This window comes from Myotis lucifugus, unplaced genomic scaffold (genome assembly GCF_000147115.1).
Source record: "Myotis lucifugus unplaced genomic scaffold, Myoluc2.0 scaffold_6, whole genome shotgun sequence".
Lineage (NCBI taxonomy): Eukaryota > Metazoa > Chordata > Mammalia > Chiroptera > Vespertilionidae > Myotis > Myotis lucifugus.
Genome location: NW_005871054.1, coordinates 1,657,091 through 1,712,251, shown reverse-complemented (window position 1 = coordinate 1,712,251; position 55,161 = coordinate 1,657,091). Strand labels below are relative to the sequence as shown.

The window sequence follows — 55,161 nt, the reverse complement described above, 5'->3', positions numbered from 1 at the left end:
ACATTCGAGACCCAGGTGCTGGGCCGCCCCACGGGCAGTTCACGAGGCCGGTTCCCGGCGGCCCACGAGTCCCCCTGGCGGCTCCGTGGAAGGGAACCGGGAGCCCCGGCTTTGCACCTGCTGGACACCTGTGCGGCCTCGGAGCAAGGTCCCCAACCCCTGGGCCTCGCTTTCGCCGCATTTGTTACCCGGCCCCCCGCGCCTGGGCCGTCCCGAACTTCACACTTGGAGGCTGGTGTGTGGGTCAGACGCGTCCCGTGGCCCGGCCACTCCGCGGGGACCGGGCGCCTGCGTCCTTGGGTGGACCGGGCGGTGGCAGGAACCCGGAGGCCTGGCCCAGGTCCCCGCCCGTCGGGGCTTCCAAGAAGGAGGCACGTGCTTCCCCAGGGCCTTCCCAGCCTGTGCCAGGCCCGCGGGGCTGCTAGCACCCCGGGCTGGTGCGCGGGGCCTCGGGGACCCGGGAGCTGGAGGGGGCGCCGAGGCGGAGGGGGCCAGGCGGGCCAGGTGGGCCCCGGGAGGCGAAGGTCCTTCCCAGCCCGGCCACCTGTGGACCGGCAGGTGGTGGGAGACGGTCCTCGCTCCCCCTTCTCCGGAGGAGGGATTTGTGGGGTTTGGGTTTGGGTATTCCTGACACACACGAAGCAATTGGAACGGAAGCAGTTCAAGGAGACTGAGCAACTTCAGGACATTTAGCAGCGTTCAGACTCAGCAGTTTTCTTGCTTTGGGTGCTCAACGAAATCTACATGTTTTCTACCCACAGCTCGTATGCTCCTTTCATACACCTGGGCGGGAAAGTACACCCTTAAGTGAGCATGTCTGAGTGCCTTAGGGGTGTAGGGTAGGTCATATCTGTGAATTTTTAAAAATTAAAACAAACATTAAAACCACCTGGAGAGAGCGCACCGCATTAATTTGCTGAAACTCTGAAAAGAGCGGGTGAAGTAACCCCGTTTTTTGCAGAGTTTTCCAGGACTCCTTGATGGTAGCTACAGGGGTACGTGGAGACCTTTCCCTAAATCCAGTGCGTCTTTTGTTTTTAAGAAAAAAGTCCTCACACCTGCGAGGAAAAACAGGTGAAAAGACTCTGAATGTCAGCAGATTCATGCCTGTTATATTACAGAAACAAAAAAACCTGAGTGGTTTCATGTATTGTATCGAAATTACTAGTTTTTCATGTATTTTGCTCAAAATAGCAGTTTCACAGGAAAGTTGAGATTTTTTTTTAAAGTTGTGAAAATAAATGGTAAATTCACTACTCTGGCAGAATTAGTTAATGCTACTGATGTCATTAAGCCCTGGTAGGGACTAAGAATTTAGAGATATAGAAATAAAATACTTCTGATATATTAAATATAGTTAATATATACACTATTGGTAAAGAAAATCTGTATCATTACTATTCAAGACCAAAAAAAAAATCACTTGGCTTCTGTTGCAGAATTCATTTAAGAACAGCAACAAGATATCTTTATAAAATTCCTTAACTGAAACTGAACTTCTCAAAAAGTTATTTTATATTTTCCACACTTTTCTCACCCTTCCCCCATACATCTTAATGTCTGAAATGAGAATGAAGAAAGTTCTTAAATTTATTACAAGGAATATTTGTACTCAACAATATCATACTTAAGGTAAAAACCACTAACTAGAAAATGAATACCAAGTAACAATGCTTTGCTTGTTTGACAACAAGAAAACTGATTCATTGTCTTTAAGAAAGAACAGTTTAATTAAATGTGTGGGTATCTGGAATATACTTACTGAAAGGGAGAAGGGTTTGGGTCACTCTATTTAGGAGATGGTTCCTGAAAAAGCAATTATGCCTCTTAATCATCCTGTTAACATTTACTGGGGGGAAAAAAAGGACTGATTTATTTTATTTTTTGGTGGGGAGAGAACATGCCATTTTGACATAATGATTGTTTCTTTAACCATGCTTTAAAAATGAGTTGGATTTTACACATTAGGTTCAGTCTTTTCAAAAGTTTTTAAAAATAAAAAATGTTTCCCAGGAAACTTCCAGTAATTTAGGTGAAATGGCAATTACATAAGATAGCCAAAGTTGAAACTGCTTTTAAATATATCCATTTTTTTTCCTTAGAAAAAGAATAAAGTGAGGAAGTGTATGGTGTGCTCATAACTACAGTGTATATCCCTCTAATTATGAAATTATACTTTCATGTTTCTAGGACTATTACTTCAAAGATTAGGATATACTTAAAAATATTTTAGAGTTTTTTTCTGATCAAATAGGATTTAGGCTTGATTTAATCAGTGTCAACCCATCAAAATTTAAATGTTGAAAATCTATTGTGTTTCTAAAAATTGTACTTCTCCTACCCCTTTGGATAATTTACTAGGTGACTAACATAATCAAAGACACAAAATTCCATTCCATTCCAGAGGTCATAAATACTCTGTTTTTCAAAGGTTATTCTTTATTGAATAGTTTATAAAACTATTTTTAGAAAAATTTAGAAATTCTTTAAAGTGGACTGCAAAATTAGTATTTAAGGAACTTGAGACTTTTTTTCAGGACTGGAGTATAAATAAACAACTATTTTTGACATTTGGCGTAAAATTAATTTAAATGTAGGATTAAATGGTCTCGGATTCAACGACTTGGTGTCTAAAGAGCTCATAAAACATTTTTAGAATACAAAAATGTTATGTATATTCAGAGCTCTAAATACTTATAAGATATACCATTATCTGTCATAGATATTTAAATATAGTCATTTTCTTTTTAACGTTTACTTAAAAATTTTTATTGTGAAATAAACATACAAAAGAAAGTATAAGACAAATATATACACTTTAAAGAGAAAGGAAAATTATTAGGAGCAACAAGTTCTTAAATACTTGAAAAGGTAGATTTGGAGTTGGTTACAATATCAGTGTTTAAATTTGATGTTACATAAATTATGTCTATGTTTTAGGGGTTTTAAGTTCTTCCGAGTAGTGGCTGTTAATATAAGGACACCTTTTTAAGGCAGAAAAATAATTAAAATCATAGGATATAAAAGTTTTGTTTTATATTTTTTGTAATTTTAATAAAAGGGCACCAAAAACTATCTTCTTGTTTCCCAAGCATGGATATTTGATTTCATCCAAAGCTATAGAGCTTCAGCTCTTGAATTTATTACTGATGACTCTTAAATCCATATTTCTAGGTCAGACCTCTCTGTTGGACTTCAGATACCTATACATACACTAAAAAGAGGCCTTTGGATTTTAGCTCTTAGGAAGTTAATGATATGATGTCAATATGTGCTTTAAAATGAAGGAAGAAGAGAAAGGATGGGTGAAGTATAGATGAAACAAGATTAGTCATGAGTTAATTGTTTGAAGCTGAGTGAGAATACATATAACTTCATTATAGTATAGTTTCGTGTATTTAATACTTTTGTGCCCTAGCTGGTTTTGCTCAGCGGTTAGAGCGTTGGCCTGGGGACTGAAGGGTCACAGGCTCAATTCCTGTCAAGGGCACATGTCTCGATGCCCAGCTCCAGGGGGCGCATGTGGGAGGCAACCAATCCATGCAACCAATGGCTGTGTCTCTCTCATGTCAATGTTTCTCTCTCTCTCTCTCTCTCTCTCTCTGTCTCCCCCTCCCTTAAAATCAATGGAAAGGATATCCTCAGGTGAGGATTAACAAAATAATAATAATTCTTCTGTAATAAAAAGTAAATAAAAACATTAGTTTGCAGAAAGTGGTTGTAGCAGTGTGTTGAGGAAATTGAGTTTCCCATGCTTTGAAGCTCATGGTATTATTCACATGTATTCTTTTCGTCTGCTCTCATAGCTGGTGGTCTTGTGTGGTTGGTTAGTGTGAGGCTCAGAGTGGTTTGGTTATTGACTCAAGGTTACTTGGTTGGCAGGTGGTAGAAAAGATTGATACTCAGTCTTTTCTTTATTTCTTTTATTAGCATTTATTTTATGCTGAACTTACTCTCAGGCCATAAGTTTTTGTTCTGTTTCTTCTGATATTTTTTTCTTTTGTGCAACCTCCTCTCAGGTTTAGGAAGAATCTGCACTTTTTCAGTAGGATCATCTCAGTGCGGCAGGGAGAGTTCACATACGGGTTAATCCGCCCATGAGCTCGGTGAAGTCTGCATCACATCTTGGGAATTTGTTCACCTGGGTGCGCTCAATGACCAGAGAATCTACGTCTAAACCCTTAAGTGCAGCATGACTCTCTGCATCTGTAAGCAGGTGCAGCAAAAATGAAGCACTGTTTTGGGGCCACCAACCCTGCATCCAGCCCCACTGTGTGGCCTGGGCACACTTAGCAACTCCACCACTGTGACAAAGGAATGCAAAGTGACACCCTTCAGATATGCAGACCCTGGTGGCCTGGGCCGTTTCATGAGTGTTCTTAATTTGATCCTCTTGATTTGCATGATTTCGTGGAGTTTTCTGAGTCGAGAGAATACCGTAGTGAACCATTTTCAGAAGTCACCTCAGGCTGCTTCTGGGAAAAGCTGCTACTTGTCTTCAAATCCAATGTTCTTTTGACTATAAGAGCTACCTAAAATATATTAAAACACATTATTTAAAAAAACATAAAATCACTTGAGAATCAGATTACCAGATAGACATTATCAAAACATGCTTTATCTAAGTCCAAGTTGTAAAATTTGTGGGTAACTATTATTTCCTGGGACAGTAATACCTTTATATAAGTTTCTGGACATCACCTCAATATCATTTTTATGAGTGTTCAGAAAAATATTAATAGAGCATTAAGTGAGGTTAGTCTGATATCAGGTATCTTTATTTCTTATTAATTTTAGTTCTTTCCTAATTTTAATTTCTAAGTAATTTTAAAATTCCTTACTGGTTGGTTCATTTTTATGCATGGTGCTTTTTGTTCTTGGTTGAGCCTTTTTGCTCCTTAGAATATTGCTTTGCTACATTCTAGGAGTTCTAATCCAGGGAAAGTTGTGACCAGATATGGAGTTGAGGTTAGATTAATATCTCTGTAGATGAGGCATAATTTGTTTGTAAGTAGATATTTAAAATCTCACCGATCCTAGCAAATCCCTGTCTTTTTAGGGTATATTTTCTCTTTCAGAGATCACATCACTGCATACATCTGGAATTTTTTTTATTGAAAAGCAAAAGTCTCATTTACATTGTATCTTTTTAAAAATATGTTTTTATTAATTTGGTTTTTTTTAGAGAAAGGAAGGGAGAAGGAAGGAGGAAGGGAGGGAGGAAGGGAGGGATTGAGGAAGAGAGAGAGAGAAACATCAATGAGAGAACATCAATGGGCTGCCTGCCTCCTACATACCACCTACTGGGGGTTGAGCCTGCAACCCAGACATGTGCCCTGAATTGAACCTGTGACCTCTTGATGCATGGGACGGTGCTCAATTCACTGAGCCACACCAGCTGGGCTAAATTATATTTTTATTTCTTCAGTTTTTAAGTACTCTTTTTTTTAAAAAAAAAAAGATATGGACTTTTGTTTATTGCTTTTTTTTTTCTTTTTTAATCCTCACCCGAGGACATTTTCCATTGATTTTTAGAGCAGAAGAGAGAGGGAAAGGCAGAGAGAAGCACATCGATTAGTTGACTCCTACACGAGCTCCGAACAGGGCCTGGGCCGGGGAGGAGCCTGCAAGCAAGGCACATGCCCTTGATGAGAATCGAACCCGGGACCCTTCAGTCTGCAGGCCGATGCTCTATCCACTGAGCCAAACTGGCTAGGGCAGTTTTTAAGAACACTTGACCTCATGCTTCTATTTCTGCTACTGACTTTTTCAGTCTTGATCTTACTTGACATAAAAAAAAGGTTGTTTGTGTTTAATGTTTGGAGAAGAATATAGCTAGCAATTAGCATATATTTTCTCCCTGTTTTTCCTCAGTAGAGGCTTACACTTTGTCATATGCTCAGATCAGCACCTGTTAATTCCTGCATACCTTTTTATTTGTACATTTTGGAACTGAGTTCACCCTCACCCCCCTAATATTGTATCCTAGGCTATAAAATAGCTAAATCTTTTATCCCAAGAGAGATTAGAAGTCTGCCAGGATCCTAATGCTAAGAGGGGCCTAAGAGATAAGCCAGCAGGTCCTCAAATATCTTTTTTATTCATAGTTGTTTTGTTATAACATTGATGAGATGATAAGACATTAACTCTTGTTTATATCAATTAGCCTGTACTAAAATTGGTTTACTTCATTTTATGCTGTTTCTTTTAAAGCTGCAGAGTCTATAACGAGGATAAAAAAGGACTTGCTGTACTCCCGGATCTGGGCACAGTGACAGATACAAGGTAGGTCTCAACAGTGTTTGTTGAATGAAATCCAGTCCTCAGCCTTGAAACAGATTTAAATGTAATTTATCTCAGATCCGTCTTCTTTGTGGTACTCGAAGTTTTAAATGGATTGAATAGCCTGTTTTATTCATCTCTTTTAATCACTCTTAGAATCAAAATCTCTTTAGTTACTTCTCACTATTACATCTCTTGTTAAATGTAGACATTTTCAAAATTTTGTTCATTAACATTTTGTTACAATATATAGTTATAAGTCCATACAATTTATATGCATGTTTTATCAAGTGGTTATCAACTTAACACCTGTTATCACTACTGCTAAGGTCAAGGAGTATAAAATTATTGGGATCGAAAAATTCCCATGAGTATCCCTTGCCTGTTACAATCACTGCTGTCTCCCCAGAGGTAACCACTATCCTGTCATTATAGTAATTGTTTCCTTTTCTCTTTTAACCACCTGTATATGCATTTCTAAAAAACTGATATATATATGAATTTTATATGAATGGGATTATATTGCATTAATTTTGTAACTTGTTTTTTTTCAGTTAACGTTATATTTATAAGGTTCATCCATGTTATTGCGTGTATCTTCTTCATTTTCTTCGCTGTATAGGATTCCATTATGTGAATAGACCACATTTATTGATTTGCTTTACTGTTGACAGACATTTAGGATGCTTCCAGTTCAGGACAATTATAATGGTGTTGCTCTGAACATTCTTTCATGTATATCCTAGTGCACATAAAGATGCAAATCTCTAGAGTATATGATTGGAGTGAAATTTTTGAGCCACAGGTGACACATATTTCAACTTGACTAGACACTCTCACAGTTTCCCAAATTGGTTGTTTTAATTTATATTCCAAATCATGTCTGAGAATTTTAGTCGCTCCAGGTCTTTGTCAAAGCTTAGTACTGTTAGACTTTTAAAATTTTGCCAATTCTGGTGTGTAGTAATACCTTGTGGTTTTAATTTTTATTTTCTTGATTACTGGTGAGATTGAGCCTCTGTTCTTACATTTGTTGTCTATTTGGATATCTCTTTTTTTGTGAAGTGCCTGTTCTTATAGTTTCTTCTTTTTCTAGTAAATGGTTTAACTTTTCTTTTTGATTTGTAAGAGTTCTTTACCTAGCCCTGACCGGTTTGGCTTAGTGGATAGAGTGTCAGTCTGCAGATTGAAGGGTCCCAGGTTCGATTCCGGTCAAGGGCATGTACCTTGGTTGCAGGCACATCCCCAGTAGGGAGTGTGCAGAAAGCAGCTGAATTGATGTTTCTCTCTCATCGATGTTTCTAACTCTCTATCCCTTTCCTTCTCCCTTCCTTTCTGTAAAAAAATCAATAAAATATATATATATTTTAAAAAGAGTTCTTTACCTATCCCCATTGTCAATTATATATGTTTCAGGTATTTTTCCCACTTTGCCTATTGTCCCTTCATTCTTTCTTATGGCATTTTTAGTAGCTGAATTTATTAATCTTTTCCCTTTTGATTGGTGCCTTTTGTGTGTCTTGTTGAGGAAATCCTTTTTAACCTCATGATCAAGAAAATATTTCTCCAAATTTTGTTACAAAAGATTCCTTGTAAAAGACTTACCTTAAATATTTATCATCTGACTTTTTGTTATGTGTAGTATTTGGCAATGGCTCCTCTCCTTCTTGAAACTTCTGCTCACATGACTGTAAATGTTATCTTTGTTTCTAATTCTAAAAATCTATATTTTTGGTATTGACTATACTTCTTAGCTGAGATTCTTATTTCCAACAGTCCCCTGGATCTCTCTACTTGAATGTCTTGCAGATGTCTGCAAATATTTCAGTTTAAGCTCATTAAAAAAATCTTTTTTTTTTTTGGTTAAGATTAAATCATCATATAAGCCAAAACACATGATGGAATCTTAAATTCTTATTTCCTTGCCTTCTCCAATCACATAGCCATCGCGTCCAAGTGATTCTACTTCTGAAATGCATGTCAAATCCTTTCATTCCCTTCTGTCCAGTTCCACAGTTACGGCTCAGAGTTCCACCTAGTCTGGTACAACAGCCTTCCAATTGGTTTTCCTGCCTTCTTTCTATTCCTCTGCTCTGGTCAGTCAATCACACTGCCACAGAGTCTTCCTTCGAAGACACAGATCACATCTCTTTCCTGCTTTTATGGCTCTTCATTGCCTGCATTATAACAACATTCAAATTCCTTCCCATGGTTTCTACCATTACTCTGCAGGAATCTCATGTTGTAGTCGCACTAGGCTACTTTTTATTTTCCAAAGAAGCTTTGCATTATGTTGTGCCCTTTTTCATGTTGTTCCCTCTGCTTGGAATAGTCTTCTTCTACCTCTTCCCACCGGGAAAATCCTATTTCTTCCACTACCATTCCCAGAAAGAATTCATCCTTCCTGCCTCTGGGCTTCCTATAGCACTTTGTTCATACCTTTATTGCAGTACTTATCATATTGCTTTATATTTATTACTTTATGTATCTGTCTCCTAAGCTAGGCCATGAGGTTTTTGAAGGCAGAGAATATGTTTTACTTATCTTTTTTATTAGAATCTAGCAGTGCCTGGTACAAAATAGTACTCAATAAATGTTTGAATTAAAAAATTGTGCTAACCTTAAAAAAGAAAATAGAAATGTGTGCATTGACTTAAAAGTTGAGAAATGGGAAAAGTATTGATGGAGTACACTGAGCTGTTTTTTAAAAATATATATATATATATTATTGATTTTTTACAGAGAGGAAGGGAGAGGGATAGAGAGTTAGAAACATCAGGTGAGAGAGAAACATCGATCAGCTGCATCCCTACTGGGGATGTGCCCGTAACCAAGGTACATGCCTTTGACCAGAATCGAACCTGGGACCCTTCAGTCCGCAGGCCAACTCTCTATCCACTGAGCCAAGCCGGTTAGGGCTACACTGAGCTGTTTTATGTGAGTGGGTTCAACTGAAAAAAATGAGAATGTTCTCAGCCAGTGTTGCTCAGTGGTTGAGCATCAACCTATGAACCTGGAGGTCACGGTTCGATTCCTGGTCAGAGCACATGCCTGGGTTACAGGCTTGATCCCCAGTGTGGGGTGTGCAGGAAGCAGCTGATCAATGATTCTCTCTCATCATTGATGTTTCTATCTCTCTCTCCCTTTCCTTTCTCTCTCAAATCAATAAAAAATATATTTTTAAAAAAATGAGAACATGCTGCTTTGACCAAATACTAACTGCAGGGGCAAAAATAATCTTAAAAAAAACCCCAACAAATCAAAATCAACTGAATTATCTTTATTTTAAAAATGGGACTTACATTTTAAACAGACTTAGAATACAAAGTTAAATAAAGTAAGTTTGTAAAAAGTAAGGAATTCACCATACTGCTGAAGAAATTTGTCTTTTTCAGAGAACATATTAATGAGCATAGTGTATCCCATTATAAAATGGGATGGTTTTTATAAAACCATGAACATATCTCTGTTTAGACAGTGCTTGCTAACTTTTACTCCGGAAGGTGCTGGTAAATCAGGTACTCCTTAGGTTTAATCAGGACACTGACAGGTTAACATTCCTGCATGTGTTAATTCTGCGGAGTCCCATAAAAAAATGAAAACTGATAACTAAAGTTCAAATATTTACTTAAGGCTCACACAACTCACACAATTAAGTTGTGATTAAACATTTTTTTTAAATAGTTCATCTGGAGGAAGCAGGGTTAGTGCTCAATAACATTACTTTTCTCTCTTTTCATGCTAATATAACTGATTCCCTGTATGCACAAGAGTATTCTAAATACACAATGCTCTTAGTAGAGGTATTTTAAGAGCAAATTGATTTTTCACGAAATTATATTGTTAATATCTAGAATTCTGGTTGCAGTAAGTCTTTAAAGGAGCTTGAAAAAGTTTGTGTGCCGATGAGTTATCTTCTGATGATGAATTTATAGATTTTGAAATGAATCAGCCCCTAATCCTAAAAGCAACTTCCAGATAAACATGGTCAGTTGAATATGTGTGTTTATTTTCACTCTCTCTTGAAAACATACTGAAATGAAAGTCAAGGGATAAAGAAAGGCATGAACTCCATAAGGACAAAGAAAACATGAGAAGTCAACAGAATTTTGGAAGCTGGGACATCGGTAGAGTGATAACTAATTTAGTAAAGAAAGTTGAACCTGCAGTTGCCTCCACCTGCCACACCTGGCTAGCAGAGAGCTGACATCAGCCAGTGGCTGTGTAGATACTGATGGTTTCCAGGCAAGTGGTCAGCATGACCTCCGTAGGGAACCAAAGCTCTGTCTGCATGCTATAAGAGAAAACCCCGCAGCCCAACCAACTGAAAATCCCATAGAGTTTTAATTACCAACTTGGCCTTGGGTTCCCAGCTTTCTATCAATACAGGGTGGGGCAAAAGTAGGTTTACACTTGTGAGTACACAAAACACAGTCTATTCCTATATTATTATTTATTAATCGTTGTATTACTTTTTCCACATGGACAACTGTAAACCTACTTTTGCCCCACCCTCTATTTCTGTGTTTTCCTAATCGTCTCTTTAACCTGGTCTTGATACTGGCCAAATAAAACCTTTCACTTTTCTCAAACCTCCTATCATTGTTCTCAGCAGGTGACCTTACTTTCTGCTTCACTGAGGAAATACTATAGAAGTGTCAGAGAAGAATGCTCTTGACTTTCAGCTACATATACCACATGCATATGCCGTATTCACAGTCTAACCTCCTCACAGCCGTTCTTACACTCCTGTCCAGTGCTGAGCCTGGTGGTCTTCTCCTGGCTGAGGATAATCTGTGCTGGGTTCTGCATCCTATCCCCTCTGCTTCCTCAAAGGGGAATCTTCAGTGTCTTTCCATTTTTCCGGTGGCTTCGTCCCAACAGTACTTAAATGTGCTCCAACCTCTACCATAATAATAATAAAAAAATCCTCTCTTCTTGTCCTCCTATACCTACCGCTAAGTCTTCCTCTGTTTAATAGTTGAACTTCTTTAAAATTGTCTATTCGTTGTTTCTACATTCTAACCTTCTATTCACTTTTTCACTACAATGAAGCTTCCACCCATGAGACTGCTTTTGCCAGTCACTAATAACTTCTATGTATGTTATTACAGGGGACAATTTTCAGCCTTAATCATAGTTAATCTCTCTATAACATTTGATACTAGTCATTTTCTCTCCTATGAAATACCCCCCCCTTTTTATGATACTCTACTCTTCCAGTTTTTATCCTAATGTCTTTTCTTCTTAGTCTTCTTTGTGATTCCCTCTTTTCTGCTGCATTAAATATTGATGTTCCTCAAGATTTCCAATCTGGGCTGTCTTCTTATATACTGACACCCTTCCTTAAACCTTCACTCTCACTTTTCAGTTCTAAATCTATATCAGCAGCCCTAATCTAAATATCTTGACCAATACAGCTCCTAGGGCAATGGAAATTAAGGAGAAAATAAACAAATGGGACCACATCAAAATAAAAAGCTTCTGCACAGCAAAAGAAACCATCAACAAAACAATAAGAAAGTCCACTGCATGGGAGAACATATTTGCCAATGTTATCTCTGATAAGGGTTTAATCTCCAACATTTGCAGGGCACTCATACAACTTAACAAAAGGAAGATAAACAATCCAATAAAAAAATGGGCAAAGGACCTAAATAGACACTTTTCGAAAGAAGACATTCAGAAAGCCGAGACATATGAAAACATGCTCAAAGTCACTAATCATCCGAGAGATGCAAATCAAAACAACAATGAGGTACCATCTCACACCTGTCAGAATGGCTATCATCAACAAATCAACAAACGACAAGTGCTGGAGAGGATGCGGAGAAAAGGGAACACTCGTGCACTGCTGGTGGGAATGCAGACTGGTGCAGCCACTGTGGAGAACAGTACGGCATTTCCTCAAAAAATTAAAAATGGAACTGCCATTTGACCCAGTAATACCACTTCTAGGAATAGATCCCAGAAACACCAATCAGCAAGGATATATGCACCCCTATGTTCATAGCAGCACAATTCACCATAGCTAAGATTTGGAAACAGCCTATGTGGGCCCGATTTCTGTCTGCTGGACATACCACAGTACCTCTACTACCAAATCTATTCGTGTTATTTTATTCTTAATCTCAGCGAATAACAATTTAAGTCAGTTCATAAGCAGAAGAAGGAAACCAGGGAATCATCCACATTCTAACCACTTTGGTCCTTCCTCAATTCTCATTGTTAGTTACTCACCAAGTTCAGTCCATTTTATGACTGAATAGCTCTTAATTCGGTTTACCTGTCTACATCACAAATAGAAATACAAAAATGCCATGATAATCGCTCCCCTAGGCTATTCCAGCAGCCTTCTAACTGGCTGCTCTTTCTCCACTCTTGCACCTATGCATAAAACCTGTGGTCGCTAGTTTCCAAAGGTTGCTACATCTCCCGGAATGTATGCCCTTGTTCAGTCCCCTCTCATACCAACTCTGAGCTGATCTTGTTACTCACTTTACGTAATGGAGTATAGCAGAAGTGACACTGTGCCAGTCCCAAGCTTTACAAATGTTTAACAGCTTCAACTTTTGCACCCAAAAATGCCTCGTAATAAGTTGTGCTGGAGGACTATATGGAGAGAGAGTACCTGAAACTACATGGAGAGAAAGAAAGGCCTGGGCATCCCAGGTGAATTCAGACTTCTACATGTCCCTGCCATGATGCCAAGCCAATGAGAGAGCCACCCAAAACACTTCCAGGTGATTTCAGCCCAGGTGACATCACAGGAAGCTTTAGAACTGCCTAACTGAGCCCAGTCAACCCACAGAATAATCAGAGAAGACAAAATGGTTGCTATTTTAAACCACTAAACTTGTGGTGGTTTATTTCACAATAGATAAAACCAAAGCAAAACCTCTTTCTGTTCTGTTTACTCTCGTCTAAACATGTCAAAGTCACGGCCGGCCGCGAGTTTGACATGCTTGCGTCTCATCTCTGGCAATTCACCATTGACAGTTTTAAGCTCCACCTTCAGTAAGCAGCTTGAAGTTTTCTGCATGAACTTTGCTTTTTCTTCTAGATTTTTAACTCCTCCTGTTAGAAAAACTTCCTTTTTAAAAATATATATTTATTGATTTCAGAGAGGAAGGGAGAAGGAGAGAGAGAGAGAGAGAAACATCAGTGATAAGAGAGAATCATGGATCAGTCGCCTCTTGCATGTCCCCCACTGGGGATTGAGCCTGCAACCTGGGCGTGTGCCCTGACTGGGAATCGAACTGTGACCTCCTGGTTTATAGGTCAATGCTCAACCACTGAGCCATACTGGCTGAGTGAAACACTTTCTTTTTTGACTTATACCCTTTCCCTATCAAATTCCTAAACTTTCAAGTCTCTACTTAGATACAGGGAAACCCTGGGTGAATAAAATCGCCTGTTTCCTCTCATAGTAGCTAATACTCTTACTGGAAGAATAATGATTGAGAATATAGAGTTTGTGCAGTATGTTATTTTGCATGTTACCCATTCTTTATAAGCTTCAGTTTATTTATTGTAAAATGAGGGTAGTAATAGCAATTACCTACTTTGTTAGGGACATGTAAGAGTACTAAAAATGTTAGCTATTAATGTTATTAACATATTATCATAAGTGCCTGTTTATCACTCTGTCTCTAGAATGTAGCCGAGTGCCTGGCACATAGTATGTGTTATGTGAAATGTGAGTGAATGACTGAATGATGTCAGCTCATTTGTATTTTTTATATTAATCCAATTGACGTCTAATTTCAAACATGCTTTATTGTGGTAAAATATATATAACAAATTTGCCAATTTAACTATTTTAAGTGTAGAATTCAGTGACATTAATAACATTCATAAGATGCATAAGATGTAAGCATCATCACTGTCTAAAATTTTTTCATTAATAGGATATTGTCCCATTAAACAATATCTTCCTATTTCCTCCCCTCCGCCCCCCTCGCCAGAGTCTGGTAACTCTACTTTCTGTCTCTGTGAATTTGCCTATTTTAGAAATGTAAACATAACATACCTGTCCTTTTGAGTCTGACTTCTATCACTTAGCATCAGGTCTTCAAGGTTCATCCACACTGTAGCATGTGCCAGAATTTTCTTCCTTTTTAAGGATAAATATTTCATTGTGTGTATAAACCATTTTATTTATTCCTTTATTTGTTGTTGGTTGTTGGATACTAGGTGTTTTTTTTACCTTTTGGCTATGATGAATTGTGCTACCATGAACATAGGTGTACAAATATCTGTTCAAAATCCTGCTTTTAATTATTTTGGGTATATACACTGAAATGAAATTCTGGATCAGATAGTAATTCTATTTTTTTAAAAATATATTTTATTGATTTTTTACAGAGAGGAAGGGAGAGAGATAGTTAGAAACATCAATCAGCTGCCTCCTGCACATCTCCTACTGGGGATGTGCCCGCAACGCAGGTACATGCCCTTGACCAGAATCGAACCTGGGACCCTTCAGTCCGCAGGCGGAAGCTCTATCCACTGAGCCAACCCGGTTTTGGCAGGCAGTAATTCTATTTTTAATTTTTTGAGGAACCACCATACTGTTTTCCTTAGTGGCTGTGCTATTTTACACTCCCACCAGCAATGCACAGGTGTTTCAATTTCTCCACATCCTTGCTGACACTTGTTATTTTCTGGGTTTATTATTATTTTTTGCAATGGCCATTTTAATATGAAATAGTATCTCATTTGTGGTTTTGGTTTGTAGTTCCCTAATGCTTAGTGATGTTGAGTGTCTTTCATGTGCTTATTGGCCATTTGTATATCTTCTTTGTAGAAATGTCTGTTCAAGTCCTTTGTCCACTTTTAGATCAGGTTATTTGCTTTTTGTTGTAGAGTTATGTGAGTTCTTTGTATATTCTGGATAGTAAGCCTTTATCAGACACATAATTTGAAATATTTTCTTCCTTTCCATGAGTTACCTTTTCACTCTGTTGAGAGTATCCTTTGGTAAACAAAGTTTTAAATTTTGATGTCTAATTTATCTATATTTACTATTGTTGCCTGTCTTTTTCGTGTCCCTTTGAAGAAGTCTTTATCAAATCTAATGTCATAAAGCATTCTGTTTTTACCTAAGAATTTTGTCGTTTAGGTCTTACATGTAGGTCTCTGATCCATTTCAAATTAATTTTTGTATATGGGGCATCTTTTGCATATGGATATTCAGTTTCCCCAACACTATTTGTTGAAAAGACTGTCTTTTCCCCATTTTATGTTCTTGATACCCTTGTTGAAAAGAATTTGGCCATATATGCAAGGGTGTTTTTTTCTGGGCTTGCTATTCTATTCCATTGGTCCATTTGTCTGTCTATCACAGTCTCACACTCTTTTGATAACTGTGGCATTTAGTAAGTTTTGAAATCCTGTGAATCCTCCAATTTTGGTCTTTTTCAAGACTGTTTTGGCTCTTCTGGGTCTCTTGAAGTTTCCTATGAGCTTATAGTAAGGGTTTTATCATTTCTGCCAAAAATGTTGTTGGGATTTTGCATTGAATCTGCATATTACTTTGGGTAGTATTGTCATCTTAACAATATTAAGTCTTCTAATCCATGAACATGGGATATCTTTTATTTATGTCTTCTTTAAGTTCTTCAGCAATGTTTTATAGTTTTCAGTGACCAAGTCTTATACCTCCTTGGTTAAGTTTATTTCTAATTATTCTTTAAAAAATGTAATTATGGTAAAAATATATAAAAGAAAATTAACCAGCATAACCATTTTAACTGTCCAGGTCAGTAGTGTTAAGTTCACTAATATTGTTCTGCAACCAATATTCATAACTCTTTTCATCTGGCAAAACTAAAGCTTTACAACTTTACACCAATTAAACAACTCCCTATTCGCCCTTTCCCCAGCCCATGGCAAACACCCTTCTACTTTTTGTCTTTATGAATTTGACTACTCTAGGTATCTTATAAAAGTGGAACCATGCAGTATTTGTCTTATGTTACTGGCTTTTTCATTTAGCATAATGTCCTCAAGATTCATCTGTGTTGTAGTATGTTGGGGGGAGAGAGTAACCAAAGAACTTACATGCATATACAGGCCTGGGGGAGGGCTGGTGTGGGGTGGAGGGGGTCATTGGGGGAAAAAGGGAGATATCTGTAATACTTTCAACAATAAAGATACATTTTTTAAAAGCTGACTAATATTCCATTGTATGTATCACATTTTGTTTTTCTAATCATTTGCTGATAGACATGTGGGTTGCTTCTACCTTTTGGCTATTGAGGATAGTATTAGTTTACTGTTGCTGCCATAACAAAATACCACACATTGGGTGGCTTAAACACAGTAATTTATTTTCTTACAGTTCTAGAGGCGGTAAGTCTGAGATCAAGGTATCATCAGGGTTGATTTCTCCTGAGGCCTCTCTTCTTGGTTTGCAGTTGGCTACCTTCTCACTGTGTCCTCACATGGTCTTTTCTCTGTGCATTCATATCCCTAGAATCTCTTCCTGTTCTTAAAAGGACACCAGTCATACTGGATTAGGGCCCACCACATCATCTCATTTAACCCTAATTACCTCATTATATGTCTTAACTCTAAATATAGTCACATTCTGAGGTGTATTGTAAGTTAGGACTTCAGTATGACTTTTGGCGGGGATACAATTCAGTTCATAACAACATTGAGATCCAGCTTCCAGTTATTTCAGATACATTGCCCAGAATTGGAATTACTGGATCATATGCTAATTCTTTTAATTATTTGAGGAACTGTCATACTGTTTTGCATAGTGGCTGCACCATTTTACATTCCCATCAACAGTTCACAAAGGTTTAAATTTCTCTACATTTGTTATTTTCTGTGTTTGTTTTTTTTTTAAATAGTAGCCATCTTAATGGGTATAAGGAATATTTTACTCTTTTCAATACTCTTACGAATGAAATTGTTTTTTTAATGGTTTGAGATTGTTCAATGCTAGTATATAGAAATACAACTGATTTTTACCTGTTGACTTTTGTATCTTGTAACTTGGCTGAATTTATTTCTTGGATTCTTTAGAGTATTCTAAAGACTCATCTGTGAATAGGGAGAGTTTTATTTCTTCCTTTTCAATATAAATGTCTATTATTATTATTATTATTTTGTCTAATTGCTCTGGCAAGAGCTTCTGGTACTATGTAGAATAGAAGTGGCAAATGGAGGAATCCTTGTCTTGTTTCTGATTTTAGGGGAAACCAAAGCCTACTTTTTTCTATAAAGTATAATCTTTTGCATACGGAGAATGGTCTTTCATATTTGGGATACATTTTTCATTAGCTTGGTTTGAATGGAAAAAACAGAAGAGCTTATTATGAACAAGAGGAAAAAAGTATGGGATGGAAGGAGTTGGGATGAAGCTGATAGGTAGGTATAGAACATGACCAGGCTTGACAAGATGTTGAAACAAGGTGGGGCCACGGACATCCAAGAATCACCCCACCACTAGGAGGCAGTCCCTAGCTTTCTCAGGGCTAGATTATTTTAATAACTTGTTCATAGATTATGACATGTATTTTTATAAACTAGGAATAAACATAAGGTGAAAAATAAATGTAATTCATAAAAGTTTCTATGTGGTTGGCTTCATTGATAAAGGGTTCATGTAATATATTATCTAGATTTTAAGAGTGTAAGAGGGTACTACTAATGTTCCTGAAAAGCAGGTGTGAACTGACTGCCCCAAGCAAACTGGGACATAGATTATCCTGTTTATAGAGCTCTTCACATTCCTAGATTACAACTGTAGTTAGCATTTAATCTTGGGACTGTTTCATCATGATGGCATATTGATCAATTTCTGTAAAGAATTGGCTGCTAAAACAATCTAAAGTTGTGGGTTTATAACTTTTAGAAATGTAAAATGAACATAGATAATAAAGGATAATTTATGAAACATATAGAGATCCCTGCAGCTCTTACCTCTATTATTGCATATAACTAAATCTATTCTCTAAGCTAGTGTGCCCTTTAGGCAACCTTTTTGCCTGTTACATTGAGCCAGAGTAATCCTTACAGTGATGCAACTTTTTGTGATGATTGATGATGAGTTTATAGCTCATTTCTGCTTACTACTATTTTCTGAGACTTTATAATAGCATCTCTGAGTCAATTTACTCACCTGTATATGACAGAATTCGTTTTCTGTAAGTAGTCTTTCTTTCAGAAAACCCTCTTTTATAGGAAGATGTATGTGTGACTTATATATAGGGCTGTAATCTTTGATATCAACCTAAAACTTTAGGGATTTGTTTCATAATATACTAGTAAGCAGTCACGACTCTGTGGTCTATAACATTTCTCAAGTCTTAAAAAATAATTAGCTTATATTTTCAGGTTCTATTATCTACCTGGCAAGAGTAAAGCTTTCCATCATTTGTATGTAGTAAAGTAATATTCATCTTTTTTGGCTACTGGTTGTTCCTCTAGTCCTCTAACCTGTGGGTGTCTTCCAACTCTAGCTTCTCAATATTTATTGCTTCTGTGAGTGAGCTCATTCATTTGGTGGTGGGAGATTCAGCTGTCACCTGTGTTGGCTTTTACTAGTAAAGATATTCAAACTGATTATCTCAATTTCATCAAATCTAAAACTTAACTCATCTTTGTAAGGCACACCCCCAACCCTTCTTCGCAACTTTGTGAGGTCATTTCTGTCTGTCTTTCTCTCTATAAGTCTGTCTGTCCTATATGTTATTGTCAGTCTTAATCTTTACTATTCTCTCTAGGAGTCTATAGAGCAGCGGTTCTCAACTGTGGGTCGCGACCCCTTTGGGGGTCGAACGACCCTTTCACAGGGGTCGCCTAAGACCATCGGAAAACACATATATAATTACATATTGTTTTTGTGATTCATCACTATGCTTTAATTATGTTAAATTTGTAACAATGAAAATATATCCTGCATATCAGATATTTACATTACGATTCATAACAGTAGCAAAATTACAGTTATGAAGTAGCAACGAAAATAATTTTATGGTTGGGGTCACCACAACATGAGGAACTGTATTAAAGGGTTGCAGCATTAGGAAGGTTGAGAACCACTGCTATAGAGGCTTCATTTTGTCTGTTACTTTAAATTCAGGCTCCTCTGCCTTTGAAGACTTTTCATCATCTAGTTCCACCATTCTCCCTGATCCTCCCAGGACCTAACTTTACTCCTTTCCTTCCTCCTTTGGCTGATAGGTTGGTCTCCTCTTTCATGGTAATGCTGTCCAGTTAATTCTGGAATGTATGACAGAAGGCCTACTATATCCTGAGCCTTTCCCAACCATCCTAGCCTCCTAAGACTATTGCCTAATCATGAACAAGTGTTTCACAATGTTTAGAAGGTAGTTGGCATTCAGTTATTTAATTGTTTGATGTTTCCTTCAGGAGCCTGTTGTATCCCTCTTTGTGCTTTAGGGTAATCAAGTGCTAGGTACTTTCATAGGTTGTTCTAATTAAAATCCTTATCTTTAGGGAACCAAAGCTTGTAAATCAGTGGTTCTCAATCTCACCAGACTGAACACTCTCTTTTTTAAAAAAGTGCTTTGTAACATCCACTTTATTGTCCTCAAACAAAATTTATAGACAGTACAACCTGTCTAAAAATTTAATTTCAAAACACAGTATAGTGTTGGAAATCATAATAAGCAATAAAGGAAACTGATTTATAAGATATTAGATACTTATATCTAATATATATTCAATATATCTACTCAGGCATAACTACACTGGAAGTCCCAAGGAAGTAGTCAGATGCTTGCACTTGTAACAAAATCACTCTTGAAATAGACAGCTATGTATGCAAACTAGAGGTGTGTTGTATATATGTTTAAAATACCATGAGTGGTGTTTCATGTAGTAGAGTGATTTTCTGAGATGATGAAATAGTCTTTGAAAAGTTCCAAACTTTGCATTCCTGAGAAATTCAGCACATGTCAATACCATGCAAGAGTAAATTGCGCTTATATATAATATGGAGTTAGAGTCTAGGCTCATGTAATTATAAATAAGTTTTTTCCTATGTGGCTTTCAGGAGTTTGGAAGTCATGGAAACGGCTCTTTTTCTATGGAACTGTCCTACTTCCTGCCCACTTGCTTCTTGCCCACTAAATATCAGTAGCACCTCACCCATTCCCATAATTATAATAACCTAATTGTCCCCACAAGTTTCCAAAAATATATAAAATTTTTAAAATTTCCAAACATTAAAAAGTCCCTTTTCCTAGGGAATGCTGTCCCATTGAAAAAGAATGTTGGAAATTATTTTCAAATCAAATTAACATTTCTCAAACTGTGTTTTGTAATAAACTAGTTTTGATATGTTAATGAAATACCCATGTGAGAGAAATATTCTATGGTCGAAAGAAAATTTTTTTTTAAATCTGAACTGCATGACTTTTCATAGCCTTTAATGTGTTAATAGATATTGTCAGTCTACCCCAGGAAGATGCCGTGTTTCCCCAAATTGTTCCACTGTGGCGTCCCTGCAAATTGCTGAATTAGATTGTTTAAAAATACAGCCCCTTTAGGCATATTAGACTCTGTGGGTTGCTCTTTGAAGATGGAAATGCGATCTGCTGTATTTACAGGGGGACATAGGCAGGCCTGGGTTACCTAGAGCATTTTCAGTCTTGCCGCATGTGAGTGCTTCTGTTCCACCAGAATATTATGGGAAAATTTAGTCCTGAACTGTGAAATTTAATAAACCGAGAACAAGTTTATGAAAATAACTGTTACTGGACAATTGAATTTGATATCAGCATAAGAGTGGCAGGAAGATGGAGTGGCCAAAATTGGTGAAATAGGCCAATACCAGGTCTCCTGTGTTGACCAAACGGGTTTCAAATCTGGTGTGGATTATTAAAAATTTCCTTTTGTTAATAGTTCAAGCAGCTTATAAAGAGGTTTCTTTCAAATTGGGGAAGACAGAACTAAATGTAAAATATGTGACTGTATCTGTAAAAAGATACCAACCTAAACATAGAAATAAATGAGATTCTTTGGAGAAATATGAGGTAGCATTGAAGGAGATCAGATGGAAAAGTCAAAGAGAATGATGTGCACTAAAGAACAGAAAGAACACAAATAGTGTATGTAGAAACGGTTACTTCTTGCCAGAGTGAAGTCCAGAAACTTATTGCAGGTATTTGCATAGGAGATCTACTTGGAGAAAAGAGATGATTCTGGGTTGTTTTTGGTTGACAAATATTGTAGTTTTGTAAATCATATACATGATTATCATACATAGTATTCAGAATTCTAAGTTCAAACTGCTTAGCTGGCAGAAAAATCCATGGTAATGATACCAAAGGGTTGAGGCATCTGTGCTTTCTTACGGTAAATCAGCAGAGTCCAGAAGGAAACAATATGGTTAACGGGAAGATGTCCAGGTAGTTGAAGGAATCTTCCAGAACCCTGACTCTGGTCAGGACCAGACTTGGAGATGAAGACCTGGAGTGATCTACCAGATAACCCTGACCCTGGTCTCCCATACCACGGCAGTAGTTTGCTTACACTCTTTTAGACAAAAAGGGAAAAGTGGTCAGTCAGAGTGAATAGTTTAAGATTACTGAGAGGCACCTGGGAATTTATAGTGAAACATTGCCTTAAAAATCATTTGCCCCTCCCTCAGCAAAAAATTCCTCCACTTGAGAGCCAGGAGAATTCTGTTTCACTTGCCAGTTTATGAAGTGAATGACAAACTACTGATATTTAGTTGCTACATATAAAACTGGAAGAATATATTTATAAGAGAATGAGGGGAAGAACATCAAAGGTGTCACTTATCCTATCTAATAAAAGAGTAATATGCAAATTGACCACCACTCCAACACACAAGATGGCCACCTCCATGTGGTCAAAGATGGTCACCCCCTGTGGATACAAGATGGCCGACAAGGGAGGGCAGTTAGGGGTGACCGGGCCAGCAGGGGAGGGCAGTTGGGGGTGACCAGGCCAGCAGGAGAGGACAGTTAGGGACAACCAGGCTGACAGGGGAGGGCAGTTAGGGGTGACCAGGCCAGCAAGGGAGGGCAGTTAGGGGCAATCAGGCTGGTAGGAGAGCAGTTAGGCATCGATCAGGCTGGCAGGGGAACAGTTAGGGGGTGATCAGGTTGGCAGGCAGGCAGGCGAGTGGTTGGGAGCCAGCAGTCTGGATTGTGAGAGGGATGTTCGGGCCTACATGGACAGTTGGACATCCCTCAAGGGGTCCCAGATTGGAGAGGGTGCAGGCTGGGCTGAGGGGACGCCCCCTCCCCCCGCCCCTGTGCACAAATTTTGTGCACTGGGCCTCTAGTCTATATTATAAAAAGCCAGTGGCTGTAACGCCATAACACTGGAACGACCAAACGACTGGTCACCAGGAGGTGCATTGATGGGTCCCGCGGCAGCAGTGGGAGGGACTCTGGGTCCCACGGTGCAGCAGGACTCTGGGTCTCACGCAATTTCGCGCACTGGGCCTCTAGTCATTTATAAAAGCAAGTACAGGAACATTCAGTTATCATGCATTCTGCTTGATAGTTTCTCTCAGATTAACTAAGGTACAAAGTAAGGAGGAACAAGAAGCAATTACTATAAAAATTCCTGCACATGTATAAAATCCAACGGCTGGCAACTAAAACATAGTCAAATGATTTTAGGATATTTCTTTCAATCTGATACACAGGGTGGGGCAAAAGTAGTTTTACAGATGTTCGTATGGGAAATAATACAATAACTAACAAATAATAACACAAGAGTAACTGCATTTTGCGGACTCACAACTGTAAACCTACTTTTGCCCTGTCCAGTATAAGTATTCAATTTCAAATAAGAAGGAAAAATTTTTAGACTTTTTTCCTTTATAGAAAAATTCCAATAAAGTGACAAACTTGAGATTTGGGGGATCTTTTAAATTTTTGTTGTTGATTTTCTTATATCTTTTATTGATTTCAGAGAGGAAAGGAGAGCTATAGAGAGATAGAAACATCAATGATGAGACAGAATTATTGATTGACTGCCTCCTGCACACCCACACTGGGATGGAGCCCACAACCCGGGCTCCACCCATGCTGGTTTTTATTATTTTTTTTAATGCATCATGCATACCTCTACTGCAGGCCCATTGCATTGGCTGTTCAGTAATCCAGAGGATTGTCTAGATAGCCTCAGGCCTCTTTCTTTTCTACTCTAAGTCTTTACTCAAATGTCATCCTTTCAATGAAGCTGACTCTGATCACCCTACTTAAAATTGCTTATATTGATACTCTTTGTTGCTATATTTTTTCCATAGCAATTATCACCTTCAAAATACTATATAATTTATTTATTATATTCATTGTCTGCCTACCCCCTCCCCATTAGGATATAAAATTCATAGGGATTTTTATTTGTTTAATTTACTGATACAACCCCATGCCTAGAACATGGCTGGCATAGAATAAGTGCTTAACATGTTAAGCGCCCAGCCTGTTTTGTCTTCCGGACGGAAAGTATAGTGTCAGTCACCAGTGACTGACTGGGCGCTTAACGTGTTAATAAATATTTGTTGACTGAATGATTAAATGAATAAATGAGCTCTTCTTCATTTCTTCATAGGTGTTATATGCAGCAAGTAGTTTGAAGAATCCCTTGCTGAGGTCGGCAAATTGCAGCTCGCAAGCCACATGAGGCTCTTTGGCCCCTTGAGTGTGGCTCTTCCAGAAAATACCATGTGTGGGCGCGCACGTACAGTGCGATTGAAACTTTGTGGCCCATGCGCAGAAGTTGGTATTTTGTGGAAGAGCCACACTCAAGGGGCCAAAGAGCCGCATGTGGCTCGCGAGCCGCAGTTTGCCGACCACTGCCTTAGTGTATTATCATCAGACAGTGGGCCTGGTATATAGTGGATAGATATCTGAGTGACAGTATAGTTAGTCCATTTTTTTATAATGAGTTTACAATGGTGAATTTTGAATTAACATATGAAAGATAAGCCGTGTGCTTTTTAAAACATTTTATTCAGCGTGTATATTCTTAGATGTTTTGGTACATTTTTTCTTGTTATTTAAAATACTTTGGATATAAACTAAAATGTAAAAATTAGTGAACCCTTATGTACCTATGATCCAGCTTCTATTGGTAACACGTGGCTAGCCTTATTTTGGTGATATTTCTTTTTGTTTCACTGCTCCTTTCCCAAGATTATTTGGAAACAAAATGCAATGATGCAAAGACAACACATCATTTCATTAGTTAATTATCTGAAAGGTTTTTGATGAAGTTGAATATTAAAACTCTTAACATTGCAGCTCATGATTATTTTCAAAAAATAAAGTCTCTTCAATAAATGGTGCTGGGAAAAGTGGACAGATACATGCAAAAAAACCGAGACTAGACCATCTGGTTATACCATATACAAAAATAAACTCAAAATGGATAAATACTTAAATGTAAGATGCAAAACCATAAAACTACTAGAAGAAAACATAGGCAGTAACCTCTTTGACATTATTCTTAGTAATATTTTGGAAATATCTCCTTGGGAAACAAAAGGAAAAGTAAACAAATGGGTCTGTATCAAACTAAAAAGTTTTTGTGCAACAAAAGAGACCATTAACAAAGTGAAAAGACTACCTACTGAATGGGAGAAGGGGAGAAGATATTTGCCAATGATAGTTTGATTAGAGATTGATATCCAAAATTTATAAAGAACTCACACAACTTTATACCACCCCCCAAAACAATCTAATAAAAAAATGGACAGAGGACTTTAATAGACATTTCTCCAAAGAAGACATACAGATGACCAATACACATATGAAGAGATGCTCATATGCACTAATCATCAGAAATGTAAATTTAAACCACAATGAGATATCACCTCATACCTGTCAGAATGGCTATCATCAATAAGTCAACAAACAAGTGTTGGTGAGGATGTGGAGAAAAGGAAACCCTTGTGCACTGTTGGTGGGAATGCAGATTGGTGCAGCCTCTATGAAAAACAGTATGGAGGTTCCTCAAAAAATAAAAAATAGGGATCAAGCCAGCATGTACCCTGATGGGAAATCGAACCTCGATCTTTTGGTTTATACGTCAATCCTCAACCACTGAGCTGTGCTGGCCGGGTGAAACATTTGAAAGTTTTAAATGTTGACTAGGACATTTAAAAATGTTGTATTATTTAAAAAAGATTTCTTGACAGACGAATCAGTATCTCTGCCAGTTTTTGCATCATTATTTTGGCAGGATAATAAGTTTTAATGCCAGGATTCAGATATATGGTAGTTGGAATTATAGATGATCCAAAAATTCATTCGGAAACTGTGATATATCTCCCACCCATAGGAAGTAGGGTGTGGATTACAAATAACTAGGTGTATACATGGTTTTAAAGATTCCCAAAATAAAGATAAGTGGTTTCTCATAAGGGGATGGGAACTTTTGAACTACTGTAACTTTATGTATTTTAAGTTAACAATATTCAAAGCCTTAGCACTCTGTCAGGCTTTGGCACTATATAGTGGTAAATACACAATAATGCTCAGCACTTTTTGAGGGGAAAGGCATAACTTTAAACAGTTTCTGACATATATGTTCTTTGCTTATGAGGGAGTTGAAATTACAGAAGAGAGGGGTTTATTGATGGAGTATGACATCTGAGGAGGTGTCTGCAGGGCCACCCTCAGTAGTTATGCATGAGGATGCTGGGCCAAGTGGGTGAGGAGGGGCTGGAATTCTGTGCTTTGCCTGCTAAATTTATACCCTGTGCAGAGATTGTGTACCTAGAGGAGGCACTTTTCTCTGGTGCAGTGTACACATGAGCTGTCAGAGGCTGGTGGGTAGAGATGAGCCCCAGAGCTCAGGAGAAGTGATTCCTATTCCATAATTACAGTAGGAAAGTAGAAAGCAAAAACCAAAACAGATACACCAGCAAATATTTGTTCAGTATTTATTTTATTGATGATAGGAAGATACTCTTTAGTAAACTAGTTACGTCTCATTATGTTCATAATAAAAGATTTACCAGATGCACAGAGCATACTGAACATTTTAACTTACATATTGTAAAAAAAATTAGTTTTCCTACTACTTGCAACTAGATAGTATATTTACTCATACTCATTAAGGATTGAGTGTTCCATATAGTCCTACTTGATCTGACTTCTCCCTACCTTTCTGCCACCATCTCCTATGATTAATTTCCTTGCTCATTATATTCCAGCCACAGACAAGTCCTTTTTTCTGTTCTTCAAAGGCCAAGCTTGCTTTTGTTTTGGGACTTGCTGTTCTTTCTGCTTAGGATTTTCTGTCCTCCCCTATCTTTGCATGGTTGGTGTCTTTTACCCTTTAGGTCTTTTGTACCTCAGTGTGGCCTTTCTTACTTTGAGTCTATATTAGCAGCTTCTCCAGCTCAGTCTTCTCTACCATAGCATCTGGTTTTTACAGTGTTTATTACTATATATTATCTTTTAAAAATAGTACTTTTGCTATTGATTATCTGCATTTGTTTATTATCTGCTTCTCTTAGAATTTAAGTCCCCAAGAGCAAGGACCTTGAAGTTCCCCTTGTTTCCCACATAATTGATACTCAGTAATATTGTTGAATAGATGATTAACGTGGGAAAATGTTGTTCAAAATGTATTTTAAAATTATTTTCCTGGTTTTTATGTTGGCAGCATGCTCCTCATTCTTCCATATTTCGGTTCTATAGTCAGTTTTCTTACGCTGCTTCTGAACTAGATAGCTTCCTGTGAGGCATATTAAAGGTTTCAAATTTAGGTTAAAAAATTACTTGTTCCTGGTAAATAGTACCATGGTTTAATTTCAAATTTTCTGCAGATTGTGACTGAGTTTCAAGTGCCCATTGACTGTTTAGGTCAGGATTGGTAACTTGCAGTAGTACTGTACAATCTGATAGATTTTCCAGAAATTTTTGATGGCGATAGGTTTGGGCTGGTAAAAAGTACTTAAAAATTTTCTAACACATGCTGTCAGCTTTGGTGGTTTAGAAACCAGTGCACATTTGCCTGGTTATGAAGCGGTTACTTTAAATGGCCCCTTAGCAATTTATTCAATTTATTCCAGTGATGTTATAGATTGATGTTATAGTGCTTCTTGTAAACTGGCTTTCAATCTCAGCTATTTGGTCAGTCAACCCTTTAATCCAGCCCTGGGAAATGGATAGGTATGGGTACTGTACTAGAAAGAGTTTGAGGAGTTCTTGGCTAATGTTCCTTTTCAGTGAATTAGGAGGGAAAGACAGTTGCTCAGACCAAGGGGAGAATTGGCAGGGTGTGAGGTTTGAGGAAAGTAGTGAAGGATGGGAGGGGATTGACTAGAAAAGTGAAGGGTTACTGACTAGGTGGAGCTGAGGGTCAAGCTGAGGTAGGTAATAATACATTTCAGTGGGACCAATCTATCTATATGTGTGAACAACTGGAATGGTAATACTCACTTTTTTTGAATTCTCTACTATATGTTTGACAGTTGAAATTTTGAAAAACACTATCAAATGGGGTTTTCAGTTCATGTTGATATATGAGGTAAAACTACAACACAACAGGCAAGGGTAAAGGGACTATATATGATGGTACTATTTCTACATTTCACTTGAGTTGTTAAAATAGTGATTCTAAGAAGACTGAAAAGTTAAGTTAGTTCACTGTAATCCCTAGAGCAACCACAAAAAATATACAGAGATATAATAAACATACAGAGATATAATAAAACACAATAAATAAAATTAAATACTAAAAATATTCACTCCAGAAGAAGGCAAGAAAGAGGAAACAGAGGGGCAAACGGAAAACAGTAACAAGGTAGTCTTAAATCCAAACATATGAAATGGGCAAACCCACCTTTAGGTGAGAATTTCAACATTCCTTTCAGTAAATGATAAAATAAATAAGTAGTCACCAGTTATTTGCAGGGAATATGTCCCAAGACCCCTCCCCCCACCCAGTGAATGTCTGAAACCACAGATAGTATGTAACTGTATATATACTATGTTTTTTTTCCTATACATACATACCTGTGATAAAGTTAAAATTATAAATTAGGCATAGAAAAAGATTGACGACAATAACCGATAATAAAAGAGCAATTATAACAATATACTGTAATAAAAGTTATGTGAATGTGGTCTCTCAAAATATCCCTTTTACTTAAAGGGAGCACTTTATGGCTTCTCTTTGGCACTCTATGGCAAATCTGAATCGCCAGCATCACTACTCTTGTGCTCTGGGACCATTAAGTAAAATAAGGGTTATTTGAACACAAGCACTATGATACCACAACAGTCAATCTGATAACCCAGTTGGCTAGTGACTAATGGGTGGGGAGCATGGATAGCATGGAAACACTGGACAGAGATGATTCACTTCCCAGGTGGAATGGAGGATGGGGTTAGATTTCACCATACTCCTCAGAATGGTGTGCTGTTTAAAACTTACGAATTGTTTATTTCTGGAATTTCTCATTTAATATTTTTGGACCAAAGTTGAATGTATGTAACTGAAACTGTGGAAAGCGAAACTGCAGATAGTTGGGGACTATTGTATGTTCGAATGATAGAAAGAATAAAATAACCTAAGATTAAGAGATTTAAAAAATAAAATTGCACTACTGTGGAAGAGATAGGTAGATACTCAAATGGAATATTGACATTAACATCTTGTACGAGTAAGAATAAAAGGTGTCTTACGGGCTGTGCCTTGCTGCGAATTGCTGAGGCATAGAAGACAATAGCTATTTGCTGGTGCCATTGCCCTCCTGCCTTCTCACTTTTGAAAAATCAGTAGTTCTCAATGTTTTAAAGGAAATTTGAAAGAATTTTTTTCATTTCTTCCTTCTATCATGTTTTTGGAAGTCCTTATATCCTAAAATGCCGCATATGACATATTTTGTGAATTCATTTCCATAACCAAGGAATGTTTGGTTGTAAAATAGCTTTCTAGCTATTCATAAGTTTCAAATAAAAGGGTGGGGAGAGTTGATATCATAAAAGGGCATTTCATTTTATTTAATTGCTGGCAACCTTGAGGAAACGGCCCTCTGGAACCAGCTGGCTTGTTGACATTTCTCTGCATGTTTGCTTCTCTCTTCCCATCCATTATAAACTGCCTTTCCTGCCCACACACTCACTTGTACATGGCCTTATCATGACCATCTCAGAATGATAGCCTAAGACCTAGAGGCTACATGACTCTGGCTCTTCTTCCCACGATTAGTTTCCTTGTTCTAATTCCAAATTCCCAGGAGAGAGTAATAAATTGCTTCAGTCGTGTTCGGGAGGTAGGGTTGGGAGAGGAGGGTTAGCATTAAATGGCACAAGGTATCCATTCCTTCCAGGGTGATGAGCAGGGCAGGCTTTCAGAGAGGAAGTTATTGGCATCTCTTGTATACATCATGAGTAATTTCATTTTTTCTTTTTTTTGTAAAGCCTCACCCAAGGATATTTTCCCATTGATTTTTTTTTTTAGAGAGGGTAGAAGGGAGAAACATCCATGTGAGAGAGACATATCCATTGGTTGCCTCCCAGTGATGCCCCAACAAACACACAACCCAGGTACATGCCCTTGACTGGGAATCGAACCTGAGACCCTTCAGTCCGAGGTCTGACACTCTAACCACTGAGAACACCTTCCAGGGCAGTACTTTCATTTTTTTATATAATGTGAATATTTACAGAGTAAAGCAAGGGATCTTTTTAGTTTGACAACGTTTCACTTATTTGTGAATTATGTGAGCACATCTCTCCTCTCTTGATCATGGCAACTTCATTAAGTGATCACAAAATGAGAACATGCTGATTTCTAGATAGAACCCCCCTAAAGTGAATCTCTATACTTAAGATTTTATTTTTTAAATTTTACAAAAAATGTTATCAAGTGAAGACTTTAATTCCACTTCATAAAAATTACATGTGACATTTATTTGACATTTATAAATAAAGAAGTTTATTCACGTTACATAGACATTAATGATATTTTAGGAAAATCATTCTTGTTCTATGTACATTTATAGTATTGCTCCTTGTATAATTGTAAAATTTGAAATCCTCTTAGCATGCAGAATAGATTATGATATACTGAAGGATTAAGCTTCACTGTCTTGTGTCAGATTAATCCCTCATATATAGATCAACACTTGAACTGACAGAAGTATGGCTGCAATTCAGCAAAAAAGGCTCAATGGATAAATAATTTTATGCAGGATGAATGACATGCTTCTTGACTGGTTGATGTATACTCCTCCAAATTAAATTTAAATAAACATCACAAACATCTTTTTCTCAGACTTTCATAGAGATTTATGGAAAAGATGTCTGACGATTTATGTGGTGAAATAGTGCCATTAAATATTGTTTGGATTCTTTCCACTTTATTGGGGTAACTCACTTGATAAGAATATCTTTTAGTTTTATGTAAAAGTTTTTAATATTGTTTTAAACTTTAATTTACTTGTCAGACAAGTACAGATTATAAGAACAATGTCTACTTGCTTATGAATATGTTTTGAGTGAAATAGGTAAACATTATATACGTATAGGTGAGTGTCGAACTAGGGCAGGGGAAATGAAGGCAGCTGTGATTGCGTGGGTGTTACCGTGCGCTGAAAATGTGGTGGCAGCTTCTTTAATGGCAGATGCAGCCTCTCCAATAATTTTTATATTTTCAGTCCATACCTGTTCCTGAGTCTGTGTAACCATCGCTTACTTGCTTGATGTCATTTGTTGAAGGGGATTCCTTGCTGAAGTTTTCCTATAATAGGTTCAGTGTTTTCTAGTATAACACTACCATGAATCGGAACATGTTTTCTGTTCATGTCTTCCATTCACAAATGTAATGCCTTTCCATCTTAACTAAGCACTTATCACTCACTGTGGCCCTAATATTTACAGCTTGAGGTGCAAAACTAGCATAGATTTATTTTTTTTTCTTCAGTTTCATGGATAGATTTATTCTTACCATCAATCTTAGCATCCTCAGCATATGATTTTTTCCCCCTTTCTTTTCTAAGTCAAGAACTTTCACCTTTTCACTTAAAGCACTTTTCAGCTTCTCTGCCTTTCTTTGGCATATCAGAAATGCCAGCATCACTATTCTTGGGCTTTGGGGCTATTATTAATTAAAATAAGGGTTATTTGAACAAAAGCACTCTGATAACTGAGATGGCTACTAAGGGATTAATGGGCAGGAAGTGTACAAGGTGGGCAAAAGGAGGTTTACAGTTTGCACAGAAGGTAATACAATCCTATATAATAAAAGGCTAATATGCAAATTGTCCCTTTGGGAGTTCGAGCAACCAGTAGTTCGACCACTTGCTATGACGTGTGCTGACCACCAGGGGGCAGCGCAGAATGAAGGAAGGCCCCAGCTGGCAGCCAGGGGAAGGAAGGCCCTGATTGCTGGCCAGGCCTAGGGACCCTACCTGGGCACAAATTTCATGCACTGGGCCTCCAGTAATAATTAATAATACAAGAATAAACTCTGTTTTATGCACTCACAACTGTAAACCCACTTTGCCTTACCCTGCATATAGCAGGTTGTTGAATAACGAACATTGTTCAGTATCGTTTCATTATAATATTGATAAGATGTGTAGGAACTTAACTCTTTTTTATATCAATAAGCCTATGGTAAAAGTGGTTTTGTTATACATTGTTTCGCTTAAAATTGCAGAAGCTATTGACATTGTTAGGTGAAGACTTGCTATACAGCATGGATACCCTAGACCAGTGGTTGGCAAACTGCGGCTTGGCAAACTGCGGCTTGGCAAACCGCGGCTCGCGAGTCACATGCGGCTCTTTGGCCCCTTGAGTGTGGCTCTTCCACAAAATACTGACTTCTGCACATGGGCCACGAAGTTTCAGTTGCACTGTACCTGTGCACCCCACGTGGTATTTTGTGGAAGAGCCACACTCAAAGGGCCAAAGAGCCGCATGTGGCTCGTGAGCCTCGGTTTGCCGACCACGGCCCTAGACAAAGGGATGATTCCAGGCGGACAGAGTAGGAGAGTGGGGGGACAATCTTAGTTTTGGTTATTTGTCTTATTAATGAACCAAAACCATTTCAGGTATTCCAAACTTAGTTTACTCTAGCAATCAGGCACAGTGTCATAGCTAATATGAATTACTGTGGAATTATTTGGGGCCTGGGAATTTTGGCGAATAGTTGAAAAAGCTTACGGATCTATTCCTTAAGGAGAAACTGTGACCTGTCAGTGCTAGTGCAGGTCACCTTGGTATTCTTGTCTTTGCCACTATTCTCACTTTAAAGCTGTGATAGCTCATTCGTAGTCCTTCCAGTTCCTAGCAGAACAGGAATATCATTTTAGGGGAATGTTTAATTAATAAACACTCCCAGGTTCCCAGCATTTGGAAAACACATTTATAAACCATGTACATTATCAAAGACACTTGGTTTTCTATATTTTTGAGTTAATTTTTCCAGAGGCATGGGAAGTGGAAAAATGGGCAATTCAGTTAAGCATTAAGTTTTATTTAGTTTTACCTAGACAACTGGTAAACTTATCATCATTATATAGAAAAGTTTTATTTATATTATATTAATATCTCATTTAAGTGTTTACTTTTTACTGTAGACTATGATCTACTCACATAGGACCTAGAAATAGTACTGAACTAATTTTTACTAGACTCTCACCTAGTTGAAGAAAACAGTGGCTAGAAAAACAAAAGGATATGGTAGATCAAGAAATGTGGTTTGTATTTTTGGTTAATGATTATTTACTAGAAAATCTGTAGAATGTGTTGCCATCTTGACAAAAACCGTATCTTTCTCAATACAATTTTTCTTTAAAAATTGATTAACTCTTGATTACTGTGATAAAGAAGGATAGGAATAGTAAAATGAAAATTTGCTGGTAGCTCTACATCTCTTTTTAGTATGGCTCACATACTAAGTATTACTAAAACTTTTCCAGAGCAGTAGAAAACTAAAAAATGTAACTTGAGTTTCATACCCTGAGGTAGAGATACAGATGAATAGGAAGTAGGGAGAAAAACCTAAAGTCTAAAAGCCTTCAGTCTAATTAGCTTTTAACAGTAGATTTCAATTAGAATTTACCTCATATATAATATTTGAAAAAGATGTTCATTATTATAGACTTATACTTGTAAAATATATGCTTTCTACTAATGAATGGATATCAAGCACTTTGAAAGGTCTGAGATTTTTACTCTACTTGCAAGATAACGAGTTATCAAACAACAGTGTCATGCTGGTATATCACATGAGACTCCTGGATCAGAGATAAAGGACACTTTATTGCTCACAATAATAGTACCTAAGGCAGTGATGGCGAACCTTTTGAGCTCGGCGTGTCAGCATTTTGAAAAACCCTAACTTAACTCTGGTGCCGTGTCACATATAGAAATTTTTTGATATTTGCAACCATAGTAAAACAAAGACTTATATTTTTGATATTTATTTTATATATTTAAATGCCATTTAACAAAGAAAAATCAACCAAAAAAATGAGTTCGCGTGTCACCTCTGACACGCGTGTCATAGGTTTGCCATCACTGACCTAAGGTATCAGTTTTCTGTGGGGAGAGGGGACGCCCTGATTTCCCGGGCACCATTCCTACTGGGTGAGGTAGAGAGGGGTAGATGCAGAGAGGGGTAGATGCCGTCTTCACACTCAATGGGCTGTGTAAAGGATAGGAATTCTGAACCTGGGAGTTCCTATCTTTTATCACCGGTGGTGAGCTTGCTTGCCCTTTGCTCAACAGGGGGCAGAATTTGTTCCAACGGGAGTCAGTGCTTCAGCAATAACTAAAGAAACCCATGGAAAACTGTCTCTCAACAATGGGTCTGAGCTGAAATTTTTGCTTAAAACTTTATTTGTGATGCAAAGTAATGATGTAAACAAGATCACAAGAGCAAATGTTTAAAATACTTAGAAGAACTAAGTTTAAATATTCTACTTTTGCAGCACCAAATAATGCATAATTTAAGAACTTTCCAACATTTTACATTATTGAAAATAAATTAAGCACTTTAACACTTTAATTAGGATAATTTGCTATTATGCTACATGTTGTTGAAGTGAATAAAACTTTACTTTGAAAACACTTAATTTAAACTCAACCAATTTATACTGTCTTTCCTCTTTTTACTCCATACAGGGAGGTTTTTAGTCAGTAAAACACAAATTTCATATTATTTACACCAAACCAAAGTGAACCATTCTTAGAGAACCACCATCTCCAATTTCCTGAAAGCAAACAAATAAAAATAATTAAAAACATGTTTAAGCAGAGAGTAAAATTAAGCAACTTAATACTTATATTTTTAATATCTTTACTTTGAATATTTAAAAACAGTGAAACAAAAGTTTAAAATGCATTACACATGCAAACAAGAGAACTGTATGTTTATCTTATTCTTAAATTTTGACAAAGCATTCGTAAAAATCAGTGAAGAGAAGTAATATGTGAGGCATGAAATGACAAAGGAAGGAAAGGATGTTAGTTTAAACTTGGGAAGCATCTGAAGGCTCCTACAATGAGAAGTTGCCAACTGTGGGTCATCATTTCTGATGCCACCTATTTGACTTTACAATACTGTCTGTTCTACAGGTCCTATACAGCATATATTTCTTAATTTTGATGTTTTACTAAGTGTTTAACAGTGGCTCTTGAGGTAATGGTTCATAGAACAGATAATGGTTTTATAAGCTCTACATAAAATGTTACGAAGCTGCAAAGAGCTACTAACAAGAACCTCATCCTTTTCTCATTTCTTTTTCTTTCTCCCCCAAAAGGATTTTTTATTTTTTAAATTAAATTTATTGATGTGACATCAGTTAATAAAATTATATAGGTTTCAAGTGTACAATTCTGTGATACATCACCTGTATATTATATTGTGTGTTTATCACCCAAAGTCAAATCTTCTTCCCTCATCATATATTTGACCCCAGTTACCCTTTACTACTCTCCCAGCCCCTTCCTTCTGGTAACCACCAAACTGTTGTCTGTATCTGTGAGTTTTTGTTTGTTTTTCTTGTTTGTTCCAGTTTTATATCCCACACATGGTTGCTTGATGTTTTTCTGTCTGACTTATTTTGCTTAGCATGACATTCTCAAAATCCATTCATGTTGTCACAAATGGCAGTATTTCATCTTTTCTTATGGCTGAATAGTATTCCAGTTTATATATGTACCACATATTCTTTATCCAATCCTCTATCGAAGGACACTTCAGTTGTTTCCATGTCTTGACCACCATGAATAATGCTGCAATGACATAGGGGTGCATATAGCTTTGCAAATAAATGTTTTCAAAATTTACAAGTAGATACCCAGAAGAGGGGTTGCTGGGTCAAAAGGTAAGTGTATTCTTAACTTTTAAAGGAACTTCCATGTTTTCCATAGTGGTTGTACCAGTTTACATTCCCACCAGCAGTGATTGATATGATCGTATGATAGCCACAACCTCTCCAACACTTATTATTAGTCTTGTTGATAATAGCCAGTCAAACAGGTATGAGGTGGTATCTCATTGTATTACCATAGACACCACAGACACCACAGAAAAACAAAGGATCATACTAGAGTACTATGAAAGACTGTATGCCACCAAACTCAATAACCTAGAAGAAATGGATAACTTCTTAGAAATATATAAACCTCCCTAAACTGAATTGAGAATAACTGGAAAATATATATAGATGGATCAACAGTGAGGAAATTGAAACAACCATCAAAAACCTCCGAAAAAGTAAAAGTCCAGGACCAGATGGCTTTACTAGTGAATTCTACCAAACGGTCAAAGAGATTTAGTATTGATAGTCTCAAACTCTTCCAAAAAATTGAAAAGGCAATATTTTGCCTTCCTAACACATTTTATAAGGCCAATATAATCCTGATACAAAAACTTGGCAAGAATACCATGAAAAAGGAAAATATCTGATGAATACAGATGAAGAAATCACAAACAAAATACTAGCAGATCAAATATAAAATACATTAAAAAATACATCACAATCTAGTGGGGTTCATTACAGGGTCACAAGGATGGTTTAATCTACGCAAATCTATCAATGTAATACACTACACCACATTAACAAATAAAGCATAAAAATATATCAATAGATGCAGAAAAAGCATTTGACAACATTCATTTATGATTAAAACACTCAATAAAAAAGACCATATATGACAGACCTTCAGCTAATATCATACTCAATGATGAAAAACTGAAAGCTTTTCCTCTAAGATCAGGAACAAGACAAGGATGTCCACTCTTATCATTGTTAATCAGCATAATACTGGGAAGTCCGGGCCAGAGCCATCAGTCAAGAGGAATACATAAAAGGCATTCAAATTGGGAATGAAGAAATAAAATTGTCACTTTTTGCAGATGACATTATTCTTTATATAGAAAACCTAAAGACTCCATCCCCAACAAGGATTTTACGATAGGACTAGAGGCCTGATGCATGAAATTCATGCGAGAGTAGGCCTTCCTTCCCCCGGCTGCCAGCACCGGTTTCTCTCTGGCACCCAGGACCCAGGCTTCCTTCTGGCCACTGGCAGGCACCGGGACCCAGGCTTCCCTCACAGCCCCAGCTTTGTCCGGAAGGTCGTCTAGTCTAATTAGCATATTATGCTTTTATAATAATAGCACAGTGGAGACATTTAAAAAATATATATTTTTATTGATTTAATAGAGAAAGGGAGAGGGAGAGAGATAGAAACATCAATGGTGAGACAGAAGCACTGATCAGCTGTCTCCTGCACATCCCCCACCGCGGTGATCGACCCCACAACCTGGGCATGTGCCTTGACCAGGAATTGAACCGTAATCTCCTGGTTTCCAGGTTAATGTTCAACCACTGAGCCATGCTGGCTGGGCATAGTGCAGACATTTTTGAAAGTTTGGAGATAGCCTACTTAGAGTAGAAATGGTAAAGGAGAAAGGTAAAGAGAGTAGGGCTGAGGGTTGTACTTAAACTAACATTTCATAATTGGAAACATTTCTCTTAAAAGTTATTCCTCAAGTTATATCTTGAAAGTTCTTTTTGCTGAGAAGCCTTTCAGAAAGACATTAAATTATAGTATTTCAAATAGTTGTACCTCAAAAAACCCCACAAAAAACAAGTGTGGCTGGCAAGTAAGGGAAAAACATATGTATGCAAGTGCTTGTGGATCCTGATGTACAGAGAAAAAAAAAACCACACACCTGGAGAATCAGGTAACAATAAGAATGAGTAATTTAATATTGCCTGGGGCTTGTGTGTGCGTGCTAGCTTTAGCTTTCAATTTTATTTTTTTAGCTTTCAATTTTAAAACAAAAAATCATTTATATAAGCACTGGTATTTAAAAAAAACACCCATAAGATCCAACTCATAGTTATAAGCTACTATACAAAATCTATTTTTTTACACCACTATAAAAGTCATTGAGAAATCTAGACTTAGCATTTGGTCTTGTTCAGTAACTGGCAGAGATCCTAGGTAAATTATTTTCCTAATAACTGGATATAATTGTCGCTTGAAGGCCAGACTTTGCATACCCGGGAAGTATCTGTTTCAGCCATATTCTTGATGTTCTGTAGTGCCTTCCTTCTATCCAGGCCTTAATACCTCTCTTACGTTAGGAATGACATTTAAAAACAGTTGGTTAGAGCGTCATCCCGATATGCTAAGGTTACAGGTTTGATCCTCAGGGCACATACAAGAATCAACCAATGAATGCATAAATAAGTGGAACAACAAATTGATGTCTATCTCTGTCTCTTTCTAAAATCAATGAAAAAAATAAGATTAAGAAAATTAAATAAAATCCATCCTATTTTTAAAGAAGACTTCAGAGTATTTCCAAGAAAGTGTTTCATGCTATAACATTGACCGATACTCTATGTACTTTATAGGAATTTTTGATGATCAATGAAATAATGTATTTTGTATACTCAGTTAATTAATAATTACTAACAACAAAGTATATTCATTAAATAAAATTTGGAAAACATAAAGATACAAAATTTACCCTAGTCCCACCAGTCATATGAAAACTATGGTTTCAAATACACATGAACCAGTTTCTTTTTTTCCACGTATATGTTTTATTTGTTTTTAAAACAGCAGAAATCATATTGTATTTACAGTTCTCTGTATTTTTGGCTTGGGTTTTTTGGCTTCACTTTATTCTTCAATGCTCTCACACAGTCTCTGTTTTTAATGGCTGTTATTTCATTAAATACTATAGTGCTCCTTAATCATTCCTTTTATTTTTGTTAAACTTACAGTTTCCATTTTCTTCTTTTTTATAAATAATACTATGAAAGACACTTAGGGATGAAGTGTTTTCTTTGTTTAGGAGTATTTCCTTGCTATAGAGCTTTAGCAGTGGAATTAAAGGACCAAAATTCATGAAATGTTAGGCCCCTGGGTAAACAGTATAGAAGTGGTGGTTTTGGTTTGTTTCTTCCCTCATTTGGGAGGAGGTGATTTTGTTTGTTAATAGGAAGTTGTAGTTTCAACAGAGACTGATCTTCATTTGATTAAGTTCTGAAGCTGCACTCACCCTTGACTGAACGGCATGTTAATTCATGCAATAATTTAATACAACAAAAGGGTTTTCCCCAGTCCCTCATTTGAGCTCTACGTATAGTTAAGTGTATATTCGGAGCCACACCCTGTTGCTGTTACCTAATGTTGGGCAATACCAGGTCACCTTTCTTTTTAAATGTATACAAACTTTCGTAAGCAAACTGCAGACAAGTTAAGGTTTGCTTTGCTACAAACTGGATTTTGACCTGTTGCTCATTTAATACAGTCATCTTTTATTAAAAAAATGTAGACATTGGCAAAAGACCTGAATAGATACTTCTCCAAAGAGGACATACATATGGCCAAAAGACATATGAAAAGGTGATCAACGACATTAATCATTAGAGAGATGCAAATTGAAAGCACAATGAGATATCACCTCACACCTGTCAGAATGGGTATTATCAAGATATCAATAAACAACAAGTGTTGGCGAGGATGTGGAGAAAAGAGAACCCTGATGATGTGGAGAAAAGGGAACCCTCATGCACTGTTGGTGGGAATGCAGATTGGAGCAGCCACTATGGAAAGCAGTATATAGAGTTACCTCAAAAAATTAAAAAATGGAACTGCCTTATAACCCAGTGCTTCCACTTCTGGAATCTATCCAAAAACCCAAAACACTAATTTGAAAGAATATATGCACCCCTGTGTTCATTGCAGCATTATTTACAATAGCCAAGATGTGGAGCAGCCAAAATGCCCATCAGCAGATGAGTGGATGAAAACGGTGGTACATATACACAATGGAATACTACTCGGCCATAAAGAAAGAAGGAAATCTTACCCTTTGAAATAGCATGGATAGACCTGAAGAACATTATGCTTAGTGAAATAAGCCCATCCGAGAACGACAAGTACCATATTATTTCACTTGTATGTGGAATGAACAAGATAAACTAACAAAACAGAAACAGACTCATAGAGAGAACAGACTGACAGCTGTCAGAGGGGAGGGTGGTTGAGGGCTGGTAAAATAAAGTGAAGGGATTAAGCAAAAAAGAGCAATATGAATAGGATTTCTGTCTTTTTTTCAAAACCCTATTTAAGGACATGTTTAGTTTTTTCAGTGTTCTAACACAGCATTCTTGAGTGTGAATCAAGTGCAAGAAATGTTTCTATTTAGATGAATTTACTATTTGCATGTTTTAAAAAATTCCCCGCCCTTGACAATCCCCTGGCCTCCCCTACCCCCCAGTGTCTTATGTCCATTGGTTATGCTTATATGCATGCATACAAGTCCTTCGGTTGATCTCTTAGCCCCCTCCCTCCTGCCCCCAAACCCTCCCCGGCCTTCCCGCTGCAGTTTGACAATCAGTTTGAGGCAGCTCTGCCTCTGTATCTATTATTGTTCAAAAGTTTATAATGGTCTCTATTATCCATGAATGTGTGAGATCATGTGGTATTTTTCCTTCATTGACTGGCTTATTTCACTTAGCATAATGCTCTCCAGTTCCATCCATGCCGTTGCAAATGGTAAGAGTTCCTTCTTTTTTACAGCAGCATAGTATTCCATTGTAACACAGCATTCTTGAGTGTGAATCAAGTGCAAGAAATGTTTCTATTTAGATGAATTTACTATTTGCATGTTTTAAAAAATTAAGTCAGAACAATAATAATGTTTTAGAATTTACAAAATGCTTTCACATTACCTAATTTGACATAATCCTATGATATTATTAAATACAGTTACTCCCATTTTACAGATAAGGAAGCAGGTATACAAAATGTGTGGCAATGAGGAAGAAGGGGCAAGAAACTGGAACTGAGACAGTTTGCCTACAAATCCTGCATTCTTTCTATGTTATACCAGTATGCCTCTCAAAGCACTACCATTTCCCTTTTTTTGTCTTAGCCTCCCCAAATTCAGAGCTAAAACTCAGTTTTAATATTGAATATCAATATAGATATATCCATAAAGAAGACTGGAACAATGATATCGATGATTATTAGTAGTATTAGTAGATATAAGTGAATTTAAGTTTACATACACCATTCTCTATACTTTGGTATAAGTTTGAAATTATACAGAATTAAGTTTAATAATGTATTAGTTCCATACAATTAGCAAAGTCCTACCACATACATGGTCACAATGGAGTTTCACGAAAATCCTGTGGTATATGTGAAATTATCTCTATTTTGCAGATGAGGAAGTTGAGGCTAACAGAGATGCAATCATTTTTCCAAACTATAATGCTAGTAGTTGTGGAACTTCCTTTCAAACTCAAGTTTCATAGTGAATCAGTTACTGTAATCCACTATGAGTTTTTAATAAAATGGTGAGGCTTTCTCTGACTTACACCTAAGCTTTCTGAAATTGGTCTAACAGGTCATTGATACCGTCTCTCAAAATGAACTTCAATGTAATGTCAGCGGCATAATATGGAGAGGGACCTCACATGTATTGCTTATTAATATTACACATGGATGTGATAAAAATGACAAGGATAACTTGTCATTATCACAAATCTTTCATTTAAAAAAAATATATATTTTATTGATTTTTTTTACAGAGAGGAAGGGAGAGAGACAGAGAGCCAGAAACATCAATGAGAGAGAAACATCGATCAGCCGCCTCCTGGACATCTCCCACTGGGGATGTGCCCGCAACCCAGGTACATGCCCTTGACCGGAATCGAACCTGGACCTTTCAGTCCACAGGCCGATGCTTTATCCACTGAGCCAAACCGGTTTCGGCAATCTTTCATTTTTAAACTTAATTCTGGATAAGTTCAAACTTATACCAAAGTATAGAGAATGGTGTATGTAAACTGCTATATTATTCATCACCCACTTTCATCAATTATCAACTCATGTGACTTAAATTCACTTATACCCCCACCCCCAACTGGTTTGGCTCAGTGGATAGAGGGTCGGCCTGTGGACTGGAGGGTCCTGGGTTCGATTCCAGTCAAGGGCACATGCCTGAGTTACGGGCTTGATCCCCAGTAGATGGCATGCAGGAGGCAGCCTATCAATGATTCTCTCTCATCATTGATGTTTCTATCTCTTTCTCCCTTTCCCTTCCTCTCTGAAATCAATAAAAATATATTTTTAAAAAAGCAGCAACAACATCATACAGTATGCTTTTCTCTTGGAATTTAAGATCTTAGAAGAAACTAATAGAAAGTGTTTTACCTGTCCTATGCAGTCTTCTCTTATTTCTCCTTCTAAAGTAAAAGATCACAAGATTAATTATCTTAAAATCTAATAAAGGACCTTAACAAAAATTTTTAACAGAATCTTTTAACATCCTCACTAAACAGAGAAATACTTAAAACAATCATAATATAAACACATTAAAATACTAAAAACTCAGAGAAAGCAATAACCAAACTTCAAAATAGTAATAAAGTAACAATTATTCTACATACATGTTATGGCCAATATCTACACTGAAATCAAATGAACAGACTACGGCTACGTTGTGCCTTTTCTCATTAAAATGGTGCCTTAAAACCTGCATAGCAAGTAAGTTTCATCTACGTGCCAATTCTGGTTGATGAGTGGTGGTTATCCAGGGAACTGTGGAACTGTGTTGAGAAGTTTTATGAGGATTTATTATTTATTTCCACTTTGCTTAATGGAAAAGAATACTGTATTTGATTAATGGCGATCTGCTCTCAAAGCAGTGATATACCTGCTGGCCCTGGCTTAGGACATCAAAATGATGCTTTTAAAAGAGGCATCCTTCCTTAACGTTATGTCATTAGGCTAAGAGAAAAGAACTGTCATTACGGCCACGATCTAATGTCTCACTATTGATGGGTATCAGGCAGACATCAATGTACACATTCTCATTCTTGAAACCAGTAACTGCTGGCATTTATAAGTCCCAATACAGTACTCAGTGCATGCATGCATGTACCACCCATCTGGCACTATGCTGATGTTAACTTGCAAGTTTTCTGAAGCTTATCAGCTGCATTTTATTCCTCCTTGTAATCCTGTCACCAAGAAGTGCCTTGATGATGATGACAATTCTGTAATAGTGTGTGTGTTTTCTGTCTGTCTGTGTTCTCTTTTAACTGACTAGCTTCTTTACATGATTTTTTTTTTTAATTCTTTGTCAAGCAGTTCATGGATCTCTTTCTTTGGGGTCGCTTACTAGAACTTTATTTAATTTCCTTTGATACTGTTGTATTTGCCTGCATTTTTGTGATCCTTATAGTCTTGCATTGGTGTCTGTGAATTTGAAGGAGCAGGAACCTCTTCTGTTCTTTACAGATTATTTTTGGCAGGTGAAGACCTACTCCTGCCAGGTAACCAGATAGACAGGCTTGCCTCCAGGATGACAGCTGAGCAGGGCCAGGGCCAGGCCATGCGGCTGCTTCCAGTTTCACAGTCACATCCTTGGCGGGCTGGCCTGTTACCTGTGCCGGTGTATCTCGCGCCAGGTCCCCAGGTGATTGGGACTACTTCTGGGTCCATGTTGGCAGGCTTATTACTTGGGGTGCAGATCAGCATGTCTCTCCCCAGGTCCCCCGAGAAGACTACCTCTGAGATTGAGCAATTGGAGCTGGTCATGGGGTTGCTTCCAGGTCCACAGTTGGGTCTGCAGACAGTGGACCTGTTATTGGGGTCATACATGATGTGGTTCCTGCCTACTCCATGGGGCTGGTAGTATGACCATGAGTGGTGGGGCTGGAGCTATGATCCCAGGGGGATAGAGCTGTTCCTGGGCCTGCAGTCAGGTCTGTATTCTTCAGGCTGCTTCCAGGGTGTGGGTGCACCTTGTCAAAGTGTTTTTCCTTCCTTGGCTCCACTAGGGTTTGCGACTTCCTATTTGGATTTTGAAGCTCTTGGAGTGGCCCTTTTGTTCATGGATGGTTGCCAATTTAGTGTTTCTGTGGGGGATTGAGGGGTCTCATATTCTGTTATGTTGCTAGTAACCATGAACTTTCCATTTCAATTTTAGTGCTGGCCTTGTTGAATACAATTAACTCTACACTTTTCTTAAAATTCAAGGGAAAACAAACTTAGAGGGAAAACACCATTTTTTTTCTACTGAGAATCCCGTATCTTTAAATCATTAATACAAAAAAAATCACTTTAAATTGCTTATTCAAGGGCCCATCCTTTATGAGAATCATTCCATTGAAATTGTGACTTCATAGGTGAAAACAGTGTTGGAGTGACAGTATTTTGAGTCAGAGATGGGACCATATATTAAACAGGCTTTGTGACATACAGTTAGTAGACCTGTTTGTGGGGGGGGAGGGACGGGGGGCGGGCGGAGAGAAATGTTAGTACTGCTGCATGCTTGTCACTATGCAGCACTGCTTTAAAAATTCTTTTCTCTCTCCTATCCACTTCCCTCAGATGCTGAAGCTGCTCTCATGGATTGCCTCCCCTGGCCTATCCAGAAGGAAAGGATAGGCATGTGAAGAAAGGAATCCACAGAGAAGGACGAGAGAGGCCTGTGGTGTTTGTATTGCCATCACATGCCTCTCTTGTCCTTCTCTGTGAGTTCCTTTCTTCCAGATTTTGCATTCCAACGTCTCAAAGGTTTAGTTCAGCAGAATTGGCCCATTATCAGAGGGAAAGGTAAGGAAATGAGTAGGCCAAGCTTAGAGTCATCTTTAGGGGACAGTGAAAACTTTCAAATAGTAACTACCTTTGTCCCTGCACAGCCAGTCGTCTGTGTGTTATTTGTGCCTCCATTTTCATAATATCTCATGCGATGGCTTTTGCATGTTGCAATTGTACTTTGCAGGCCACCAACTCAGCTGGACTGGAGGTGATTACTGTGTTACTTAGTTTTTTTTTTTTGGTACCAGTTTTAGGGAGTATATTACATGAATGCCTTATGTTATCATACTATGTACATTTCTTTCTTATTGAATTGGGCAAAAATCACGCCACTTTTCTCAGTGGCCTTCAGAGCCTGGTTTCTCAAAGTGTAATCTCCAGGCCAGCAGCATATACATCACTCGAGAGCTTGTAGAAATTCAGAATTATAGGTTCCCCCAACCTACAGAATGAGAATTAATATCGTAATAAGATCCTCACATTTATTTGTATATTCACTAAAATTAAGTTTTTGTTATCAGCAGGTATTTTGCATTATACCAACCAAGTCCCTGTCTTATAGCCCAACTACAAATGCCCAGGCCTTTCTTATTTTCACTCATTCACTGAATGCGCTCACCAGGTATCATCCCGTTTTTCTGTTACACTTTGAATGCTTTGGGTACCGTGGGTACCATTACCTTTCTTAAAACAGGCCTTACCCATCAAAGATTCAGCACAGGCGTCTTTTTCAAGTTCATTCCTTCTGTCAAATACTTGTCTGTTGTGTAAGTTTTTTTTTTTAATTGGGTAAAGAATAAAAAAGAAAATTAAATAGTTAAAATGTTATAGATTTTTAAATATTGAATATTTTCAAACTTCAGAAGTTTTAAAAAATGTAATTGAAAATTTCCTTGGAACCTTTCAATAATGTAATAATTTAAATACCATAATGTTAAAAACACTGAAAACTGATTTTAATTTTCCCACCACTAAGTATTTCATAGGACATTTTGAAGAGTATTAAATCCAACTTTAATATACAAATAAAATATTTTATACATAATTTTCAAGAATGTCATATAATTTGAATCACACATTATAATATTTGTGACTAGCTTCTGTCACTCAGTATAATGCCCTTATATTAATCCAAGATGTTACATGTATCAATAGTTTGTTACATTTCATTGCCGAGTAGTACTTTATGGTATATAGATGTACCAGTTTGTTTATTCACCAATTGAAGGATATTTATTTTCCCAGGTTTTGGCAATTATGAGTAAAATGGCTATACACATTCATGTACAGGTTTTTATGTGACATGAATATTTGCCCTACAGAAATGAAAACTCAAGAATAGCATTGTTTCTCTCTTTCTTGACATAGAAAGGTATGGGAACCTAGATTTAAAAATAACTGCAGGAGCCCTGGCCGTGTGTCTCAGTTGATTGAGCGTTGTCCTGTGCACCAAAGGGTCGCCGGTTCAATTCCTGGTCAGGGCACATACCCAGACTGTGGCTTCCATCCCCCAGTTGGGATGTATATGGCAGCAACTGATCAATGTTTCTCTCTCACATCAATGTTTCTCTCTCACATCAATGTTTCTCTCTCTCTCCCTCTCCCTTCTTCTTTCTCTAAAATCAATTAAAAAACCACACAAAATACTTAATTCTTAAAACAAACAAACAAAAAAACTGCAGGAGATCATATCTGAGAATATGCTTTGGGGGGGCAGGGGGAGGAAGCTCCTTGAAGTGAATCTTTTAAAAATGGAATTGAAAGTCATAATAAATAATGACAATTTGACTAAAAGTAAAAGGTAAAAACATATAGATAAGCTTATTTTATCTTATATAAGTTATAATTTCAATTCTGCATGAATTCTGAGAAGACACAAAGAGTAACTCAGATTGATTAGACGGGTGAGAAGAGGTGCTAGTGCAAAAAAGAACAGCCAACCAGACTGTCTAAGTGCATGAGGTATAAAAGAGGCTGATTTTTTTCAATAAGTATTTAAGGATTTTATTTTTTTCAATAAGTATTTAAGGATAATAAACTAATTTTCTTTTACAATTCTTTTAATTTTATTATCCTTGTGGTTTTTGAATGAGATCTACACAGTTACCCATTTTATTGACTTCATGAAAGTCTTTTTTTTTTTTTAATACGTTTGTATTGATTTTAGAGAGAGAAAGGGAGATGGAGAGAGAGAGAGAGAGAGAGAGAGAGAGAGAGAGAGAGAGAGAGAAACATCTGTGAGAGAGAAACACTGATTGGCTGGGGACTACTGGGGATCTAACCCACAACCCAGGCAAGTGCCCTGACGGGGAACTGAACCAGTGACCTCCTGGTGCATGGGCTGATGCTCAACCACTGGGCCACACCAGCTGGGCCATGAAACAAATTTTATGTTTTGTGCAAAATTTTCAGTTGTTTTGAAATATGTCTGCATTATATGTTGGTTGTTTACATAGCTGATAATCAGTGAAAGCACTGATGAACTAACAATTAATAGGTGAAGAGAAATGCTAGTCTTCACTGGGGAGTAATGGACTAAGTTTACAAGTAGTTCATTCTTTTTAAAAAAATCTTTATTGTTGAAAGTATTAAAGATATTGCCTTCTTTTCCCCACTGATGCCTTCTAGCCTGCACCCGCCCCACCCCAGGCCTTCACCACACTATTGTCTATGTCCATGGGTTATGCATATATACATATGAGTTCTTTGATTAATCTCTTCTCATCCACCCAACCACCCACCCCTGCCTTCCCTCTGAGATTCAACGTTCACTTAGCATAATACTCTCCAGGTAAAATATTTCACATGATGAGGACTTTAACCACAGTTTTAGATAATAAATAAGGATGTTCTATAGTTGAAATTTTATATTTTCAATGTAAAGTTATGAAGTTTGAATGCGCTGAGTTTTGTGGAAGAAAAATACTATGCAAATAGTACATATCACATGAAGTCCACTAACAAAAGACTAAGGTTTCAAAATATATAACATTAACAAGGCTTTGTACATGAAATTATACTTTCATTTGGCTTAGTTAATAAAAAGAATACATTCCAAACCCAAACATTGCCACTTAGAATATATAGATTTTAGAGTTTTGGGAGAGCTATGAATCTGTAAAGCAGTTCATTTCCCCAGAGCTTTTCTTGAGACACATTAAAGCAGCGGTTCTCAACCTGAGGGTCGCGACCATCGGAAAACACATATAGCATATCAGATATTTACATTACGATTCATAACAGTAGCAAAATTACAGTTATGAAGTAGCAACGAAAATAATTTTATGGTTGGGGGTCACCACAACATGAGGAACTGTATTAAAGGGTCGTGGCATTAGGAAGGTTGAGAACCACTGCAGGAACAGGGAAATGTAACTTCTCTTCACAATAAGATTTACTTAGTGGGCCAGAAAGCAAAAATAAGAAAATTCATAGGAGACCAGATTAGGCCGAGAGGAAATGGAAATCCTCTTTTTGTTTTTCAGCTCCCATTTGCTTTCTCACATGGTCTTGATCAGCTTTCTTGAACATAGCCAGAGGTTCAGTGAGAACCTGTAAACATCTCCAGGCTGTCAAATTGCCGATACCCTTTAATTTTTGGTTTAAAAGAGCTTAAGATGGTCTATCTTCTTTGGAAGTATGTTTAAGATTGGCTAGTTTTTTAGTCAGATACTCAGGCTTAGAAAAAGATGTCTCTACTTAGTTTCTAGTTTTAAAGGCGGCAAACATAACACACCTACGTGGGAATAATATGAACTTAACCAGTTCTAGAAACCTGCCGTACATTCCACATTTATTTCAGTTTAAGATGCAGAACTGAACTTCCTAGACATATGCCAGACGTGTTCCTCTTATGCCAGGTTAACAAGAATTGCGAGGCCGAGAGGAACACACAAGGTCAGCTGCGGGTGAGCCGGAAGGGATAGCAGGCTGTCGGGTTTCCTGTTGGCAGGGGCAGTTGTATGGAGCCCGTCTTCATGAATTATAGTCTGTCAATTTTTTTTTCTGGTAAATCTGCTAGGCATTCTGTTGACAACATTTTTATGTAAATACTGAAAAATTTCATCCATTATATTTATAGGCACACATCAGGATTCTAAATAGAGGGATATTTTTATTCTAAGTGAAAAAAAAGTGGTTTAGATATGAATCAAATAATATTAAGCCAAAATTTAGTAACTTTTAGCAGTTAAGTATTTTTACTTTAGTCCTAGGATCAATGCTGTTTTCACACTGAATGGTGGTTTTTTTTCCTTCTAAAGTGATTTTTGAGTTGTGTAATCTTTTTATTTATTTATTTACTAGAGACCTGTTGCACGAAGAGATTCGTGCAATAGTCCTTCCCTTCCCTTGGCTGCTGGCACCGGTTTGCCTCTGGCACCCGGGACCCAGGCCTTTGCTCTGGCCGGGCTCCTGCCGGAGCCACCCCGGAGCCGTCAGGCTTGGCTCTGCCGCTTGGAGCCTACATATGCAAATTAACCGCCATCTTTGTTGGGTTAATTTGCATACTCTCCTGATTGGCTGGTTAGCATAGTGAAGGTACAGTCAATTTACATGTTTGTCTATTATTAGGTAAGATTTATTTATAATTTATATTTTTATTGATTTCAGAGAGGAAGGGAGAGGGAGAGAGAGATAGAAACATCAATGATGAGAGAGAATCATTGATCAGCTGCCTCCTGCACGTCTCCTACTGGGGATTGAGCCCACAACCCGGGCTTGACTGGAATCGAACCCGGGACCCTTCAGTCTGCAGGCTGATGCTCTATCCACTGAGCCAAACCAGCTAGGGCTCTGTAATCTTTTTAAATGACTAGGTCAAAAATATGAAAACCAACCATTTAAATAGTGGTAATCTTAGCCACATAGAAAATAGGAAAACAAACGATTTGAGTAATAATATTAGTGACAGAAAGTATAAAGTCATAGTTAATTCACATAATGGTGATTTAAAAAAAGAAACCCTACTTCATGTATACCCTAGGTGTTGCAATTGCTTTAAATTTGGAAGTGCCTGATTCTTTTATATATCTAAAATGCCTACACACTAAGTATCAGCTATATGTTCTTTTTTTTATTATTAAGGTGTTACATATGTGTGCTTATCCCCCTATTGCCCCCCCCACTCATGTCCTCACCCCCCTGGTGTCTGTGTCCATTGGTGATGCTTATATGCATGCATACAAGTCCTTTGGTTGATCTCTCCCTCTTACCCCCACCCTCCCCTACCTTCCCTCTGAGGTTTGATGGTCTGATCAATGCTTCTCTGTCTCTGGATCTATTTTTGTTTATCAGTTTATGTTGTTCATTATATTCCACAAATGAGTGAGATCATGTGATATTTACCTTTCTCTGACTGACTTATTTTGCTTAGCATAATGCTCTCTGGGTCCATCCATGCTGTTGCAAATGGAATACTACGTTGCTGTAACAAGGAAGGAACTCAGCTATATGTTCTTATAGCCTATATATTCTTATAACATAAAAATTTCTTTATTTATTAAATAAATGTTTATGAAGCTTCTGTTACATACTTGGCACTTTTCTAAGTCCTGGAGGTCACAGCAGTGAATAATAAAAACAGAAAAGGAAAACATTTAACCCTCATTTGGTTTATATTCTAGAAAGTTTATTAACTTACGTGCAGTACAATCTATTCAAAACCAGTTTTCAGTTGTTTTCTGCATTATATTTAGTTTAAATGAATATAGTTTACTATATTATGGGCTACCCAGAAATTAAAATTTCACTTTGTGACTTGTAAGCATATGAAGAATGTAAACAGTCATTGGGAAGGATTTAAACTTAAGAGAACATTTTATAGAGTAGGCTGGTATTTTATGGTTCATTCATTCATTTCTGGATGGAATATTTGTTGAATGCTCACTGTGGTTGGTACTGGGTTGGATGATGTGGATATAAAAGTGAGCAAAAGCAGACACACCCTTAACTACATTAACTTATGTATTAAAAATAGCTGCTTTTGTGCTACACCAGAGCTGAGTAATTGCATAAGGCTCACAAGCCCAAAATATTTACTCTTCTAGATATTTGGGAAAGTTTCTCAACCTCCACTCTGCTCATTAGTTTCTCCTTTTATCTTTATTATTTCCTTCCTTTGGACTAACTTTGGTTTATTTTCTTGTTATTTTTTAGAATTACTGAATTAGAATTAGTTCATTTATTTTATTTTATTTTTTGATAAAAGTATTTAGTGTTATCACTTTTACTCTGATCATTACTTTAAATATGTCCCATAGATCTTATATACAGTGTTTTTATTATAATTATTTTTTTAGAAGTTTTTATGTTACAGTTTCCTCGTTCACCCAAGAGTTGTTTACTAGAAGGTTTTAAAACTTCTAGGAAGAAGGTCATTTTGTTTCTTGTTCAACATTTCTAGTTGTACTGCTTTGTGAACAGAGAGCTTGAAATAGTTCTTTCTTAAGAAACTTAGTGCCGCCCTAACCGGTTTGGCTCAGTGGATAGAGCGTCGGCCTGCGGACTGAAGGGTCCCAGGTTCGATTCTGGTCAAGGGCATGTACCTTGGTTGCGGCACATCCCCAGTAGGGGGCGTGCAGGAGGCAGCTGGTCAATGTTTCTCTCTCATCGATGTTTCTAACTCTATCCTTCTCCCTTCCTCTCTGTAAAAAATCAATAAAATATATTTTAAAAAAAAGAAACTCAGTGCCATCTTTGTGGCACCTGACATATCACTTTTGGTGAGTATTACACAGGTTTTTGAGAAGAAAATTTATTTGCCATTATCACAATTTGTAATAAGAATAATGAGTTAAAGTCTTCGATTATTAGTGTGTATCTGTCTTCTTGCATTTCCTGTAGATTTTCCTTCATAAAGGTGGTTTCTGTGTTACTTTGTGCATACATATTTGTAAACATTATATTTTAGTTATGAAACTTGGATGACCACATATTTAATGCTTTGGAGCTTGAATTCTATTCTCTCTGCAACCAAGATTTCCATGGTTGGTTTCTAATTTTCATTTGTCTGTAATATCTTTTCCCCATTTCTTTATTTTTAGCTTTTCTGAATCAATTAATTTTAGATGTATCTCTTATATACAGTACATAGCTGGATCTTGGTTTGTGAGCAAATTAAAAATCTTGTAATAAATGTAAGTTGATTTATTCTAATATTATGACTGATATTCTTTTAAAAAAAAGTCTTTTAATTGATTTCAGAGAGAGGAAGGGGGAGAGAGAGAGAAACATCACTGACGCGAGAGAATCATTGATTGGCTGCCTCCTGCATGCCCCCTACTGGAGATTGAGTCCAAAACCCAGGCATGTGCCCTGATGGGGAATAGAACAGTGACCTCCTGGTTCATGGGTCAATGCTCAACCATTGAGCTACACCAGCCAGGCATATGACTGATATTCTTGGTCCCAAGTCTGCCTGAATATTTATAATTATGTGCATTTGGTTATATTTGCTTGTTTCTTTATGAAGCTGTGTATGTGTTTTCTTTGCTCTTTTTTTATTTTTAGAAGTGGTATTTAGGAAGGTTTGTAGTTTTGTTTTAGTGGTTACCTTTGTCCTAATCTCTTTTCTCATGCTCTTTGTCTCTTAACTTTTTATCAGGTGATTTGCTTATTGGCATTTTTAACTCCCACCAGCATACAACAATCGGTGAGCTTATTCTGCTTTTCTCTTTCACTCTTTGTACTCTCATTTTTCAGCTGTATCATTTGTACTTAATTACAACATATAGTATCTGTACACAAGTCTTCCATACTGATTCACTGTTTATATGTATTGAAATGTTCACAATCAGTCCTTTGCTGTTTTTTTTCTGAGTCATGTCATGGTTGGGTGAAGTACATTCCTCTAGTACATTCCTCAAGAAGGTTTATGAAAACTGTTTTCCTTTAGCCTTTGTACTCGGAGCTGGTTCACACTTTGTCTGAGTTTTTAAAAATTGCAGCTCCACTTTTGCCTTGCCTTGTATTTTATTTTTGAAAAGGTTAATGCTAGTTTAATTCTTCTGCTTTTGTAAGTTACTTGATCTTTTACAAGGAAGCCTTGAAGATGTTTAAAATTAATCAGTGGAATCTAAGAACTTCGTTAGGATATGTCTTAGAACCAATTATTCTAATATAAATTTTCTCAGGTACCTGTATGATCTTTCTTTTTCCTTTTTTAATGGTTACAAAATAACATTTTTATTTTTTAATCACATGAATTGAGGTGGCACTGGTTAATAAAATTATATAGGTTTCAAGTGTAGAATTCTGTGATACATCATATGTATATTGCATTGTGTGCCTATCACCCCAAATCAGGTCTTCTTCCATCACCGTATATTTGAGCCCCTTATCTCTTTATTAACACCCCCACCCCCTTCCCTCTAGTAACCACCATACTGTTATCTGTGTGTATGAATTTTTGTTTGTTTTTCTTGTTTGTTCATTTATTGTTTTGTGTTATATCCCACATGAGTGAAATAATATGGTTCTTAACTTTTCCTGTCTGACTTACTTTGCTTAGCATATTTTCAAGATCCATCCATGTTGTCACAAATGGCAGTGTGTAAATCAAATATATATCTTTTAAAAAATGTATTTCAGAAACATTTTCCTGGATTATAGTTTTAAATATTAATTCTGATCCATTGTTTCATTTTTCTTCTTCAAGGAATCAAATTATTCAAATCCCATTGCTTCTTTGCCTTACCTCCCATTCTATTACAGCAGGTCCTCGAATACATTGATTAGTTCAACATCCTTTTGTAGTGAGAAAAAAATTGACTCATGAGTGGGGCTACTGTTTGTATGGAGTTTGCACTTTCTTCTTATGTCTGGGTGGTTTTTTTTCTGGGTTCTCTGGTTTCCTCCTACACCCCAGATATGTGCGCATTAGGGTAACTGACATGTCTAAATTGTCCCAGTATGAGTGAGTGTGGGTGAGTGTGTGAGTGCGCTCTGCGATGGAAGGGTGTCCTGTCCAGGTGGGTCCCTGCCTTTCACCCTGAGCTGCCAGGATAGGCTGTAGTCACCTGCGATCCTAAACTAGAATCCGTAGGTTGGAAAATAATTATCTTACTTGTTTTTAGCTAATCTTTCATAAATGTATGTATAGCTCACATTTATTTGTTTAATATTAGAAGTGTTTTGGGTCTTTATTTAGAAGTTTGGTGATGTTTTTGTGCTCAGAAACATGCTGCAGGAACTTAACTTTTTTTTATGTCAGTCTATGGTAAAACTGGTTTTATTATACGTTATTTCACTTAAAAGTGGCAGTTTCCAAGAACCTATCATTGATATTAAGTGAGGACTTACTGTACTTTCTCCCTGACATTTTTTTTTTTTACTTCTCTCTTTATCTCCTTTTCATTCACTTGTTTTCTGCCATTTTCAGTGCTTTTTATTAAATTTTATTTGGACTTTATTCTCATTTGGATGCCTTGTAATTTATTTTTCATTTCTGAGGTAATAATTGTCTTCTTATTCCTTTTCTTTCTTGAGTTCAATGAACTTCCTCCATTGCTTCTTCCCTCCCACCATCCACATCCTTCTCCTCCTCTTAGTTTTTTGTCTTCTAATTCAGAGGGCATTTCCATGTACCCAGTTGCTTGTTATATTTAATTTTGCTTCGAGTGTTGTTGCAGTATTTTTCTACTTCATGGTTGTTGTTGTTTTGGGGTGGGGGTAGAATTTTCCTCAATTGATATGTATAGGTCTTCATTTTCTGTTACTTTGTAGTACCTTTGTATGGAACTGTTCATCTTTTTACTGTTTATTTATTTTTATTTATTGTCTAAACTTTTACTAGGTCATATGTCTCTTTTTCCTCGATTGACCCCCCACCCCCTCAGCCATTCCCACCCCGGGCAAGCCCCCACCGCCCCAGTGTCTGTGTCCATTGGTTATGCTAATATGCATTCATACAAGTCCTTTGGCTGCTCTCTAACCCCCCTCCCCTACCAATTGTCTTTAGATCGATCTATTCTTGCTCATCAAATTATGTTGATCATCATATCCCACATATGAGTGAGATCATGTGATATTTATCTTTCTCCGATCTTTCTCCGACTGGCTTATTTGCTTAGCATAATGTTCTCCAGTTCCATCCATGTTGTTGCAAATGTTAAAAGTTCCTTCTTTTTTATAGCAGCATAGTATTTCCATTGCGTAGATGTACCACAGTTTTTTAATCCACTCATCTGCTGATGGGCACTTAGGCTGCTTCCAAATCTTAGCTATTGCAAATTGTGCTGCTATGAACATAGGGGTGCATATTTCCTTTCTGATTGGTGTTTCTAGTTTCTTGGGATATAGTCCTAGGAGTGGGATCACTGGGTCAAATGGGAGTTCCATTTTTAATTTTTTGAGGAAACTCCATACTGTTCTCCACAGTGGCTGCACCAGTCTGCATTCCCACCAGCAGTGCAGGAGGGTTCCTTTTTCTCCACATCCTTGCCAGCACTTGTCGTTTGTTGATTTGGCCCTTGGTTTTCTTCAGTTACCTAATAATAGGCCGGCCTCTTCCTGCCAATCTGCTAAGTTCCTCCAGGACCCTGTCCTTCCTTTCATACCTAGTCATCAGCTAGTGCTTGGACAAGCCTGGGGACTGACCTAATATCTGAGGAGCCATCCCATGCTTTTCTTTCACATCACTGAACTGTCTACTTACCGCTTCTGTCAGGTAGAGCCTTTTGACCACAGAGCTCTGTGCGTGGGAGGAAAGCACTGGGTATATGTAAAGCCTGTTGCTTGTTGCTTCTTTTAGTCAGTGATGAGCCAGGCGCCTGCTCTCTGTGCGCCCCGCCCC

General features: G+C 37.3%; 1 protein-coding gene and 1 pseudogene across 2 annotated transcripts in view; both read right to left on the bottom strand.

Moving 5' to 3' along the window:
• Positions 1–3,955: 3,955 nt before the first annotated feature.
• Positions 3,956–30,959, bottom strand: LOC111823675 (annotated as a pseudogene).
• Positions 30,960–34,324: 3,365 nt separating this feature from the next.
• Positions 34,325–55,161, bottom strand: part of WDPCP (WD repeat containing planar cell polarity effector) — a 236,106-nt gene continuing 215,269 nt past the window's right edge. The window contains exons 16-18 of one of the 2 annotated variants that reach the window (XM_006083288.3): positions 45,071–45,129; positions 41,976–42,007; positions 34,325–34,492 (exon numbers count right to left, since the gene is read on the bottom strand). In XM_006083288.3, the coding sequence (XP_006083350.1) occupies positions 34,442–34,492; positions 41,976–42,007; positions 45,071–45,129 (142 nt within the window). In that variant the 3' untranslated portion in view covers positions 34,325–34,441. The remainder of the gene's footprint in view (positions 34,493–41,975; positions 42,008–45,070; positions 45,130–55,161) is intronic. The other variant, XM_023746417.1, reaches the window with a different exon arrangement.